Source organism: Erigeron canadensis, chromosome 3, assembly GCF_010389155.1.
Source record: "Erigeron canadensis isolate Cc75 chromosome 3, C_canadensis_v1, whole genome shotgun sequence".
Lineage (NCBI taxonomy): Eukaryota > Viridiplantae > Streptophyta > Magnoliopsida > Asterales > Asteraceae > Erigeron > Erigeron canadensis.
In genome coordinates, this window is record NC_057763.1 from 2,654,803 (window position 1) to 2,726,891 (window position 72,089).

Sequence of the window (72,089 nt, forward strand, 5' to 3'; positions counted from 1 at the left end):
GACTGAATCCGAAAATCTTTTGTTATGCAGGTGTTGGATAGAAGGATGTGAAATGCACTTCCCAACCCAACAAACTGCTTGGACCAACATATCAGAAAGCTTCAACAACCTCACGACTAAAGGTCCACGGACCATATCTCAACTACTAAGTCGCTTCAAAAAAAATTCGCAATGAATGTAAAGAGTTTGAGGTAATCTATACGAGGCTGAAAGCATAGAGGAGGACCTTATCTGATGAGTTGCTCTATGCAACGGCGCATCAGGAGTACCGCGAGAATTATGGGAGGGGCTTCCGTTACGAGCAATGCTTCATGGAGCTTATCATGGTTTCCTACTTTCAAAACGTTTAATTAAGTGTGTTCTATAATGTGTCTGTTTCTTATGTGTCTGTTTGTAATGTGTTTGTGTAACGTTATTTGATTAAATAAAATATTATATTTGAATATATAAAATTCTAAAATACCATTTTATTAATAAAAACGAGTACAATACATAAAATAAAAAGCATTACAAACTTATCATGTCTTAGAGCAATTTAACAACGGAAATTATTCATTGATTTCGCCCATATGATCATATGGTTCAAGGTTATGATCGCAGAAGTAAGTTGTTCCATAGCAATTTCAATTTTATCGATCTTCCCCTGCAAATAAGTAAAGTACTGACACTCAAGTTCAGTACAATGTCCGGTTTGTATATAGGTTATTTGTTGTTGACACCATTCCTTCTCCGCTTTTAGTTTGAGACCAACTTCAAGCAGTTCCTCTTTGAACCTTTGGTGGTTGACGATATCAGCCATGATACGCTCATGCACTTGATCGACGGTCATTGGTGGTTTTCGGTTAGGGGCATTTGATGAGGAAGCCATATTAAGAGTTTGTGTGTTGATCAGAATTGTTTGATCAATGCTAGTACATATAGAAACAAAAAGACGCTCCTCTAACGTTCAAAATTCAAAATATTTACGCTTATAGTCCCTCAAACGGCCAAATAATTCAAAAACATTTATACTTTTAGTCCCTGAATGGCTAGCCTGGCTTGTCACTTTATAAATACCAACTCAGAGTACAATTCAGTTTCATTACCATTCCAACTTTCATTCTTCTACAAATACAATTTACTCTTTTTAACCTAATGGCGTCCTCATCATCATCATTTAAAAAGAATGTTCACCGACCTCGTCTGACCGAAGATGAGATGAAAAAAAGAATCATGGATGATTTCAAAGAGGACACACTACTTCAAAGTGAAATCTCTAGGGTCATGGGTTCCTTGCGGGAGAAAAGATGACGATGCGAGCAAATGATTGAGGCAATACAAGCACCAGGCCGCAAGGTCTCGAACCACGAAGAACATTATTCTTCGTTTCTGCAATAAGAGATCAAGCAGGTCAAGAGCGTGGTTGATGATATTTTTAAGTCCGGTCACACGTTGACCGACCAATGCACTTGGACCGAATCGTACCACGACAATTGCGGAGAAGACAAAACGACGTGGGAAGTCAAGTGCCCGCAACATGACCAATGGTGGGCAAATGAAACCGCTTATCGTGGTTTATGAAAAATTTCAATTAAAGATGATGACGAGTAATCGTATCGAAATGTATTTCATGTTTTAATTGTGTTTTTTTAATATGTAATGTGTTTGTTTTAATAAAGTAATGTGTTTGTATAAGGTTATTTGAATGAAAAAAAATATTATATTCAAATAATTTTTTATTTTTTTTACCAAACTAGCCGTTGATGAATAAAAAACAAATTCCTTCGGCCGCTCCGTATTCACCACCACGGAAGGCTCAATACGAGCTCGGATACGAACCCAATACGGCTCACACCTAATGGTGTTTACCGTATTGGAAAGTCAATACGGAACCAATACTAAGACATTGGGGGTGCTATTGTGAATTGAACTTATATACTCATTTATGTTTTTTAATTTGTTTTGTTTTTTTTTTTTTGTGAAGGGCATATTACATGAATTATGAATATATCAAAACCACATATAGTGTAACATCAATGACATGAACACCTTTCACATTTCACTTTCCACAATAAAGTCCAAGTCTTTTGCATTGCATTCTCGAGGTTTTTCTTTAGATTGGAAAGTTGACAAACTAACGAGATTTTTTTTATCCATTTCTTTTCTTTTGTATTTCATATTTCTGACTCTCTAGAATATTGGAGTAGAATGCAATTAAATTAACTTTTGTTTAATTCTTTTTCTTCTATCTCCTCCAAAACAAAAGAAAATCTTGTAAATTGGTATTGTAAAGGTACAAACAAAATCCAGAAACGTGGCCACTTATTAATGGCAAGAAGTTCAAATGTTATTGTATCATCCAAAAACAAAAAAACAAAGATTGGACAGGACAAAATGTCAATTTTGGTGAGCCCACTCTAATTGTAAGTCAATGTAGTTGACTCTATGCCCAACATTCATTTTCACTGATATATCTCACGAGAATGCCGGTGGCCAGTCAATAACGCTTTAATTCCGGTCTAATTAAGACAGGCCCGCTGCATCCGGTGAACCAATCATATTCTCATACCATATCACTCTCTCACTTAATTTTTTCACTAATACATTATTACATGGATAAATAAAAGATAATATTTTATATATTAATAGCCGTCCCTAAATTTTCATAAGACAAAATACAAATTTTAATGTATCAAATTAATTAATACTGGCAGCCTTAAAGACTGTCACTAACAAAAAAAAATTTCTTTAAAGAAAAGATTGAATTGTAATAATAGTCTAATATATAAATGAAACTGTAATATATTCGTCATGATAAAAATTGGTTTTTCTTGTAGTAAAGCAAGATAAAGTTCTCCGTCTCCCATGTAAACGGCATTTTAGATAACCGAACCATCCCATAAACGACTTCCAAAAAGGTTGCTGACGAGATGTGCTCATTTAACACATCTATGTGTACTAACTAACATATTTATAGAACAATTATATGCACATATATATGTATTTAAAAAAAGTATGAATCTGATAGAAATATAATTAATAATTCTTGTGGAGTTTGTTGGAGGTTCGGGTCTGTTTGGGTACTACATATAAAAATTGAGTTTGGGTGAAAACTAGTGCCACAACCCCTTGTCTAAGGGATTTTTTTGAGTCTCTTTCATGTTTTTTCCCATCTATTTTAGTAGTCTCGCAATTAAGATCCAGACAATGGGTACTTTAAGTTATTGATTTCGTTTGTAATGTAAACTTCTATCTTTGTGCGACTTCCTAGTATTTGTGAATATAATTTCCTTTTGCTATTCAAAAAAAAAAAAAAAATCATTACTGATTGATTTATCGTAATTATGTCAAAAATTACATTTATATGAGAGTTACATTAATTGTAAATTAGTTAGTTTCACGAGTCAGAACAAAACACTTCAAGCATATGGAATTTGATGGAAATGATAAATCAACCTAATAATCAATCTAAAGCCTTCATCATATGACAAGTGTATTCCACTCATTCTTCTATTAATCTCTTTCTTTGATGGTAACATTTAGCATAATCATGTTGTTAGATTGATTATTAGGTTGATTTATCATTATGAGAATATACCTTAAGTCCTAAATATAACTACAAAGATTATATACGCAACTCATATCAGGCTACTTAAGAGCTAAATGTGTATATAACTACAAAGATAGACAAAAAAAAGCTCCGCACCAATGTGATTTTAATAAGATTAAGAATGGATATACTTAGAGCTGGCATATCGTGTCCGACACGACATGATAAGACACGAACACGATAGGGATAAACATGAACACGACACGACACGATAGCTAATCGTGTCAGTTTTTCCAAACACGAACACGACACGATTTTTAACAGGTTACTCGATTAGGAACTTGTTAAGAGACATGTTAAGGGACATGTTGAAAGTTACACGATAAGGGACCTGATAACGTATCTTATCATGTTTTAACGTGTCTTAATGTGTCTTAAACGGGTCTCTAACATGTCTTTAACGTGTCCATATATATACTACTTATCTTATCGTGTCTTATCGTGTCTTAACAGGTCCGGACCTGTTAAGACACGAAACACGTCAAGGCCAAACACGAAACACGAAAAAACCAGGTCGTGTTGTGTCGTGCTAACAGATCTGTGTCGAAAATTGCCGGCTCTAAATATACTTAAGTAATACTCGTAGTAGTCAGAAGAAATTAATCCCTCTTATTAATTTTGGTTTATGATGTAGGGTCCATAATATATATATATATATACTAGTGCTCAGACTCGTCTATTGGACAGGTATGCTCAAGATATATACTCCCTCCGTCTCACTAAATGTGTCCTATTTTGAATATTCAACGTCTTCCTTTATAAACTTTGACCTTATATAATTAATTTGATTTGTATTATATAATATTTGATGAAAGTTATATGAATTGATTGAGTTTTAAATGTATATTTTATTGGTATAATTTTTGTCAAATATTATATAACATAATTCAAAATATTTAAGGTCAAAGTTTATAAAGAAAGACTTTGAATATTTAAACTAAGACACATTTAGTGGGACAGAGAAAATAAATCTTATAATAATTGTGAAACAAATAGTGTATGATCAATATCACAACTTAATGAATACGAAAGTTAAAGATCGAATAAATATATGAAAATTAACTTATATAAATATTAATTCCAGTTTACTTTTTTTTTCAACTTTAATTAAATAAAAAGAGATACAAAACGTGTATGATCAATATCACAACTTAATCAATATGAAAGGTAAAGAAGAAACATATGAAAGTTAACTATATATGAATATTGATTACAGTTTACCTTTTTTTAAACTTTAGTTAAATAAAAAAAGAAACAAAAAATGTAGAGTATATAATTTGAAAAATACATACAAATTCATCAACAAATATCATCTCAAACGTTTTAATTTTCTTCGGATTGTTTCACTCTGAAACAATCCATACATGCACAACACGGAGTCGTAAATGATGGTTAACATGTTTTGACTTATAAATTTTTTTTTGTTAAAGGTCGATCATTTTTTATTAAATAAATATTAAGAAAATAAAGGATTAATAAAGAGGAAATATTAGGCTAAAGGAGGAAAATTAAGGGTGTCAAATGTATCTCAACCTTCTCTTTTAGTTATATTATGGATATCGTCATTCACACTAGAACAAACTAAATAAATATAATGCACACATTTTATATAAAGAACATGATCGATCACATGTTTAAAAGTAGGTGTAGATTGAACTATTAGGTACACACTTCATCGGCAGCATCCTTTTCAATATTATCACATACTTAGTTCCACATTTTAGACGTGGGTTTATGTGAAGAGTTTTAAAATGTAAAAGATGATAATAAGTATCAAATTCCTTATGATTTTTATTTGGTACAAATGATAGCTTAACTCAGATACATGATAATAGATTAATATATTTGTACACCAATTATGCATTTATTTAATTACATGCTAATGTTAAGCAAAATCAGACTTTACAACTCAATCAGCATTTTCTTTATACTCTTAGTAATTAAAGTAAGATAATATATAAATATTATACATGTCGATCGATCGATTAGCTTCTTTATATGTACTTATGTTTATATATATTCAATATAGAAAAAGTCATGGAGATCATACACATTTAATTTAGTCTAAACTAGGTTTTTAAGGTATAGTAATTAAGTTCCTTGGAGAAGAAGACACATGTACCTTGACGCACTGTCTGACCTCATTCTACTCATTTTGTTGAGTTTTTTTTTTTTTTTTTAATGATTCTATTCCATAATTCCAATTAAGCTTTCACTTGGTTTCCCATTTGGTCACAAGTCTTCTTCTTCCATCTCTCTTCTTAATGTCCACTCTTTTGCTCTTCAAACCCATAGACTTTTACCATATATAGTGGTTTGTTTCTCTTTTATTCATTTCTCTTTTGATAACATTTTTATATATTAGAAATTAACTTCATATCATAATATATGTCGATAATGGAAGCTAGATATGATAACATGGTTCTTAATTCATTTGATGGTCACAAGTTCCCGGTTACTACAAATGAAAATAGGTCTTCTATGATCGACGAAATGGATTTCTTTTCACGAAGTAGTACGGGTTCTTCCAAGGATTTATCGAACATCAATGTTAAAGAAGAGAAAGTACTACATAATGAGGAAGTTCATCAAGAACTTCAACTTAACTTAAATGTAAGCTAATTATTTACACATCCATATATATACTTATTATTTTGATATATATGATTTTGTGTGAATTCGTTTAGTTTTGTACGAAAATTCGTTAAATGGAAAATTTTATATATTTATGTAGGTTGGTTCGAGTCTCATGACAACAAATAGAACTAGCTTCAATGGCAATAATGGTGTATCTTCACATACAAATAACCAAACTGCTCACAAGGTATTTATATATATAGATTTAGATATATTTATACATTGTATGCATATGTAAGCTAATTAGGGTTTGTTTGGAAAATATAATAATGTTGTTTTAAACTCAAAATAGGATAATTATTAGCACCATTAAACTATAAATAGTTCCTTTTCATCTTATTTGTTGTAAAATCTTCGAAATCAACCGGTGATATGTTAGAATGTCTATGTTAACAGACATTATATGATACCTATTTGCATCTTATAAATATATCGAGATTACATTACCATCAAAGCTCATCCTCTATGCTTAATTACCTTGTTGAAGCTGGCTAGTTTACACTCCGAATTGGAGAAGATGAAGAGAGAAAACGAAGGTTTACGATCCATGGTTAGTCAAGTTAAAGAAAAATACCTTTTCCTACAAAGGCATGTCCAAGAAACCATCGTAACCGGCGAATTCAAAGAGAATATTAAGGTAATTCGATTTATATTCTTAATTTTAGACAGTTTTTCATTTATACTTTATATCGAAATGGAAGACAAGCTATAGTACTATACATAAACAACTAAACTTAGTCATCCATAACTAAACCTAGCTTCCATAATTTATATTTATGTATTATGTCTACATTTTTATTGTATACAAATACCTTTATATATCTCTATATAAATGGAATGTAATAGAGTCATGAGTTATGATAGATTTATATTTATTTTATTTTATTTTTCTGATTATTAGATGACTAATGTGGTGAAAGAGGACACACAACAAAGCTTGTTGGTTCCTATGGAATTCAAGAATCCTAATCACGTAACAAAGCTTGTAGTTGATAGTAAAAATATGATGATGTTGCCTTCAAGTGTCGATAGCCCGGTTAACAAATTCGATTCACCAAAGGATAGCGACCGAGGAGTAGCTGAAGCAACGATGAGAAGGGCTCGTGTGTCAGTCCGAGCTCGGTCAGAAGCATCCATGGTTAGTTCTTCAGTTCATTACTTATCATTATATTGATATACATGATTATGTGGACCTAAAGAACAATATAATTTGTTTGGTATATAAGATCAAGATAAAATAGTTAATTTTTGATACGCAAGATAGATGGCAAGAAGTCTACCAATTCAGTTTGACTAGTACTATCAAAATTGCCAAACTAAGATTCGTGGACTAAACTGAACCTTTTTTATATATATATAATTTTCAATTAATTAATTTTCTTTCAAATTATCTTTTTGACAACTAATTTGATCATTAATACTAATTATATAAGCCAGTATAATGTAATACACACTTAATTCATTTGTTTAAACTCATGTTAAAACCTTGAATATTTAATTTATTTATTTTCTTCTACTTCCTCCGTACATGCACAAGCTGTTTTTGAAAAAGAAAAAAAAAAGCCTCCATCAGAAAGATATATGTTCTAATTAATACATAATTTTTAATGTGGATAAATAGATATCAGATGGTTGTCAATGGAGGAAATACGGGCAAAAGATGGCAAAAGGGAATCCATGTCCTCGAGCTTATTATCGTTGCACCATGGCCGCGGGTTGCCCAGTCCGCAAACAAGTATGTTCAATTCGATCACTACGTACTGTCTTCTTCCTAATTTCCATCTTATTTCTAGCATAGAATTACAATTTGATACACGTAAAGAAAACCATCTCTTTTTATCTACTATATACTACTAGTATCAATTAATCTATTTTTGTACATCACTATATCTACAATAATATCATTAAATATAATTTGGTAGTGTGTAAATAAAACCGGCGTGTATATATAAACTTTTCTTAAAATGAAAGATAAGTATTTATTTTCTTGTAGTATACATTAATATCGTTGCATGCACGTAAGGAAACGTTCAAAAGCCTCAATTGATCACCAAATAATCAATGCATGCCTACATTGTGGACTGTTGATCAAACTTGTAGACTTTCTATAGTCCAACAAAATTTAACTATTTTTCAACTATTCAACATGCATGGTGGCTATAATTCCTAAACTCAAGTCTATTACAAATTAATATCCTTTTTTTTTAAGTACAAATATCTATTTTTTCTAGTATATAGCTAGTACGTCTTTGATAAACCGTCACAACCGTTGAAAAAACTCATCATTAGAAAATTTTTCAATTTAGGTACAAAGATGTGCAGAAGATAGGACGATTTTAACCACGACATACGAAGGCACACACAACCATCCGTTGCCACAAGCCGCGATGGCAATGGCTTCCACCACCTCGGCCGCGGCCTCTATGTTACTCTCTGGGTCCATCTCAAGTGCCAATCACCTCAACTACCAATTCGCCGCCGGATCCACACTTTCCTCTTGCCATCCGAATCTCACCACCACCCTCTCATCCACAGCTCCATTTCCTACAATCACATTAGACCTCACAAACCCTAATCCGGCCGAAAACCACTTCCCAAGGCCGCAACCACCCTACTTTCCTTTTTCAACAAACATGCCACATCCTAATAATAATAATATCAGTTTTCCCAATAGACCATTAGTTTTGGGGCAGTTTCCTAGTCAAGAGTACAATAATGCAACTAAGTTCTCGGACCTCCATAGCTCGTCGGCGGACCAAGAGCTCATCATGAATGCAGCTACGGCAGCTGTCACGTCGGATCCGCAATTCATGGTTGCTTTAGCAACAGCCATTGGCTCCATTCTTGGGAATGACAACCATAAGAGTAGTAGTACCAGCGGCGGTAACAATGTTAGCGATAATGATAATAATTTCGAGAGAAATTAGAGTTGCCAAAGACTGTACATTTTGTGAAAAAGAAAAAGGAAGATATTGTATCTTGTTTTGAGATCGAAATCATGCAACTATAAGTAATTAAAAATATATCCCTATATTGATCATATATATCACCATATATCTTAAATGTATGTACATTGTCCAAGTTTGTGTATACTTTAAATTTAAAATGGTTGCGCACCTTCAAATTAATATATTCTTGGCTTATCTTGAAGGGTAGAATTAATAATATATCGAAGCGTACGTTGCTTGTTCTTTTTGTTGAAAAATGGCATTGGATATCTGTTTTTTGAGTGATCGAATCTTTGAAAAATGACATTTATGCAGCAGCATAATTAAAGTTCAATGACAGGGGTATATATATATATATATATGCTTGTGTGCATTCCCAAAGCTCAAAGTCATGTTTGGCATGCATGTATAATATCAATGAAGCACAAAGCCAAATGAAATACTTTAGTTGTGACTGAATGACTGATCCAGTGATCCAAACTTGGTTAAATTAGACACTGCTTCAGGCCCAATAAATATGCTGTTTAGTTGTGTTTTGGGCCACCTCTAATAGTAAATTTCGGCCCAGAATATTCATTTTGGACTAATATAAATCTAAGCCCAATAAGTAGATAAACACCTGTTAACTTTTAATGGGGATAAAAAAGATAAATAATTAAAAAAAACCCCAATATTGTTTTCACGGGTTTTAAGTTTTGATACAGTTCGATCTTCTTACCCCTACATATGGTAGATATACTTCTTCCGGAAAGGACCTCCAGGCTCCAGCCCTGTTAGGCATGAAAATCGAATCTTTGACTTCAATAACTAAATGCACAGGCTTCAACCACTTGATTCAACTTAATTTGTACTTAATATAGAAACTTCTAAGAAATTATTATTATGCAATGTGTTATTGATATAAAGATATTGGTTTAATCTCAAAGCCTCGCCATAAGACGTTCCACAAAAGCATTATTCATTTTGTTCCTTTGAGCAATTGAAGAAGCGAAGCGTGTGATTTTAATAATTTAGTTTTCTTTTTAAAGTCATGTATTAAAATATTTACATTTGAATGTCATCAAACCAATAACTCCTAAGGCAAATTTCTTTTAAATATTATAATTGAGAATACTAACTGATGGATAATAATATCCAATATACAAATTAGTGGTTTATGTTTCTATAACAACTTGTAACGTCCAGAAATTTTTAAAACATTTTTTCAAAGAAAAATTTGTATAAAAATGAAACACATTAAAATAATCTCTAATAAATATATGCCTTCATGATCTTATAATGAGATTTAGGAATTTTTATACTTGCATATTCGCCACCTATTTACTTTATTAATGAGTATTTTGTCAATATTATACAATATCAATTCTCGCTTGTTTCATTTTATATTCAATTTAGTACAATTACTCGTTCTACCATTGCACACATGTAAAACTTCTTTCGTTAGAAATCATCATTTACTTATCATATACTTCTTTATATTTTGCCAAAGATTTAATTAAATTGTTGCCTTCGCTAACAATTTAAGATTATTATAAACCAAACTAAAACAGAGTTGAAAGTTTTTTCTAATGATATGAATCATATTTTCATCAATATATATAAGACAATTTCTTGATGGTAATAAAACTAATATTTATCTCTTAATCAATATTTTTATGATAGATAACATATAGATTGAATATATGAAGCAAAATGTGTTGTTAATTGTCCTCTATATAATGAATCCGTATAGGTATTAAAGTTAAGATATTTGCAGTTCACATAAAAATAAAAAAATAAAAAAAAGAAAGATATATTGTTTTTAATTTTTAACTATTGAATTTCTTTTATTTTATGTACTTAGGGTTAAACTCCAGTGGCCAGGGGTGTTTCACTAAACCTGCTATGTGGGGCTCCGGGGGAGTTTACTCCAAGGTCTCGAGTTAGAGCCTTGGTAGAATCTCCTCGACGGTATTTTCCAATAAAGGAGGTGGTATGGTAAGAAAGGCTATTTAATATGCATCTGAGGTAAAATTCACTTGTAAAAAAAAAAAAGTTATAGATTGATCGCTCAGTTTACTCTCGGCCTCTCGCTTCAACTAATAGAGTAATCAACTAATCGGCATATGCTAGGTGCCCAACCCGGTTGTGTGAATGGGCTAATATGGCCCATTAGTATTTTAATATGCATCCAACCCGGTTTACAACTTTACATATAAATCAATATATAAAAACATAGTCCACGACTCTACGGTGAAAATTTTATATTTCCAACATTTACTGTTGGTTTTTGGTTCTTCAAATGAAGTTTGAAAAACCGACCTATTAAGTAGCAATTCGGGGCAAAGCCGAAATATGTGACGAGTGAGTTCATTATATAAATTATTAACTTGTGGTATAAGGGTTCATATCCAAATCTATATGAAAATTACACGAATCTAGAGTAAAGTTATGAAAGAAAAATAACTGTTCAGCGAGTTCAGTTCACCTTCTTTGGGTACTAAAACTCCAAAAGGTTAAGTATATAACAAGAATGGTTGTTGACTTGTTGAAAAACTTTTAGGATGTTGAATTGGTTGATGACTTGATGTTCACATAGAGTGTCCAATAAGTAGATTGGTTGACTTCCAAAAAGTCACGTATTTTTTTAATATAATCTATATAAGCATCAACTCAAGTCAAATATTTCTTTAAAACTAATACCTTCTTCCCGTAACACTAACGCAAAGAAATATATATTTTTACTCTTACATTCATGGATGTAAATCACATATAACATTCAACCAAACAAAAAGAATATACATAGGTACACAAAAGTTGTATATATTATACATAAAAAGCACACAAAAGAATAAAAGATAGCACTGAAATTAATTAAGGTTCTCATATGTTCTATTCTTTCGGTCAGCAACCACTAAATCAACGATTTCACGCATACGTACAAAGAATAATATACATTTATTAGCTAGGTACACGAAAGTTGTATCATGTTTATCCAATATTCCAAGTATCGATTATTGTTGTGAATATCTTTTTTTTGCTTTAAAACTTTTTATTTGGGAGCTGAGTATCAAATGTGTGAAATCTAAGCACTAATATAATTTAAAGTTTAGATAAGCATGATAAATGATGCTGTCACGATGTCACTTATATATTGCGTGAGTGAATTATAAATTAGTATTTTATTTTAGTTAATAGGTGTCATATTTTGCATTATAAGAATATCATTGTTTTTGGGTACTAGTTTTCTATTCATCTTAAAAAAGGATAACGATGTATATTTATAGGGAAAAGTAAATATAAGGTTGTCTGTAGGGATGGAGCCAGAATTTTTTTTATGAAGGGGTAAATTTAAAAATCTCTTATTATATTTATTAGAGTCATTTTTGAGGGGAAAAAATATTTTAAACAAAAATTAACTCTCAACGGAGAATTTAGAAAAAATGGACCCTTAAAAAAATTTCGTCTGGGTGCTAGTTATGAGAATATCTATTTTTAACTTGAACATTGTTCTTTGCAATTTTAGAGCATGTGATAAATTTTGATACAATCACCCAAACAAATAAAACACTTTCTTCAACTTCTCTTTTTCAACTTTGTTAAAAATTAAAATAACTGAAAATTTTTACTTTACCAATAGAAGATTTTATTTCAAAATAATGCTCCCAACATAAGTAACATACTTTCAAAGAAGTGGCTGATGACAACGATGGTGACATTTGTATGTATAATGTATTTTCTGTTTATTGTTACGAGTATTATATAGGAATAAAACTATATATATACCTCTAAAAAATTACATTGTACCAAAATTGGAATGGGGGCAGTTGCCCACACTGCCCCCATTGTGGAGCCGTCTCTGGTTGTCCGGCACCTAAGTTTAGGTGTGTAACCCCTCACATACTAATTTTTTAATATTTGTTGAATTTTAATTAAATCACATGGCCCTTCTGATTTTTATGGATTAAAAAAACAATATGTGAGTGTTCCACACCTAATCTTAGCTACCTAACAGCCTTATATTCTCATCCTTCATATGTATATATATCATATAAAAAATATATTTTAAATGACAAATTGAATTGTCAAATGCTAGATAAAATTGAAAAGTTATTCATATCACTGCCTTTTATAGTTACACAATATTTTCACATACAAACGATGGTGTTTTCATATATTCATTTTGAAAATTTGTGATTCGGATGTATGTGGTTTAGTTGAGGTATTTCTGTAATTATTTGCTAACTTTTTTCATAACTTGAATATGAGATCGATCTGTTATAAAGTACTCGTATCAAATATCTTGATTATTTAATCAGTTTGATGGTTAGTGGTTACAAAATTATTTAGTAATTTATTACTCACTCCGTTCCAATTTAAATGTTACCTTGACTAACTTTGACCGTAAATAACTTTGTTTGTGTCATGTAACACTTGATATAAAATATATGAATGGATTGAGTTTTTAATGTACTTTTCGTTCATATAAGTTTCATCAACTACTATATAGTACAAACAAAGTTATTTACGGTCAAAGTTAGTCAACGTGACATTTAAATTGGGACGGATGGAGTATTTGCTTTTTAGTTGGTTCTATTTCAATCGTTACGGATGAGGCTTTTGTTATTCAATTTAAAAGATTTTTGGTACATAAATATATGTAATCTAGTCAGGGTATTCCATAATTATTTTTGAAACTTTTTTTAATAACTACTTCTAAAGTTGTAATTATGAAGATGTAAAATTGAAATTTCTCTTAAAAAAAGTTTAGAATCTTTATATTAAATAAAAAAAAATTGTTGTGACAACATCATTCTATAAATATTGCTTATTTGTCACATTCAAATTATTTCTTAATATTAAGTTTGTTTTTTTTAATTTACTTATGATGTCATAAACACTCTTATTCTTAAAATTTATTGCATTTTTGTTTTTTGTTATTTTATAAAAAAAAAAATTTAGAGATATATATTTTTTAATTTTTTTAGAAAAAAACTCTAATAAATTATACATTATCTTATAAGTTTCATCGTCTAAATAATCTTATCATAACATATTTTTAATTATTTGCATGTTATGCGAGTTAATAAACTAATTATAACTTATAAGATATACTATTTTGAGAAGACGGGTGCTCTTAGACTATCACAACTTCGGTGGCGAAAATGCAATTTTATAAAACTTTGATTGATATGTACGGGTTAAACCCGGGTTAATTAGCTAGTGTAATCATTAAATCAGTTTGGTAATGTTCTAGTTTCTTAATCGTTCAAAATAATTTATATGTTTGTGATACAAATTTAAATTGTAAATTTAGAAGACGATGGATTAAAAATTTAGAAGGTGTGTAATGTGGCATCTATAAAAAGTGCAAAAGTGTCAGCTGTGAACGAACCACGTGGCAAAAGGAGATGAATTTGAGTGGGTGTGGGCGGTGTTTAATTGCTTTGCTTGCTTGGCCTAAAATGCAAGCCAATCATGTTAAAATTATGGCGTGAGTTTGATTCCAAATTTTCCACTGTCGCACATTTGTGGCAAAGTCATATGAAACGGTAAATTTACGTTGACATGACGTCATTTTTACCGTAAACATAGGTCATATGAAATGGTTGTATTATTGAATGCTTTAGAAATTAGTCGGCAAGTAAATATCTATAACTAATCAAACCATAACCATCACTATCAAATCAATACGAAGATTTAAGAGTTGTTGTGTGAGATATTTACAATCCATATGGGATATTTATAATCCATTTTAGTAAAATAAAATGCTAATTGCTTGAATATTGTATCTAAAGGGTTTCCTAAAAAATCCCGGCTATGTTGCCGGACAAAACATGAGTATTTGGTACCTTTTGTCCTATATTTAAAATGCATATTATCAAAATCTATCACAAGCATGGTTACTAAGGGGCAAGCGTGTAGTGCCAAATCCTTGGCAAATTGGCAAGTTTTGACAAGTTTTCGACGAATGAAAAGTCGACACATGGTTTTGCCAAAAACTAGCTAAAACTAGCCAAAACACATGGTGTAACAAACAAAATTAGCCAAAACTTGCCAATTTGATAATATAGCAAAGGTAACCGGAATTATAATCAAAGTTGCCGGAAAAATAAAAAAGTGACCGTTTTTTGTATAAAATAAACTTGGGCTCAGAATTTGGGGGTCGGGAATTTAGATGTCGGAAACGCCATGGCTGCTAACCCGGAGGTTTACCCCGCTAAGATATGCCTTAGATCATCCGAGTCCCATTTTTACAAACATTTGTATCATCATCGCCTATTTAACGTAACACCGACAACCTAACTATTCAACGATACCATCATCGGCTAAACCTACTTTTTCTGGCTACCTATTGCTTTAATGGAACAAAATCCGGCAACGCTACCAAGAAACAATCCGGCAACGCTACCGCTAAGTTAACACTACCAAGCTAATCACAAACATGCAATTAACGGCAATGTAAAAAGATATATATATATATATACATATACACACACACGTATAAGCAGCAGCAGTTTAACCGGAAAACCCAAGAAAGTTTTCGCCAGAAAACAAACCGTCGTAAGTAGCAACAGCAGTAACCATAAACCCAAGAAAGGGCTCGTCGGAAACCACAACCGCCGTAAGCAGCCGCTGTAGGCAACAGCAATTAACCGAAAAACCCAAGAAATGGCTCGTCTGAAAACCGATCCAACAAAGCAATAGGAAACACTATCGATTAAACCGGAAACCCAAAAAAAGGGGTTGCCAGAAAACCGAACAACAAGTAGTCAAATAGCCAAGTACACCCTTGCACAAGCCAAACAAAGTTTTGGCCGTTAAAAGTGAACGTTTCTGGCCGGAAACCACCGGAAACCCCAAAAAGGGGTTTCCGATCTTACCGAAAAGGGTGATATATAACGTTAGGAGCATCGGCAAGTTTTATCGGCACGTATTCCGGCAATAGAAGCCAAGAAAAACATCTAGCCTCAAAATCGAAAAACCCGTAAATTTTCCGGTTAGGTTTCCGGTGATTTCGAAAGATTGCCACTAGAACAAAAAAAAACGGTCACAAGTACACGCTCCCAACGTTCACAAGGATTGGCAAAAACATGTCGATATATATAGCTAAAACTAGCCGATGCATGTGCTATAGGGTTGTCAATGTGTCGATGTTAGCCGATGGTTTTTGCCGATAAAACAAGTCGACTACACCCTTGCCCCTAACGTATACTCAAACATGGTTAGGTAGAAAGAAAGAAAAAAAAAAGCTTTTTTAGAGAAATTTATCTATCTTCTATGTATGTACATAACAGGCTTCCCACCAAACACTAAATTCCAAGTTGAGAAGGATAGAGCATATTCTATTGTTAGGTAGATATGATCTTAAATTGCAACAATTATTTGAAGTTTGTATGTAAACCCAAGTTGGCAATTATTTTTATATTATCATATATGATTTTCAAGACTTTGTGCAATGAAAGTCAAGTTGTCTTTGGAATTCAAAACTCAAAAGTGAGCTACATGCCAAGATGAACTCTAACCCATTGACCTCGTATCTTTTATCCTTTTTACCTAATTCCAGTTTTCTGTTTTTGATTCATTAGAAAAAGCAACCATTCTTTATGCCCAACTTCTCATTCTTCTTTGTGGGTTTATTGCCAACAATATTGAAATAATTGTTTGAAATAATACTAATTGTATCAAAATGATTGGATTTGTTTAGAGAAAGTCAACTTGCAACAAGCATGATATTTGGTGTACTTTTGGAAGTTGAAGTCTTTGGTGTTCACACAATGAGGTTCATGTATGCAAATTGCAAAGTGGGTTCATATTGATAAGGTCAACCACTATTTTAATCAATCCAATCATGAAAGTCAACTATTTACTTTTCATCTTCAACCTCTTCTTTGGCATTTTTACAGCAAAAAATATCTACTACCACTAGTTTTCATTCCAGTTAATTGTCATTTAACAAATAAAATAATGTAAAAAAGATTAAAATGATGAGCATGGAATAATTGTTTTACACATCTATCTTTTGTTTATCAGCCGTCTAATTAAGGTTTGTTAATGTGGAAGATGCTGTCCACAACACTTTTTCTATTAGAAAACAGAAACAATATGTATTAGATTAGTATTTAATAATTGGGTGATATAAAATAATCTCACTTAGGATGTAAAATATTTACTAATTCATAGTACTAGTGGCCTACATGAGTTGATCAGAAAATAAGAAAATGTGAAGGAGAAAATACGGCAAAAACATCTTATAATTGAATCAATTGGCAAACAATTATCATTATTCATGTTCTTAACATTACAATCAATAAATCTTGAAACAGTAACACTTGCACTACTACTAGTTTCAACTAAATCAGATCCTAACATCATTTGAAAAGAATTTGACATCTCTTCTAAAACATCAAATTCTGAAACCAAAAACAAGTCTGAATAAGTTGGCTCACTATCAACATCTTCCAAATCTACATTTGTGTCTAGAACTTGTTCCGAAATCTTTGAAATTTCATCGATATGGTTCATTCTGACTGTGATCCAATCTTCTTCATCACTCCATTTTGACAAAGATGAAGTACTTCCTTCTACCAATTGCCTTATCCTCTCCAAATGAGACCCGCCAGAGAAATTCAGTAACCGGGTCATCACCGGTGAAGAATCCGTCTCTTCCAAAGAATCCCAAAATCCTTGATCCAAGTTACTAACTGGAGAATTATTTTTCGAAAAATTTTCAATCTTTTCAAAACAAGATTTAGAGCTAACAAAAGGGTGTTCCAAAAGCTCTTTCACAGTCCATCTTTCTTCAACTTTTCTTTGCAAACATTTCTTCAAGAAATCTTGACATTCAAACGATAACCACATTGGGAAAAAAGGTATATCATCCGAATACCCGATTCTATACAGAGCAGAAACCGGGTTATTTAACTCGGGCCACGGGTTACAACCCGTTGCCATTTCAACAACCGCACACCCAACTGCCCAAACATCAGCCCCAAACATTTGCTCTTCTCCTCGTGCCACTTCAGGAGCCATAAAAACCGGAGTACCCGAAAATACAGAGGATGTGTGTTCTCCAACATATTTGGCACAACCAAAATCACCAATTTTGACAACATTCTTGTCACAAACCAAAATATTGGAACATTTAATGTCACAATGTACTAAATTATTGGAATGAATATAATCCAAACCAAGTAGTATTTGATAAGTATAAGATTTTATCAAACACTCATCAACACATCCTCCTCCACTTTTGATCACATCTAAAAGGCTCCCACCATTTGCATACTCCATTACCAAGTTATACATCGGGTTGTTATCGATTGTATAATCGATATTAGACCCGATGTATTTTATTACATGTGGTGAACTTAATTTTGATAGAAGTTGTTGCTCTTTTTGTAAGAAGTGTGAGTTAGAAAACTCGGTCGACTTGACCGCGACAAGGTCCCCGGTGACCGTGGTGGCTAGCGAGACGGTCGCGGTCGAGCCACGGCCGATGATCGGACCTTTTTTGTAGTTCATCTTGAGAGATATTCTGATGATATAAGTGAAGGAATTTTGAAAAATGTGTGGTATGATTAGTGATGGCCTAATGGGGTGACTTATTTATATATGTACAAAACATATGATATAGAGTATAAAGTAATATAATATAAAGTTGTTTTATAATGTAAAAAGTTATTACTGATTAAATGTGAAAGGAAAGAATGGGGTAGTTGTAATTGGACCACGTGGCGAAAGGAGAGTGTTTAGCCGACGATGGGCGGCGTTAGCTTAGCTTCAAATAAAGCCAATCACATGAGAACACGTGAGCATGTGGCGTGATTGCGATATCAACGCGCTCCTTATTTTTTCACTGTTCCTATGTTTTGTGGCAATTAAGTCGATATTTTACTTTGCGGCGCCGGCTGGTTTCCCATTTTCACCGCCCATATATATATATATATGGGGAAAGTGAGGGTGGTGCTGTTCAGCACCTAGCTTAGGTGAAATACTATCTAAAACGACGTCGTTTCATATTAAAAAAAAAAAATAAAAATTTCCACCCACTTTATTGTTTTGCCTCTTCTTCCATCTTCTCAGTTCTCATTGAATCCACCTGTACTCTTCAAACTCATTCTCTTAATCCATAATTTTTCTCCATCTTCTTCTAATCTTCTCCCATCATCGACCTCTCTTAATCATCTTTTTCAATCTGTAGGTTGATTATATTGAAAAGATATCAGGTAACTTTTTTATATATATAATGACATTGAAATTATTTTTAATTAAAGCTTGATTCATCGTTGAAATGTTAATTGAACATATAGTTGTGATTGTTTGATGAGATTTTTATATTATGGGATGGAGAAATCTTTACATGAGTGTTTTCTAATTTATTTTTAACATGCACATCAAGTGCTCGATTAAATGTCTGAGTGAATTTTTTTTTTAATTAATTGCTATGTACTTGCCAGACCCCATTGTTGGATGAGATCAATGAAGTTAATGACGATGACAAAGAAGATGGACATGAATGAGAAATAGAAGGAGGCATTAGTTCGGCTGAATTTCAAGACATTATTAGTTAACTAGCTCAACTTAGCAATGTAATAAACACTTATGTACTTCAATTTTTTCAATAATAGAGATTATTCATTACTTTTTGCCTATAAAACACTTTGTCAAGACACACTTGTACAACTTGGATATATAAGCAAATCAGCTCATCGAAAATTTGGACTACAATTAATCATCATAACAACTTAATCATTAACAAAAAAAAGAAACTAGGTTGTTTCATTTGAACAAAAGACTAGTACATAAATAACATGGTAGCTTTAGCAAATATAGTTACACAACTGGTTACATAACAAAAGCTAACTTAAATATCAAAAGCTAACATCTTGAAGTCTATGTAGACCAATAGACTTGTAAACAAACTACACCACTCTAACTTGAAAATCATGACTCGAACGTTGTTCCATTCCTCACTGACCGTCTTAATTTCTTGTTTGCTAAAGTATATGCGAAGTATCATCCACCTGGTAAAAAAATCTAAGCGCATTGGATTAACTACATGAATAATAAATGGGTGAAAAAAAATTAGTTATAACATTACCTTCTTTTGTGGACACCCAGTGCGGTAGTGACCAAATTTCTTACAATTAGAACACTGTTTTTTTCTTTTTGGGTGCCTCTAGGGATGACTTGATTCTGTTAGTAGCTTTAGGACGACCTTTAGTAGTAACGACCAGAGGATCCCGAACAGACATTTGGGGCATCATATCCACTTGCGAAGTTACCACATTAGAATCTCGTGATCCTTTTTTTTGACTCAGTATGCTTAACTCGAATCATCTGCTCTTCTAAAAACTTCACCAAGATAGCCTCTAGCTTCTTAATCTCAGTAGGAGAGTCTTTTGCTTGTTCAATTGCTTTGGTAAATTTTGACTGGAGACACCACAAAATTAAGGAACTAACGACATCTTCACTTTGTATATCTTGAAGTTCCACCTGATCCACTTTGTACCTTGGGTCGAGTGTCCACCTAGGTAGAATATAATGATCTGGAAGGGATTCAACATTATTCTTCTTCATCACATATAAAATATGCTTGCATAATATCCCGTATGTTTCAAATTTAGCACATGAGCACGTAACATCTAGCTTATCTGAGAGGCAAAAATTTACATTTCTCCAATATCTTTTCTCCACATCCACTTGTCCAACCTTATATTGTATCTCTCTTGAAGTCTTGGTTATAGTCTCGTGACTTAAATTATTCGTAGCTTCTATCCATTCTTTTTGAAAAACCTCAAACATCTTTATAGTATAACGCTTACCGGCTTTAGCTTCAATTGGATTAACAGAGTAAAGAGATGGCTTTGTATCAATTGTCTTGAAGTCTGCATCTTCCTCAGCCTTCCTTCGAGCCTCAACAGCTTTATCAAACTGGACTACAAACTCATTCAACATCGTCTTTGAATTAACAAAATCATCAAAAAAAAAAGAGTGGATGCTTTCACTTCTCCCACTTGTTGTCATGCCAGCAAAGAAACAGTCTTTTAGAAACACTTTAGCCCAAAGCTGACGCTTTTGATACAACTCCATTATCCAACAGTTTCTTTCAAAGTTATATTGACCATTTATAACCTCCCATCGAGTTTCAAACTCCTCAACTGTAGTACTCTTTACCCATTCGCAGCACAATTCATGAAGGCCATTGTAACGCGATTTAAGAAAAGGAAGATGTTCCAATTCATGTTTCTTCATATGCCATGAACAGTAATGATGTCGAGTATTTGGAAATATGTTCTGTACCGCATTGCAAATAGCTTTGTCTTGATCAGTAATTATGGCAGACGGGGGTTTGACAAACATGCACTCTAAGAAACGATTAAATAATGACTCAAAGGTTTCCTGCTTCTCATTTTCCAACAATGCGCCACCAAAAATTATTGATTGATAATGATGATTTACCCCAATAAATGGTGCAAAGGGCATCTCAAATCTGTTGGTTTTATAAGTCACATCAAAGACAACAACATCGGAAAACTTTATATATGAATCCCTTGACCTACCATCAGCCCAAAAGATATTTCTAGGTGAGCCATCATCAAACAAATCCACCGAAAAGTAAAAGTTACGATCTTTAAGTAGTTTTTCTTGGAAATGCTTGATGACACCAAAAAACTCCTTACCTTTATGATGTTTCCGTTGTTCAGCTAAGATATCGGCACATTGTTTTGATGTAACATCATTCTCAGAAGGAGTTTTAAAATTATTCACGACCTTCTTTATTTGACATGGGCGCAATCCAGATTTTCCAAGGTCAGACATTATAGATTTGCATATTTCCGAGCTGTGAAACTTTGCATGAGAACGATGCTTTATAACTTTGTTTGGACTCATAGTAAACTCATGATTGTGTGCATTGTCAAACATATCTACAACCCATTTCCCATCTTTACCTTTTGAAATCTGAAACATTGCTTCACAACCTGTCCTCAAAGGTCTACGTCATTTCTTAGGATTACCTTTTAAATCTTTAAAACCCATCCCTCCAGAAGTATTGCGTTTTAAATCTTTAAAATCTTGTTTGTTGCATACATATTTCTTACGATACTCCTCATTTGTTATCTTATTTTTATAAGTCGAGTAGATACGAATACCAAATCCATGTAAAAGTGCATAACGATTATAAAACTCATATGCCTCACCAGCAGTTTCGAATACCTTACCTTTAACATCATCACCTTTGTCTCTCGTAATTTCATGATTCACATGAACACTGTGATCTTCATCATTTTCAGACCCAATATCCACTTCAATATCTTCTCCACCCTCACTTTCATTTTCTGACCCTATCAAACATCCATTTGCATCAATCTCGTCAATTAAATGTGATTCCAATGGCGGATTCTCTAAATGAACTTCTACATCCATATTGTTTTGCATCTCCTACATATACAAATTATGTTATATTTGTAACTTATTACTAAAATCTTAATACTTTAATGTAAATTAATCAGACAATCACCATGAAAGAATTAACTATAATCACATGAAACATAGAATTTTTTTTCACAGCAAAAAGGAAAATATAAAATAAATACTTGAAAAATCTAGGGTTTTATTATTTAAAATTATTAGATAGAACGAGATATATACTAACCTCTTCAATATAGATATATCACTCAAGGAGAAATGGAGGAAACAAGCTGCTCAATAGGATGAAGAGGAAGAAACATGAAGATTTGGGGGTAACGATTGGAGAGGGAGTCTGATTTTGGGGGAAGTTTATTTTTGAGAAGTGTGTTTTTGGAGGTCGAAGGTCACGCGGGTGGAAATTTTATTTTTTTTTAATATGAAACGACGTCGTTTTAGGTAGTATTTCACCTAAGCTAGGTGCTGAACAGCACCACCCTCACTTTCCCCTATATATATATATTCAAATTAAACTTTCTATTATCACACACCTTGACAAAAATATTTACAAAAATTTACACAAAACTGAACTTACACCCATAGTAACCGGATTCACGGAAGACTCTACGAATTTTGTTTTTTGTTCGGCGATCCAATTCACGATACGATTCGCGAACCAAAGACAAAAAACACAGAACTGGTAGAGGGTGGTGAATTGGGTTTGGTAAATTGTGTTTGGTTCAAAGATTTTGGTTTAACTAGTAATTGAACTTTACAATTATCAAATAAATACATTAAATGCATGTCTAAAGAGATGTAATTATTAAGACAAAAGGTTGAATAATTTTGAAGTATTTGTTTTATTTTATGTAGTTGATTTAAATTTCTAAATGTAAAAACTTGTAATTTGTATTTTGAAGTATTGAAAATGTTTGAAATTTTGAGTATTATAATATCTGAATCTATAATTGTATTTCTAAATTTGGATTCACCGAACCAAAATGAACCGAAGCGAACAGAAATGAGTCTATCCCCTTTGAACCAGATTCGTAGGACATCGCGAATTGCGATCCCGAATCACGAACTCAAACCGGAGCGAATCGCGAATCAGGTGACTATGCTTACACCAATCATCCAGTAATACTTTAGTGATTAGACCTATTCCTATACCATAAAAACTCAAGTGTTTTGATGTTTTGGAGAATCTTCATATCATTTCTTTTGCCATTTTCGAACTTGATCTCGTTCTTTGCTTTCCAAATACTCCAACAACTGATCATAATTATCCATCTTATAACTTGTTTCCCATCCTTGTTGCGATCCTCATACTTGTGGTACTCCAAAAGATCCTTACACTGAAAACAAAGAATGGAGTCGATCTGCACCACCTGTTTATAGCATAACACTGGTGATATTTATCATCAGTTAATAAATATCACCGCCCATATATTGTTAAATTACTTATAATATCTTCACTATTTGGCTTTCGAAAATGTCATATATTGTAATCGGTTAATACACATAAAAATATTTTCTTATTTTGGTTACTCAAAGATAATGAGTCATTTATTTACGATATTTACATAGTGCATGCATCAAATCCAATATTTCTTGTGAACATTGTCCAACTACATTATTTTCTTATGGTTAATGGTTTACTTGTATTATATAATCAGAAGAAAAAAAAAAAAAACTCAAAATCTTTTATACATATATTGTAAGTAAGTTTTAAATAATATTGTACCTTCCCATAACTTGAAACGATGAAAGCACACAACTCAAAATGATAATTGACCCTTTGTAAATAGTCAACCAACTTAACTTTTATTTAATGCCGTAGGTTTTGACTTTTTATACTGGATACTATCCAGTGTGTTGTGTAACTTAAGGTTTCACATTCATGCGATTTAGACACTATATGTTTTTTTTTAAGGCAGAAGATTGAATTAACATGACGATTGCTAGCAAGTCGCTAGTCAACCAAGAGAGTACATAAGTAAATACAACTACAAGAAAAATAAAACAAATACAACAAGAATCAAAAGCAAACTTGACCGGAATACACTATAATGTTGTACATTGAAACTTAACTATAATCTTTTATTGGGCAATTACATATAATATTGTCTTTCTAAATAACCAAATTAAATATATATTCAGATCATATTTTCAAAGTGTTGTACATTTTGCTCTAAAATCTTGTATTTTGTATATTTATGTGTAATTAAAAAAAGAAGAAAGTGAATTTGTGACCGTTGTCACGCGGATATGAATATTGTTCACATTATAACTTTGAAGGGGCTTGCGAATTTTTGTCATTAAAATCAAGAAGACGCTTTTTATAGTTACAAGAATTACTCGTATATATTTTTTTTCTGCAAATTATTAGCAAAATCCTGTTTTTTTTTATAGAAATAAATATCATATAAGTGGTAGCGGTCAGCTGTCATGTGTTATATTCCTCTTCTTTTTAATTTGTTCCATCATAATATTAGCTCTTTTATTTTTAGGGTACGAGCATGGTACCCGCGTAATGCGACGTCGGTGGTGGGGAAGACGGTCTAGTGGTGTCGATGATGGTACTATTGGTGGTGGTGACGGTGTCAAGTGGTGTAAGTTGGTGTAATTGTGATATTGGAAATTTTTAGAAGATAAAGGTTTAAAGTATTAATTATTAAAATAATAGTTTAAAGTGTAAATAATTCATTAAAGGATAAACATAAAAAGTCAAGGGCAATTATAGTAATTTAAATATAGAATTACCTAAAATAAAAATGAGATTTTTACTTTACTAAGGAAATATAGAAATATAGATATAGATAGATATGAGGACATTAGTTTTTATAAAAGAATATTTATTTGTTATAGGCTTTTTTAGAACTTATAGTATATCGAGATGCCAAAAACACGTTATTGACATCACACAAAATCTTCCATGTGAAATTATAATGCTGGAGCAATTAATGCCAAGTAACCAAAGCCGATATATCATGTGACTCTAAATATTTTTGTTAAGAGGATAGTAATGAAATATTAACAAAAATGCTCTAAAGATAGATTAAAGAATTACGAAGAGCATATTCAAGACAATATGTAGATTAAAATTTCATTTGTAAAGTTTGTCAGAAAGATTCCACATTTGAAGATTATAAAGATAAACTATTTAAGTTCTTGTTAATTTAATTAGGAATCTATAAAATGCAACCTAAGGCATTCATTTATACTATATTATAAAGCGGATTTCCCTATCTAAAATTTTAAATTTCAATATTTACTTTCTTAAAATGTCCTTTTTATCAATTCTATATTAACAAACATCATTTCTCTTTATTCAAATCTCAACCAATCATCTTTTTTCTCTCTTCCATAAATCATTTACTCATCCAATTCATTCAAAAAATTTTATCCCACAAATTGTACATCGATAAATTGTAAAAATTATATGGGTGTTCTTAAAATTTCATGCTCTTTCATTAGAGATGTCATTCGATATACTTTTGACGGATTTTTAAATCCGAGGGCGGAACCCGTATGGTTAAGGCTTCTGGCTATCACACTTTATGACCTATCATCCCACCATTTTACTGCCGCAACGCGCGAGTATTTACTCTCGTGAAACCAAAAGAAAATGAAGGAATGATGTCAAATGTAAAATGAAATTAAAAAAAATTATTAAAAAGTAAGACTAGCTAGGACTTAGGAGGGGGGAAAATTAGCTAGATCGACCTTTGAGCTGAATAATATCTTTAGTTTGTTGGGTTAAATGGTCCAATCATAACATTCAAATCAAATGGTCCAATCTACAACGCATGAGCAGGTTGGATCATTAAGAAAAAGATACAACTTATAATTTAGTGCCAGTAGAAAATACGGTTGGTTAGTTATATTAAAGGTATGTTCATTTTGTTTGAACATTAACAATAGTCGATGCATGAATATAATTACAAAGCTATAATGTTAAGATACTATTCCCTTTGTCTCAATTTAATTAATTGTCTATTATATCAGAACAATAGTCTATGTTAATTAAGTTAGTCTAGTTTGTTTGAATTTTAACCATAGTCGATGCATGAATTGGTCATTTGGTCGATCGATATCTCCTGCTTAATTCCCAAATAGAAGTACAACAAAATTAACAGCCTCACGTCAAAGCTAAGAAACGTAGAATTCACTAACAACCGGTGGTAACAGAATGGTAGTGAAAGACTGAAAGGAACTCTCATTACTCGGTTAAATAATCAGTTATCTCAAAGTGCTTGGTCTGGCTATACCCAGAAACTTTTGATTGGAATGAATGGGCTCTATTGAAGGTTGATGTGACTTAATATATACATGTTTCCCACATTGTTTTAGGCCATTCATGTTATATTTTATAGTCATTCGTACTTATATTTTATGGTATGTACGAGTGGTTTCAAGTCCATAACAAGTTTTATGGAAGAAAATGGCTAAATATGGTATAATTTGCGCTTGTGGATGCTTCTGGATGAATTTCGAAGATGCTAATTAAGATGAAGAAAATAGAAATGTCAAAGCCAAACTCCCATTACATATCGTTAATGGCCGTTAAAAAGATCAAGGGGATTACATGGCTATTGTAATGGCAATTACATAAGTCTTAGCAGTAGTTAGAAGCATGCAATTAACGGGCGTTAGACGGAAGGACTAAAGTTGCACAGATCTGTCAGTTAGCCCGTGTAACGGTCATTAGATGTTGAATTCATATATTTAGTTTCTTTTATTGCTTATGGTCGGGTATAGAACACTTTTTAGCACCTAAAATCCCTAGAAACACCAAAAACAAATTGGAGGCTTTTGTAGGTCGACTCCTGTCATCCATGTGTTCAAGAATATCAATTTGTTTCCAAAGATTCATTATTGCTTGTCGAATTGAGCAGGATTGTCGGTACAATATGATTTCGTTTAATCGTATTTGTGCTTTCTTGGTTATTAAGAGTGGCTAAATTTCTTTGCACCTACTTGGGTAGTGAACATGTCATAGGATTGTTTGATGTTACTTGCAATTGTTGAACATGATTTCTATGTTTAATCGAAGATCCTATTTATTCGAGTTTATAAATTGTTTTTATCTTTTATATAGATTAATTGATAATTGTTTTTAGAAGTTTGAGGGGATCTATGTGATTGTCAATTGGTTTATGAAATGATTAATCAGTCTTTAATTAATCAAAGGTCGTTGGAGTTCGAGAGAATCTAGCGATAGAGATTTAAATAATTAAATTCATTTTGAGTGTGTAAATGTCTATGATAGAGAGATCTGATTATGCGAATAAAGTTGTTCAAGAGAAAGCTTTTCAAGATTAAATCATAAACTCAACTCAAGTTCTTAATGGTTCATTGTTTAGAGTAGAAATTATTCACGAGAGTGATAACTATATTTTTTGCAATGAAAGATTTGAGTATAACGAGAATTCATCTTGATTACCTTTTATGTCGTTCAACATTGCGAGTGATATTGTGACAGTTTGATTAACATGCGAGCTATTCCAAGTGAGTGCCTTTTATATTCTTGTTTCAAACAAAAATCTCTTCGATTAATTCCTCGGAATTACTAACATAATTTCATTTCTGCAAACTAACTTTTAAAAGCAACGTGACAATACGGTCACAACCCCCCATTTACTTTGAATTACATTATTTAAACTGCTTCTATAATAGTCCTTATGTTCGACCTCAGATTTACCAAGTAAATTATTGTAACACCCCAAGATTTTAAGGTAAAAGAAATTAACCCCTTTTTATAGCTTTGGCATTAAATTAATTTTCTAGTATTTTATTTTTAGTTATGGGGTTAATTTAGTTGGAACTTTAGCGGATAGCGGGTATAATACCCACATTTTTCTTAGAGATGGGTCGTGGCACCCATAGAAAATGTCAGCCACATCTCCTTTTTCCACCTTTACACTTCATTTTGTTCTTCCAAAAATTTCTTCATGCAACCTTCTTCCATTCCTTTCAAAATCAAGGGTTAATTCTTCAATTCAAAGGAAAGGTTATCCATAATAATCATTATCATCATCAATTTCTATCAAGTAAATTTAAAAGCTAGGGTTTGGGTGGTGAAGGGTGGTGGCCGAAAATTGAGAAGAAAAAGGGAAGGATTTGTGGATTTAAAATCTCAAGTAATTGTCTTCCATTGTTGAGGTAATAAATTTCCCCAATCTAGCTTTGTCAATTCTCTTGAAAATTAGGGTTCATGAGTGAACCAATTTGGGGGTTTTACTAGAAAAATGATTTATGGTTAATTTTTCCCCAATTCCTTAGTTAACCTAGTTGTCATTGAGTTATATGATATGTTTGATTATGAAAATAATGAGTGCATGTGATAAATTTGAGTTCTTGAGAAAAGATGAGTTTTGACTAGTCATGGAATTGTTGATGAAAATGTTAGATTGAACTACCTAGTGTGTTTGTTAAAGAAAATGAAGCTCAATGACAAATGGGTTGGGTTTTGGGTTTAGAAAGGCTAGTGATTGAGTATGACTAGGTTGAACTAGTCAAGTTGTGAATGTAAGCTTATGCATTTTATGTGATGATCATAGGTTGAAGCTTGTTGTGCATAATCGTTTTAGCTTTATTTTCCAAGTTGCGGAGGAGGTGAGTATTCTTGCATACCTTTATGTATACGTTGGGCCAATTACAATGAGATGTGAATGTTCCAAGCATGGTAATTGGTTCGGCGTTAAGCCCATGTGGGGCATTGTTTATGAGGCCTAAAAACCTCCAGGGCCTAAGAATCCCGATAGTTGATGTAACATGAGGCCTAAGAACCTCCGGGGCCTAAGAATCCCGATAGATATGATTTGTTATGATTGTTTAGCTTATATGGATCCATATATGTGTTGTTAGTGTGCAAGGTGAATATGTAAATGTGACATGACGATGCCATAGGTTACATGTGAAAGTCCTTGTACTTTGCCCTCCTTTGTATCCATAGATGTATGCAAGTATATTCACTAAGCCTTTGCTTATATTTTAGTTGTTTACCCTTTTTATAGGTAGTTCCGGAAGAGGGAACTAGGATTGTTGATTTGAAAGTGTTCATTTAGAGCTTGAAGTGGTTGAAGTAAAGATTTGCAAGATTTGAAGGTATTTAGGTCATTCATGGATGAATGACAAGCTTTTGGGTTTAGAGGCTTAGTTATCCCTCTCCTTTTGGCTCTTGGTACATTTTGGGTTGATGGTCATATTTGTTATATTATGTAAAAGATCAGGTGTAAAGCTTTTTAGAAAAGATGTAAAGTTGCACTTTGGGCGAAAATTGTGTCAAAATGGGTAAGATGACCCGTTTACTTGTAGAAACTTGGTTTGTATAAATGGATGGTATGGAGACTTTTGGAAATGTAGTGTTAGTTGATTTATGTCAAAACTAAGTTGCTAATCAGTTGTCGGAAGCTCGGTTTTGAGAAAAAGGGGTCGAAAGTTGTTCAATGTGTCAAAAGTACGAAACCTGAAGAGGACGGCCTTTGTGCAGAGGACGGCTCTTGTGGACGGCCTCTGCAAGACACAAGAGCCGTGCTCCTCTGTAATTTTTACACTTTTTTTACCGAGGCTTCGTTTGATCTTTCCGGGACCTGAAACTCATACAATAGACTTATATTAACATTCTAAGAAGGTTCAATTTGTCATTTTTCAAATTTGAGAACTTTGAATTTTGGCGAAAATTGGCCGTATTTTTCTAAGTATAATTTATCTAATTTGCGTTTCTTTTCTTTTATGTTCATACCTTTGGGATTAAATTGAGTTGAGGCGTTTCAATTATACTGCATATGAACGAGTCCACTGCCCGCAAGTGTGTAGTATTCAGTAGCTAGGTAGTCTGTGTTATAAATATTAAGACTCGTAATTACACATCAAAAGTCAATGTGTTTGGTTGGAGAGCTAAAATGTCGCGACTTCCCACCAGATTTGAACTCCAAAAATGCGATGTTACATATAATGTACGAATGAACAAGACATGTATAATTGATCATTGATACCATTTGTATACTAATGAAGTGATCAGCGTAAGGATCATTGAAGAAATATTTTTTTTTTCAAGAACCGTAAAAAGTAAAAACCTTATGGATTATGTATTAAATGACGTGTATTTTGAATTAATAGGTTTATATTTATTTTTATGAAAGGTGAATTTCGCTTGTGAACTTCGTGTCGCGATTCGACAGCAGGAGGTCTAACATACGTTGTCTTAACCGGGTCCGCGTTAGAAAGCTCCCTTGAAGTAAAAATGTCTATTTCAAATACCCGATAGGGGAAAACCCCTACTAATCCGCCCGAAGGCATGACAATCAATAAGGGTAAACTCTGCCTCCTCAGACTTGAACCTAGGTATACCCAAGCCAAGCCTTCATAGAAAGACTTCCCATATACTTCCCAAGTCTTGAACCCTAGACCTCCTGCTTGTAAGGCAGGTGCTCAACTACATAAGCTAATTAGAAAGTACAATTAAGTTCACAACACTAAGTTAGTTTTGTAATCACATATTCACATATAGATAAATTTATTCAAATGTGTCATTCAAATGTTAACATACCCAATATATTATATATATATATATATATATATATATATATATATATATATATCAATTTAAAGTAAAATAAAACAAATATTACAAATAAAACAATAGGTTTCTTTTTACTGAAGATCACCATGCATCATGAAAATCATCGTGCATTAATTGCTTCGTGAATCTTCGTACATCAATTTAACCATGATCTAAGGGGCCAATATCTTGTCTTATTTGTTTTACTTTAATACTTGTTTTACAATACCTAAACCCTATATATATATATATATATATATATATATATATATGTATTTTACAAAGTTATTGGTACTCATGATCATATATATCACTTTTATTGTATTTTTTACAGTTCTAGAAAATAAAAGAAGTTTAGATAAACCTAACCCATGGAGTGAATTATTGATTGAAGAAATGTAGGCGCAAGTATGAAAGTATGAAACAGTTGATCTAGTGTTATCTTTTTAAAGAATAACAATATAAAAATTTAGGAATATGGGAGATATGTACAATCATACTCTCATCCAAAAGTACCCATGCTATTTCAAGAATAAAATGCAATCCTTTTATCGTTTTTATATATTTTTTTGAGTTTTTAGTTTTTTCAATAAAATGTGGATGTAAGATCCGTTAGTAGTTACATGATATAAATGGAATAATCAAAACTAGTGCAAGTAGATATTCATCAATGTGATTTGTGAAAGCCTTATGGGCTCATGGGTATTATCTATTATGGCCAGCAGCATATTTAAAGAAAGAGTTGAGTTTTGATTAAATAATTGGGGTTTACTTTGTAGAAGTCAACCAACTTGCATATTGACCTCTTTATGTGCTCTTAGACTTCAAGATTGTAGAGTACACCAAAACTTGTTCCGTAGTTAACCTTTTCGGTATAACCACTTAATAAGTTTTGGAACTTAACGAATAAAGTGTAACCAACTTTGGCATTTGATAATATCATATATCGGGCATTCTCCTGTTTTTGGTGACTAATGAACTCAAGATGAAAGTGTAACTAAATATAAAGGTGTGTTTATGTTAGTATATGATCACGTAAAATGAACGTATGTCCGGAAAGTATTTAAGCCTACGGGGTCACACGTCTCGACATAAATGTAATTATAATTAATTAATATAATTAATGTAATTTATTAATTAATTAGATCACGAAATGTACTAACGACCGTTAGTTGGTGTTAAAAATTAACGGTACATAACTCACGGAGTTAACGGAGTAAGGCTATCTTTGTATTATGGAATTAAAGGAAGATTCTAGAAAACCCAATAGGGGTGGACGGCCACAATGATGGGTTTTTAGAAAACCCTAAACTTGTTTTCAAGTTAACTTTTGGCTATAAATACAAAGCTAAACCTAAGGTTTTAAACACAATTAAATCTTAAGGTTTTTAATAGTTCTCTCCTCTATTTCTCCTCTTCTTGGCTTCGGCCGAAATCTCCAAAAACAAAGGGTTTTGGGTTTCGGTTGGTTCGACTTTAAGGGGTAGTAACAAAGGGTTGTTCGGTTCGTGATCAAGTGCTAGCACGCATATATTCTAGTGTCGTGTGTGCAAACGTAGAGAGGTTTTACTTTAAACCTTATCATAAAGTTTCTTACTTTATCATCTTCAATTAAAGGTATATGCTTTATCTTTTGGTTAATTAATTAACTACATAGTTTTAATCTTCCGCTGCGTGCTTTGTGATTTAATATGATAATTTGTTACATAACCCAACCGTTTATATAACAAACTGAATAGAATAAATTGGAAATGTTTATAATGCGTGTTTGTAGTGGACCCAGCCAGGTGTCGTCGGAGTCATTGCCCTAACCCCAAGGTTATTGGCTCGACCAGTACGGCTCGTCATCATGGGGTGGAAGGGAAGATGTTTTTGGGTTCATGACAAGGTGGACTTGTACGTGAGTGTAATGAAAGAAAAGACATGGTTACTTTTTATTTTTCTTTATAGTTTATATTAATGTTACAAGTTAAACCCCATACTCCTATATATATCTACAAGAGGGTCAGATAGTTTATAAGTTTTACTCTTTGTATATTATTTTATGTTTTTTAATTATAATTATTTTTAATATAAATAAGGTGCTCTTTAAATATATAAAGCAACATGGTTGGATCAATGGTAAACACTCTTGCCTCTGGAGACAGAGGTCATGGGTTCGATCCTCATTCCATGCAAAGGTTGGAGGGTTTTTCTACCATTTAGGTAGAAACTGGAAGCAACCTCTCTACTTAGGTAGAGGTAAGGTCTGCCTACATCTTAACCTCCCCCATACACCGTCGAGGTATTGGGACTCAAAACCCGCAAAAGGCGGCACTGAGCAGTTACCCTACTCTTTTTTTTTCTTTAAATATATAAACGGTGTGACTTTCTAATATAAAAATAAAAGTATGTAGAAAGGTCTAATTTTAAGTTATTTAAATGAATATAGTATGGTTATCAGGTTACTGCTAATATAAGACTAAGGCGAAACACCATTTTGATGTGTCGAGGTGTGAAAAAGTGCTCATTTGTACTTAGAAAGGAATAGAAGACGTCAAAAGATAAATGATATTAAGTTCATCCGCTTGGCATGTGGCTAAATTTTTAATTCCAATGTCAACAAGCCTTTCATTGCATTTGGTCCTAATAAAAGACTTACAAAGCAATTTATCTAAGAGTCACAAATGATAGATAAAAGTATAAGGAAAAGTTAGGTAAACCATGCAGTATCTATCTTAGATAAAACATGAGAGAATTATGTAAAATTTAAGGGGGGTTATGTATGTTTATTAAATCCAAAGGTTTAATTTAAAACTTTTTTTTTAATATGACAATATCTAAGATTAGATAAAATTTAACCGTATGGATCATTTTCCCTAAAATGCCCACTTGTGTTCCATTGTACTAACTCAATAGTCTTGTATTTTAAAAACATTTATTTGGATTTTTTCTGGCTTTGCCTCAAAAGTACAAAATCTTGGAATATGCTCTATCTTTCTGGATTTGGACATTTCTGTTTGGTGTTTTATGCTTAGTGAGTTACAGCTTGGGGAGAGAACCCTCTCAAGTCTCATCTCACATAAATTGATTTTTTAGAACTACTTAAGTGTATTTAAGTCATATAATTAATTCGCTACTTTGATAATTCGAGTGAGTTTATCAAACAACTTTTTGAAATCTGAATAGTGAATACATAGAGCCAAGACTATTGTCACTTATGTTTACGGAACAAGTAGTCATGATGCACTTCGATTTTATACATGTTGTGACGTGTGACATTAAACGAAGAACTCATGATTTTAATTCATTTATATGAAAATATTCTAGCTATCTGAAAAAAAGAAAGAAGAAAATCTTGAACCTAAGTATTATTGGATAATACCAAAGGCGAATATGGTTTAGCTTCTTTCTTTCCCTATTTAAGTTTTATGCTATTATCACTATTTTTTTATTTTTTATTTTTGGAACATCTTTTTATTAATAAAATATGCCTACATCTACTTGAAAACCATAAGTATGAGTACGAAACAATCGAATCAAAGAGAGAATCCTTTTTGAAAACTCCCGGTGAGAAGACTTCTCGATTTCTGAATTTTCAGATTATTCACCATCCGCTAAAAAATAAACTGAATGACTCTCTTCTTCAGAAAAGTAGTTTTCAAGTCTTCGACCCATTGAAGTAAATCATTAGGACATGAAGGGTTCATTGCTATTATCATTATTAATTGCCTAATGTAGGTTAGGATCGGATTTATTTGGTTGTGTTAAGATAGGTGGTTGTAATCATATGGAATGTCGTATGTGAACTAATGTGGTATTTCAACCACATTACTTGTACTGTAACATTGTGTTGGTGGTATTAAATGTATTAGGGTATCTCATTACCCAAAAGCGTACTATTACCAAGATTTTCAAGGTTGGGGGGTGGGGGTGGGGGGGTGGGGGTGGGGGCTGAAAGAACCAAACTCAACTTATAAATCTCGACAAATACATTTACCAAAACTCTTTGTAAAAGACAAAGTATAAAAATTAGAAACTTTGGCATGACCTTTTCATAAAATCGGCATCATAAACCTGTTACAGATAATGAGTTTTCAAAAAACATATAATCATAAGCATTACATTACTTATTACAAAATGACCCATTATAAATAACTAAAAATTTCTTGACTCCAACACTTTACATAGAAATAACTTTAACAATATGACATATCACGAGTCAAGATCAAGAGGGCCACTACGGGGTGTAGCCACAATACCATTTTACCGCGAATATGATATGCTTCAAGCTTTACAATTCAACTTCAATCTTTATATTGCTTGGATTTGTTTTCCATATCCGGGATAACCTATAGAAAGGGTAAACAACTAAAAAGTAAGCAAAGCTTAGTGAATAATCTTGCATACGTTTATACACACGAAGGAGAGCAATGCACAAAGGTCTATTGCACATAGACTATGGCACCGTTGTGCCATATTTATAATACTCACCTTTGTACCAACGCATTACATGGATCCATATAAGCAAATGATTACAATCTCAATAAACAATATCAATGCTCCACATGAGCTATGTCCCACATGGACTATGACCACTACTTAGGCCCGTAATCAAAGACAGCCACTACTTAGGCTCAACGCCAAATCAATTACCACACACGGAATCTACCATCATATGGTAATTGACCCAGGACATATATAAAAGTATGCAAGAAAACTCACCTCCTCCGCAACAACCAAAATCATAACTCAAGATGACTGCAAGAACACAAAATATGTATGCTTCAACCTAACAACAAATCATAAACGCATATTGGATCATCAATCACATACTAGGCCGTCAAGCCATAATCACTAGCATTTCAACACCCAACCCATCATTTACAATCTTATATTAATCTTGGGTTGGTTCACATAACATATATCTCTTAATCATTATCATAATGCCAAACTCACTTTTATCACAAAATCCCCATTTTTATATTTGACTAGGTTGCCTTCAAATGAGCATAACTCAAGTTCTATTAACTCTTTTTACTTGATTCCAGTGGCCAAATTTATATGACACATAAACCTACATTTTTATATTTAGTGACCAATATATGAATTGTCTTTCAAAGATGACTTCTGGTCGTTTTAAAAACCAACACTGCTGTTGTTTTCATTAAAAAATAGTTTTGGCCTTACTGACTTCAAATGACCGTAACTTGAGTTCTACACCATATTTTGACCTCATTTCAGTGGCCACTTCTACGTAACACATTTAGGTACATTTTATCTTCAGTCACCAACACAATATTTGATCCGTATAAGTGTGATATACTCGTTTTAAAAACTGACACATAATCGTTTTTGTTGAAAATTCAAAATGACCACACTTACTTCAAAAATTCATATCTCGAGTTCTACTCCACATTTTAAACTCATTCCAGTGGCCACTTCAACTTAACACATATACCTAGCTTTTCGTTTTAGGAATCAAAAAGTGATTTATTTTTTAAAGAGGAGTTTTACACGTTACAATGTCAAAAACAGATTCTGATTTTCACTGTAAAACTAGATTTGACCAGCTGTAAGTTTTAGCATATTTAACTTACTTAAAAGTTAAACTAGGATCTAAAACCAATTGCATATGAAACTTGACTCGCATACCTTTCAAACGACAGGTTACATGACTCCTACGAATTTACGGATTGAAAGTTATAAGCACTTTAAAATGACACATTTTTCATTAAAGTTGTTGATCAAATTTCGAGTTTGCACAAAAACACTCTTAAATCAACTCAAACAAGTTTATGACACTTCCATTTGATAATATTAACTTAATATACATATTAGGGGCTGTTTTCAACATGATCTTAACATCAATTAGTATAGTAATGTTATACCAAACTCATCTCAATTCAATCACTAACCAAATTCCTATCACATACATGTAAATGAATATTGGTTTCTTCTTGAAAATACACATACATACTTTTATATATCACTACTAACTATGTATTATAAGATTCCAAGATTATTATTCAACTTTTAAACTAGGTTCATAATACATTTCATAAATCCCCAATTCATCCATTATAACAACCCTAATTTCAAGATTGATAAATAAAGATGATATACCTTTAATTAGTGATGTTGTACAACTAATCAATCAAACATGCAAGCATAAAATCAGCCCTCCATTATTTTCTTCAAATTTTCATCCATAGATGAAACCCCAACATAAGAACACTTATAGGAAGATGGAGTTTGTTTGCAATTTGATTTATCTTCAAATTTTAGTAGATTTTTTGCACTTTAATGATAATTTTCGGTTTTGGGGATTTTAGGGATGAACACACACAAGAATTTTTTTAAAAAGATAGAAAAATGATGGATTTTTGGTTCTTGATTTTTGTTGTTATAAACGAAAATTCACAACTACCCCCTCAAGTTTGACTCATTTGTCATATTTAATTCAATTAGTTATTTAGTCATTCACCTAATACCTTTATCTTTTAAAATAACTTCAATTAGACTTAAAAAGTTAAAAGTAAATAAAACCATTAGAAGTATAATAAAAGTATATTTAGAATTTAGGGATGTTACAAGGGCAAGGAGAGAGAGAGAGAGAGAGAGAGAGAGAGAGAGAGAGAGAGAGATTTTATATTCACACACATGATTTTCAAGGCGAGATTATGAAGGGGAAACTTAGAATCATTTTTGTTTTTCTTAAAAGAAAAAAGTGTATTATTTATGATCATATCAAAACAATTTATGTTTTTTTTATCAAAGTAATTTTACTAAAACATACTATATGTAGTTTATATAATAATAATATATACCCCCTATTTAAAAAATAGATATTATGTTGAAATTTACATGAGGGAATTGTTAGAAATAATTTTCATTAAAATAATACACCCTAAATACAATAATCCCCACCTTAAATGAAATAAATACACTATCAGTCCCTCAAATTTTAAAATAACTATACAAATTATTATATTAATTACATTTAAATCAATAGCATACACTCGCCACCACTATCGGTCGCCGTCGCAACTTGTCGCCGCCGTATTGCGCAGACACCATGCTAGTAGTTATATGGATCTACAAAGTTTTAATTAGATTTAATAACTTTTATGTAGAAATCATTTTCTCAACTATGTGTCCTATGAATTAAAGTCAACATAATATTCTCACCGTGTTGATAGTGATCGTGAGTAGTGACGGCAATCAAATTATTCTTAGCCTTTTTTTTCTTAGCGGATGCCCATTCATCCAAATTGTCAATTGTGTACGCTTTCTTCGTTAAGTTCTAAGCCAAACGCGTAATTTCCTACTTATAAATGTATATTAAACCTCCTCCAAATCATGTAATTAGTTAACCCTTCCTATATCCAATTTTTTAAATATTATTATTATTGTATGTATTCAATGATACTTTGTTGATGTATCAATGTAGGTTGGCGTACAACGTAATATCCATATAGGTTGTAACGTTAACCAATTGATCATAGATCAACTGGTAGCACCACGATGTGAACATATGAGTCCACATATAAAGACAATAAGTCACATGTTGAAATCTTGTTAAAGATAAGTTAAAAAAATTATATCTTACGATTGTTGTGTGAGAATGGCGAGTTATCAGAATATTAGGCATGAGTTCTATTCGTTGTGCGTTTTGGATACCAAAACGGTACATGAGACTATAGGGTTTCCACTCATTTACCTTCTTTTGTTAAGTTGTGATGTTAGCAAAATGTCATTTATCTACACATATAAAAACATGATAGACTTTCGGTTAATTTTGAATACATGCTCACATACTTATTTGTAAATGAAAAATGGATAATAAAATGGAGGCGGTTAAGTAGAAATTAAGGTTTCCCAAAACCTTTTAAATTGGTTAAAATAAAAGCATCTATATTTTTTTTAGAAAAAATGATACAAACATGGAGAGGTTGGAATTTTGTACTATGTCTAATTTCTTTTTTAGAGGGTGTTTGAGATTGCGTTTAAAGTGATTATCGTGTTTGTATGAAAAAGTGATTACTGGCTATGAAAATGCAGTTTTAAAGAATCATGTACCTACATGTTTTTTCAAAACGTGGTTTTGCAAACGCATAATCTATTTTAAAAACGCATATTTTGTTTTGTAATCTCATTACCTAACCCCCTTAATCAAATCTACCGACTTGGATACGATGTTAGCTTGTTACTTCAGTAAACACTAAAAACAGCCTGCGCCGCAATGTTAAAAATACGACTTGTCACATAAACTCAACAGTAGGAAAAAATAAGGTATCAGAATCACGCCATGTGGTAATGTGTTTTCATGTGATTGGCTTTCTTTAAAGCCAAGAAAAAAATACACCGTCCATCCTGTCAATCTCCCATCTTTTGCCACGTGTAAATCAGAACACACCATTTCTCAGTTCTCACATATATTACACCCACACCACCCACACACTTTTACATTTCAAATTAATCCATCGCTTTTATATCATCAGAATATCTCTCAAAAATCAAAATGAACTACAAAAAAGGTCCGATCATAGGCCGTGGCTCGACCGCGACTGTCTTGAGGGCCACCACCGTGACCGGGGGCCTAGTTGCGGTCAAGTCCACCGAGCTTTCTAGCTCACACTTCTTACAAAAAGAGCAACAACTTCTATCAAAATTAAGTTCACCACATGTAATAAAATACATCGGGTCTGATATCGATTATACAATCGATAACAACCCGATGTATAACTTGGTAATGGAGTATGCAAATGGTGGGAGCCTTTTAGATGTGATCAAAAGTGGAGGAGGATGTGTTGATGAGTGTTTGATAAAATCTTATACTTATCAAATACTACTTGGTTTGGATTATATTCATTCCAATAATTTAGTACATTGTGACATTAAATGTTCCAATATTTTGGTTTGTGACAAGAATGTTGTCAAAATTGGTGATTTTGGTTGTGCCAAATATGTTGGAGAACACACATCCTCTGTATTTTCGGGTACTCCGGTTTTTATGGCTCCTGAAGTGGCACGAGGAGAAGAGCAAATGTTTGGGGCTGATGTTTGGGCAGTTGGGTGTGCGGTTGTTGAAATGGCAACGGGTCGTAACCCGTGGCCCGAGTTAAATAACCCGGTTTCTGCTCTGTATAGAATCGGGTATTCGGATGATATACCTTTTTTCCCAATGTGGTTATCGTTTGAATGTCAAGATTTCTTGAAGAAATGTTTGCAAAGAAAAGTTGAAGAAAGATGGACTGTGAAAGAGCTTTTGGAACACCCTTTTGTTAGCTCTAAATCTTGTTTTGAAAAGATTGAAAATTTTTCGAAAAATAATTCTCCAGTTAGTAACTTGGATCAAGGATTTTGGGATTCTTTGGAAGAGACGGATTCTTCACCAGAAAGTGTCTCGGGCCAGTCTCCCATGGAGAGAATAAGACAATTGGTAGAAACAAGTCCATCTTGTTTGCCAAATTGGGTTGAAGAAAATGATTGGATCGCGGTTAGAATAAGTCATATCGACGAAATCGCAAAGATTTCGGAGCATGATTTATATACGGATGTAGACGTGGAAGATAATGAGGATATCGATTTAAGTCATACATACTCGATTTCGGGTTTAGAAATTGATGTATTAGAAGAGATGTCAAACTCCTTTATGGTTATGGTAGGATCTGATGTAGATGAAACTAGTAGTGCAATTGTAGTTGCTCCAAGCTTTCTTGATTGTAAGAACATGATTAATGATAATCGTTTGCAAATTGATTCAATTCTAAGATGCTTTTACATTGTTTATTTAGGTAGTTTTTTTTTTTTTTTTTTTACATTGTTTATTTAGGTAGTTACTCCTTTAAAAAAAACCTATGTGATTTGGTCTTAATTGTTTGAATACCCGAAGGCCACGAGTTCAAATCCTACAAGCCAAAAAAACTATATGCGACGATTTCGGTCTTCGGACTACTGGCAAAGCAGGTAGTCATCCTGGAATTAGTTGGTTAGCAAACCGGGTCTAACTCAAAAAAACAAAAACTATATGTTGTTGAGTCCAAAAGGCAAAAAGTGCAAAGGTAGTGTGTTCAAATCATTCCTTTTGAGGCCAATTGAAAAGTGCATGGTGTTCAAATTTGAACCATAACTAAAGTCAACAAAACTTAAACTTGTTTAAATGTAATAAAGATATGCCCACTTGTGTATCTACGTACTGGTTTGGAATATGCTTTCATCCTTCTGGATTTCGACTTTGGTAGTTGATGTCTAGTGGATAGTCATAAAGCCTACAAGAATTTCCCCTTTTTTGTAGCCTTGTACTTACTCATTTGTTGTATTTCATGTCAACTCTAAACGGACCAAAAACAAGAACGGCTAATTGTTGCATCTGAAGTCAACTCTAAATAACAAGGACTAAAGACAAAAAAAGTGGCATGGAATACAAAGCGAATGTTTCCTGGAAGAGCGCGCAGGTATCCAACTTAGATTTTTTGTGGCCTAACCGGGTTATTCTCGTGAGTTTCGGAACCCTTGCCGTTGACACCTCAAACATTTATCTATGGAGGTTTGAACTTGCGACCTTTTGTGAGGATATAGGACACGTGACCATTAAACAACCTTACATTTCTAGAAAATTCTTTTATAGAAAACCAGAAAGGATAGAATATATGTCAATCTATAACTACCCTTTTGAAAACTCGTTTGAAATAGACTATTACACTTGTTTTCTAAACCGCATAGTGAAAACAAATAGTTTAACATGTTTTGAATGGTATTTTTTTAAGAGAAGAAACAATGAAACATGATTAATTTTCTAGAAAAGTAAAGATAAAAGTTTAAGAAAGCTCACTCCAATTTAGACATACTAAACTAAAACTTTGTAATTTGTTTGTGTTCCGTTGTAGAGAACAAGTCGCACATTGGAAATGACCGAACCACCCACTTTGTAATTTGTTCGTGTTCTGTTGTGGATAAACAAGTCGAAAATCTGCTTAAAACATAATAACGAACACTGTAGAATCAACGTAACAACAGTTTACGACCTAAATAGGCAATTACATCGTTTACCTGACCATCTGTTTAGCCATCTACCGGTTTGACTTGTTTAGATACATAGTTGCACAAGTTACGTCCAGGTTACATGGTTTAAAAGTGTCCTAGTTTTGGTGAAGTATCTTGGCACAAGTATGCCAATCCTACAAGAAGAACCCAAAATCGTCTACAATCTTATATCAGAAACAAGAAAATCACTCGTAAACCAACACAAACCCTGCAGAAGACAATAATAATTTATACATCTTGAAGTGGTAGGCAAAATTTACAAACTCATTACAAAATTTCCTTTTAATTCATGATCTTGGACATAGGTGTTGAAACGCCCAGATCACTTACAAATTTTTGAAGGGGTACAACCACACCTGCTAATCTCTTATCTATGTCACTGGGCTCTGAGTACTCTTTCAATAGAACCAACTAGTTTCTCAACAGGAGATGTAGGTTTGAGTGGCTTCCTTGAAACCATTGTTGGTGACAGAGTAGTCTTTGGACTGTCTTCTTGGGTATTTGGGTCCTTTGTTGGTGTTCCCGTAGAGCTTGTGTGATTCTGATCATTTTGCGCCTTTGTGAGCCTTATAACCTTATCTGGATTCAATGCCATCACTGTTACTGTCTCATACACCTATTATTTTAAGATTAAAACAAACATGTTAAACATCTGTCATCATTCATTAGCCTAATAAACTCATTAGCCTTAATACTTTTCATCTTGAGTTTTATTGAATTTTTTTGGGTAAAAAGAGTTGTATTTGAATTTACGACAATTAAAATGGTAAAGTTACCTATATAAGAAACGGGTCAGCTAAGTCAAGCGGGTAAAAGTCATCAAAAGTGTATTTAAATGTGGAGCACTTCAAAACACATAAAACCGTTAGAGGATTTTGGGACTCATAACCCATGGAAGACGGTATTTGGAGTTACAGTACTTTTCAATAACATGAAAATGGACAAAAAGGTTTTAGCCCAACCGAACCCTGTGGACCCATATTTAAAAAACTACTCTTGTTTTAGCATTAGTTAGTTTTATAAAATACCTGGCATATATCCTCGGCTTTGTCGACCCAATTTTTGTTTTGACAAGTTATGACAATATAGTCTTTGCTCTCCTTGAACAGATTATAAACATATTCGTTACTCGAAATTCTGGCCTCAGCAATTGCACATCCTGAACTGAGCTGCATTTTTGAATAAAATACATTAGCTAATTGTTGGTTAGGCAATGTGTTACAAAAACTTGACGTCAAATCACTATATGCGTTCTCACGTCAAGAAGCGATTTCAGACAAATTGTTCAGATATTCATTTCAACAGATATACTTACAAGAGAAAGAAACAGCTGCTCAAAGAAACCAGAAGGTGATATAGTCTCGAAGCCAAGCAGAATGCCTTCCCTACAAAGCACCATAATCATTTTTGTTAGAATAAAATGATTTGTGACAATAAAAACACCAACATAACCGCGTCCTTAGGTGAAATGATCTGGGTAAAAACAATGCAACTATCTTACTTACACAGATAAATCCTCATAGTATAGTGGAGCCTGTCTAACAGCAGGTATTGGTTTTGCATTTTCCCATAGTTGTCGCCACAAATTACCTAAATTCATGAAACCATAAGTCAGAAAATATGCATATTTTGCAGGAAGAGGGAAATAAAAATTTCACGCCCATAGAGCATCTTAAGTTGTTGAAGCATTAAACGGTAGACCTTCTTTCTGCATACGAGTACTTAGGTGTCCTCTTGGAGATGTGTTATCACCAACCACAAATGCTTTACTTTGATCGTCTGTTAATGTTTCCGTCCAATCCGGTGGTGAGTGCCATCTAACAAAGTCTTCCAATATGCACCCTGGATTTGCAGCCTAAAACATGAAAACCAAAATCAATTTTAGTTAACTAGAAGAATATTCATTTTGAAGGAACCAATTGTTTATATTGCCTTGAAAGCCTGCATATCGGATAGAAGCTGAGAGCACCCTGCACCTACGCTGAGCACATAAAAAGAGTCATTTTGTGTCAGAAAAATCGTAGTTAACACATTGCATAGTAAAACCAAAAATCCTTACTACCACAGTGCCACATTTAAAAAATATGAAAAAATCTATGTCTACACGTTCATTTACTTGATGTGCTGACCTTCCAGTACGTAACACAAATTCCTCATTTTCCTTGATAACATCTTCTGTTAGTAGAGGCCCTTCCTGTAAACCAAAAACGAAATTAAGTCAATAAAGAAAGTTAAGTGAGTAAACCAATTACATGGATGATAAATATGATTAAACCTGCAAAACTGGGGTATAAACAGGTTCTCCGGTATCCAAAAGCATAGTATTTTCAAGTTGTTTATAAATTCCCAAACGAAGCACGAGTTCTCCTGAGCTAATTTTAGCATACACAATATCTCCAGAAGGAGGCGATTTGTCCACATTATTAGTGGCTTGTCTTAAAACAGATTCTACTGATTCTGTGGCTATAGCACGACATTTTTTCCTAGAAATACAGCAATTGATAACTTGCAACTGCTGATATAACAAACACGAATTTAAATTTGGAATTTCATCTGGAGGGATGCCAGGAATGTGTTGCCCTTCACACCATAGCCTTCTCAACTGCAAATAAAATATTCAGGTAGTGCCGAAAGGGGGTAAATATATGCGTGAAGATACCAATAACAGAAGATAATACTTCATCCGTCCCAAAATAGTTATCCATGAAATTAGAACACACAGTTTTAATTAGAAGATGTGTAACTATTGCAACTTAATTTTTACTAAAAACATTTTCATTTCTTTTTTTTATTCAAATTTTTATTTTTTGAATATCAGGATAATGATATTCATGTTTGGGAAATATAAGAAAAACGATCAATTATATCTAACACTTTCATAAGTGAACGATCATCTTGAGACACTTTTTTTGGACACTTTTAATATGAGGTAAGAAAAACGAAACAAGAAACATACTTCCACAACAACTCTAGACCAAAATATTGCCATTTTTCTCAGAGTTTTCAAACTTCCAATGGCTTCAGCAAGATCTGTAACAAAGCTATCAGGAGGAGCACCGTGAAGTTCTTTGGTAAAATTAGTAATGTTTGTACTCTTATCGAATGGAGACCGCGTCTTCCTTTCTGAAAGATGTCCTTCTGCGAATATCTTGCAAGGATTACAATGGAAGTAAAATATTATCAACGGAGACTTCAAGAATTAAGCCACATACTCCATTCCAATAAGCATAAAAATTTGTTACTATGACCAAAACCTGTCATATTTTATTCCAACGCTTATTACCAAAGACAACGACCAAGTTAAAGAAGAAAGAATTACCTGGATCCTGTAACGAATGGATGAATGACATTACTTTTTCATCACGACCAAACTCAGAAGCAAACTTGTCTTCCTTCTCGCCGACTACAAATGACTTCATTGCAGATAAACTTAAACTAGTTCTTTCTTTCACCGGTGAAACATCTCCTGATGATCTCATAAGATCCTTCATAGAATTTATAATTCTTGTAGTCCTATAATTGATTGTAACAAAGAAGTATTATTCTATATTTTGTTTCTAAACAACTTTATTTACCTCACAACTTTGTCACATTTTATCTATATTGTAAGGGACTTAAACATGACCAAAAAAATGGAGGCAAATGTTGTAGTCATTTTTGAACACATATAAAACAATCACAAAATGATGTAAAAAAGGGTTTTAAACAGAAGTACTTACTGAACACCTATGGCTAATTGTTTTAGCAAGGTTGCTGTGGGTATGATTTCGCTATGTACATCATCCGGAGTTGTTGGTGATGAATTGCTTTCCTTTTCCTAAAACATACGAAGATGTTCATGACGTTACTACTAACTGAATAATCATTTTAACTTGCTTGATATGAAAACCAAAAAAATTAAATATAAACTAGTGGCATTATGCATTCATGCACATTGATCATCTTCTCATTTATTTGCATGTATGTATGTTGATCTAGGATGTTATATTGCTAATACACGCTCGACGATTTGTTAGTTATAAACACATCGGCTAAAAAGGAGTATGATATATGCATATATGCATACAATATTCAACATGTCATAAAGAATTCGAAAGCCTTAAAGCCATTTTACCTCAGAATTAGGAGTCCTGATTGATAGGTATATATTTCCATGATATATTGGAAACGACATTTTTATATTGGCGGGTTTTTTGTTACCTTCTTGGACTCCCTTTTCTTCTAATATTACGTTTTAGATCCTTTCCTGCCAAGAAATTTATTTAGTTTGGTTACAATTAGAATCATCATACATTTAACATTGATATGAAGAAGGAATAAAAGTTTACCTCCGTTAGGATCAGTTCCGTAAGAGAATCGCTCTTTTTTTATTCAGGCGATTCTGTACGGAATAATCGTGAACTTTAGGTAATGAAGATATTGAGTTGGGATGTATATAAATATGAAAACAAATTCAAATTTAGTAAGAGAAATTATACATTTCTAAATTTAGATGGTAACCTAGATTGATGGGGGTTACTTGATTTTCTGGTTGGTGATCGATCAAGCAATTTGTACGGAATAGTCCTTGATTGTGGATCATGAAACTTATGTAAACAGAAATGAGGGAGACTTTGGAGGGAAATGATAATCAAGTAGGTAGAGCCGTTGGATACCCCACTTTGTGGTTTCTTTCAAGAAGGTCAAGGGTTCGAATCTTGCCGCATGTAAATGTGGTGAGGGAGTTTAGCAACGTTATATCCATCTACACATAAGTTTTGAATCTGCGGTGGGCACACAAACTAAGGCTGGAGGTGTTAGACTATTAGTCATTTATCCGCTCCGCCTCTCAAAAAAAATAGCTAGAGAATTTAAACAAAGTTAGCAAATAGCAACATACTTTAGGCGACGAGTTAATTAATAGTAACGACATCCGTTCTCCACAGATGTAATCACCAAAGTTTTATAGTGTCGACGAATGAGTCCTTCGGTGGTGATACTTGGGGTCGCTAAAAGGTTTTCTTCTTGTAGTTATATACTAACACTAGTATCACTACTTGTGCACGTTGCACGGTTAAATCATAATTATTTATTAATATATATATATATTCTAATTTTTAGAAACATCTCTTTATTAAACATTAATCTTAAAAACATCTTAAAAGGATAAATTAGTACTCGTACTACCTTTTAGAAAATGGGATTACAAAGAAAGAAAGAAGAAGGGTAAAATTTTCTTCGAGTTGACTAATAAGGCATGATAGGAGGGAAAGATTTTGTATATATAGATAATATAGATACAACTATATTGAGGGAGATGAAGATGAAGACCGAGTTAGTTATCCCTCATAGGCTCACATAAAAATGTCATTATTATCTTTCACATGTCTGACACATGGCTATATTAATGGAGAAAACTAAACGGCAAGTTAATTTTAGACCAAGGATGAAACTCATGTGATACCACAAGAACGACAAACACCACTTTACGCACGTTTGTATGAAACTTGGAACCAGTGTGATAACACTAAGAACCAAAAATGCAACTCGTTCTTAATGTACATTAGTGAAAAACAATGTACATTAGTACACTTTTATTGCATATAATTAAACCTGTAACATGATAACATATCTTGCAATTTGAATGCTTGCCATATTTTGACAATCACATATAATCTTCTTTTGTATATTACGAGTATATATAAATATATCTAAGTTGTTCAAATATCAGCAAGTTGTTTCAAATTGATGGGAAACATGTAGGGTTGTGTTCCATTGTACATGATGTCTATAAACATGCTTGCAGCTACTTCCGTAGGATGGTAAAGATCCCAAAAAAAGTGGTTTCTTCTGTTTAGGCAAAACGTTGATGTCGGAATGCATGGCACGTCAGCGTTCAAGTAACCAAGCCCGCAACAAGCTTCTTTTATATTCGTAAACCCTATAAAAATTAAAATCAATATCATTACTTCATAGTTTCATATGTACTACTAGAAGTGACCCTAGGAAACCATTTTATCAGCGGCACAAATTTAAAAAAATTGTTTTATTATTTTATAAAAACTTTTGTTTATTCACTATGGACTAATATGGTATGGGCTAAAAGCTAATGAATGGCCCATGTAAAATTTTTAAAAGAAAAGTGTTGTTAGAATTAGACTTAGATCAACTGGCAAAGCCGTTCGCTCCTAGAAGCTAGTAAAGGCTCATGTGCGAATCGATCTGTCGAAGATTAAAAATAAAATAAATTCCAAATATTCGCGAGTTTCATTTATTTTTCTTTCTTTCTTTTTTTTTTTTAAAAAAAAAAAGTTATATATTGTGACCCATCAAGAAAATCGTTAGAGTTCATGATTTTAAACGTATATTATTCCTTTAACAATCTAATTATATAAAAGAAAGCCTACCATACTATAGACACTACATCAAAAATTTTGCTCCTTGTTGAAAAATTTTCTTGTCCCGTTACGGGTCATATTGAATAAATTTTACATAGGGATTAGTTCCCTAACTTTGAACAAATGTTTATAGTACGAAATAACTAAAGCTGTGTGTATTGTATGTAAACAACTTTGAAATAATGTTTATTGTATGTAAGAATTTTGTTTCAACCAATTACAATCTGACAAGTGGCACCTGTATATGGTTGCCACATATGTTTTCTTACATACAATAAACATTTTTTCAAGTTGCTTACATACAATACACATAACTTTAGTTTTTTCCTACTATAGACATTCGGTCAAAGATAGTTACATTTCAGGAAACTAATCCCTTTTACATATTAATACTTGACTATACTAGAACTTTGATGCAGTTATCTGCTAGTGATCTAGAAGATAGTTTCTTTCATTGTGAATTTTTTTCTAAAAAAAATAATGGATAGATAGAACACTTGTATAACACATACCATATGTCTCGGGTGAAAGGAAGAGGTTGATCATGGCACTATATATATCAAAATAAGCATAGTTCAAGCCTAGAGATTCCGACTTCAATTCTTGTAACATGACCTTCAAGCCATCATTGTACTTCTTCGACCAGAAGTTTGCTTCAGCATTGCATTCACCCGTTCTACTAGACTTTCGTAGTGATGGGCAACAACCTATAGTCGGAGCTCCTGTCACCACCATTTTTTGTGCACCCAATGCATACAATGTCTGCGATACAATAACGACTTCAATTGTTTAAAAGTGTCATTTAATTTCAACTTATATTTATCATACATATATTTAGTAAGTACCTTTAGTAAGCCTTTGTAATTGGACAATAAAAGATCAATATATCGTTGTGGTGTGTATTTTCGAGAGACTAATGAACCCACGGTGAAATATGTAATCAGATCGTTGCTTGCGATAACGATTGGGAATATCGACTTGGAGAGGTGAACCTGTGCTACAGATGGTCCGAGTTGTTGGACCAATTTGTCACGGACCAAGCTGAAGTAGTCTACTTGTTGTGCCAATGAAATATATTGTATCTGATATATATATATAATAGTATTACATTACAAACCAACAGCGGGGATAGCTCAGTTGGGAGAGCGTCAGACTGAAGATCTGAAGGTCACGTGTTCGATCCACGTTCACCGCATTTTCCAAAATTTTTTGTTCTTTTTTAGTTATATTCAATTTTGCCCAATACTAAGCCAAAAATTTACATATCGGTTCTTTTGACTTTTAAGGGTTACCAAAAACTTACATATGGTTGACCGGTTTCGTTAAGTATGCCCGAGCTTCCTGATGCAAAGCTCACTCCGGTGATTGGTGGTGTCGTGCCATCGGTTAATGATAGATATGGTGGCGATGTTCGTAAACCCAACTTTTTCGCTGCCCAGAAAAATAAACTAAATCGTTACGTTTTATGGTTCAACTAACAGGACGATCTCACAATTACTAAGTCATAATCAAATTTCTAGAGATACATAGTAAAATAAGTTCAGAAGAAAACTATGAAGATTATATACTTATATATGTGATTCTGCATTTAAGAAAGCAGAGAAAACAAAAGGTTTATACATACAAAACTTGTATTATACAAAAATGATGTTTATCTTGCTACCAAATGAAAAGTAAAGAAAAGTTTGAAAGAAGGTAAAATAAGTTAATGTGACTGATTGCCTCTTTTTAGTAACATTTCGTTTGCAAATTGTTTGTAAAAATGTAAATCTTTTTGTAAGTGTATCATTTCATTAAGGAAGAAAAAAAAAAGAAAAGAAAAGGGATCGAGCGAGGTTAATGTGAAGTGGTTTAACCAATTATAACCAAACCCATTAAAAATTTCGGGTAAGAATATCCAACCTTTAGGCTTTAGCGACCTACTATAGCAAGGATCTAATACATGGGTCGAATATGCTAGTGGGTTGTAATTATTTTCGGATTGGATGGGTTGGTTTCGAGTAAAAAATCTAACATGTCAACGTATTTGTATAATTTTTTATAATAAAACTAGGTATTTTATCCCGCACACGATGCGCGGTTATCTAATGTTTTTGCTTTCAATACGCAATTATACAATCAAAGTAGAAGATTACGAAAAGGCTAAACAAAAAATTGGTGGAAAAATGTTTGTGATTCATATTTCATGATGTCTTTTCATTATATATTGAGTCTAACGAAACTAAAAAAAAACTAAAATATATTTGTATGACTTTTATCTTAATCTTATATTACACTGTACTTCATGCAATACTAACTAACATAAAATTAAGTTAAAATATAAATATAATGTAAAATCATAACGATATGTTATTTTTTGCAAAGTGATAGATGATTTATTAGAATTTCATCACACTCATTCAAATGAAATAGTTTCATGAAACTTACGTCATCAAATATTAAAATTCATAAAAACCGAAAAGCTTTAAATATAGTTAGAAACCAAATTAAAATTAAAATAGATTACAAAGAACAAACTAATGCTTCAAAAACGTAAATCACTACCAAGAAAATGATATAAAAAAAAAACTAAATCACAATATGATATATTCTATTGGTTATTGGTTATAGTGGATAAAAGAATAAGATATAAATATTTTGAAAACTAAATATTTTCTAATTTTGTACATAGATTTTCAGTTCATACGGTTTCTATCATAATGTAGGATTTGATCTTTGACTTTTGCTTTTTTAAAAATTTGTGTATATATAGATTTTATTTTTATTTAAATAAATATATTTAGATAGTATAACTTTGTGGATTTATATATTGTAAAAAAATATAAAGATGCTACATAGGATAAAGATCTATGTGACAATTTTTAAAAATAACTTTAAATTGAATAATGCTTTAAAATGCTAGAATTTTTAATGTTTTAATATTTATATAGATATAGATATAGATAGATAACAAAGAATAGACTTGCTTGTCGAATGCATCAAATTTCGAATACATATAAACAAAATATAACTTCAAATCGTAGCAAAATATTATCACGAAAGTTCCCAAACGTGTTATTTCAGATCTAGGATATTATGGATTATTAAATAGTATATTGTGAATGTATTATTATTATTATGTATATATATACGAGTATGGTACTCGCGCAATGCGGCGGAGATGACGGCAGTGTGATGGCGACGACAGATGGTGATGGTGGTGACAACGTCAAATGGTGTAAATAATTGATGTAAAGATGTTTGATTTAAAAGGGGTAATAAAGATATTTTATAATATGAGGGACTAATGATGTAATTTAATATTAAGGGTTTGTGGCGATTTAATTCATTAAGGATAGAATAGTAATTTTGCATATCCCAATAATGTAAACTTTTCAACAAAGGAGTATAATTTTTATATAGAAGTATAAAAATATAGAAGTATAGATATATTTTAAAAACCATTTAAAAAGTAATTGGGTTTACGGATCAATTAGAGGACCAAAAATCCAAATGACCAAATCTAAACCGAAGTTGAGAAATCGGGTTAGCGGAGAGTTGGGGGAAGGGGGCGGAGGAGTCACGTAGGAGACCTAAAAATAATAACTACTCCCTCCATTAATTCATTTTAAATGTGTTATTTTGAATTTTTTAAGTTTTTTTTTTTTAAAAAGTAAAAACTTTGACCGTAAATATATAAACGACATAAATCGTCCCTGTGGTTTACTAAAATAGTCACGTTTCATCCTTGTGCTTCAAAAACGTCATGGATCATCCTTTATAGGAAGAAAAGCTTCATGTTTCGTCCATTGACTATTTGACCGTCAATCCACTTCCGTTAACCCCCCACGTGCATCCCACGTGAGGGACATTCCAGTCTTTTTTTTCCCACAACTAAAGGATCATCAGTCATATCACTTTCATCTTCCTCAACAAAAACACCTTTTTATCACACTTTTGTTCTTGGAAAACCACATATTCAACAACTACAATATTACATTCATCACTAGTTTCACTTTTATTATCAAAATTAAGACAGACATATATATGATCTGGATAAAAAGAAAATACAAGTTGTATTAATGATTATTGAGAAATTTTATTACCAATACAAATATTGTTTAAATCCCTGTATATACACATTCAAGAACTAGACAACTTTCAGACAACCACCAACCATCTAAATTTATTCCTATAGACTCCTATAAAGAACAAAAGAAGTCATATTCAACTCACTTGAATATTGAAAAACCAAACTACCACCAGCAAGGGCCCCAACCTCCCCACTAGATCCAGTCCCCATTTTTTCTAAAATTGGATATATGATTTCAAAATCTGAAAATCTTATTTAGAGATATGTTATTCCTTTCCTATTTTTTATTTTTTTAGTATGATACAAAAGATATGTGTTATTGATTTAACACCAAACAACTTGTGAATTAAAAAAATGAATGGTAATTACTAAAAGTCAACAAAGGTGGAAACTTTACAAATCAAGAAAAGACAAACCTTGAATTGGAAAGAATATAAGAATGAGAATTGGGTTGTGTTAGAATCTTCTCATCAAAGATCTGACTTCAATAAAGATGATGAATTGATCGATGGATATATCATATATGTATATATGTAAGAGTAGTCAAGGAAGAAGTCATGACAAAAAATTAAACGATTAATGGTGATAGCTTAATAGTGATAGCGATGGATACAGATATAGATAGATATATGATCTCCATTGGGTATTAAGCCACTTTCTTTATTACTCACTTGTATCTTTCTTTTTTTTCTATATATCTCAAAAAGTTTGATGTTAGTTGGCGGTGAGGTTGATGGTGGTGAAGAAGAAGAAAAGCAAAAAGAGAGAGGAAAGAGAAAGTGGTAAAAAAAAATATATCACCAATGGTCCTTTACAGAATTACGGGTGGGAAAAAAAGATTGGAATGTCCCTCACGTGGGATGCACGTGGGGGTTTAACGGAAGTGGATTGACGGTCAAATAGTCAAAGGACGAAACATGAAGCTTTTCTTCCTATAAAGGACGATTCATGACGTTTTTGAAGTACAGGGATGAAACGTGACTATTTGAGTAAACCACAGGGACGATTTATGTCGTTTACTCTTGTTTATATTATATATTAGTTGATAAAATTTATATCAATGAAAATTATACTCAAAATTCAATCCATTCGTATATTTTATATCAAGTGTTATAAAACACAAACAAAAATATTGGTCGATGCAAAAGGCTTAACAAGTCAAAATTTAAGCAATTAAAATGAGACGAATATATGGTATATATATAAAAAATGAATGGTCGAAAGTCAGGAGACTGAATAATAACACTAAAAGAAATTAACTTTGTAGACGAATTACGGATAAAACCGCATCACTTATATGTTGAGTATGTCAATTTTACCAATTCGGTTCTAGAAACACATTACTTAAACTTGACATGCACATACCGATAAAGTCTGCAGCATTTTCGCCATTGCTAAATCTTCCCGTAAATTTTCTGTTAGGAAAATCAACACCATTGTGAGGGAAGTTAGCCTTGGCTACTGAAAGTGGCAGGTAGTTGTTGTTTCCGACGTCAACCAACGAATCCCCAAGCATGTATAGGGCCGGCACGGCTTGCGCGTTACATACACTTGTTCTTAGCATTGTGAACACAAATACATTCACAAACATTGTAATTGCAGCACCAACATTGTTAATAGGAGTAGCAAAAACCATTGTTTGTGACTTTGTGTATGTGTGATTATATATTTTAAATAATGGGCAGTGATAGGTTTATATATAAAGGGGAAAATAGCTGCCTGCCGATGCATGTCAACGATATGATGAAGATATAGGTTTGTTACGTGATTGCATGTTTGAGTGTACGTGAAGGGTCTACGTTTGTGGTATGGGTTGGTACTTCCTTGTCTAGGATAATGATATTTTTTATTGTATATGGAAAAAGTTCAAAAATATTGTATTGAATTAATTAAATGGTGCATATTGTTAGATTTAGATACAACATTTTGGTTACAAAACTTGGAAATCTAAAATTAAGATGGGACTTTTTCAATTACTATACTTCTATAGCTTTGAATATATATAAAATATATATATATATATATATATATATCATTATAATATGTTGAGACTTAGAGTATATATAGAAGTCATCTTTCAAAATTAACTTAGTTTAAGTTCGGACTTTGAGTGTCTATAGAAATCATCCTATGGTATATGTATGTCTAAGTTGTTCGAGATATATGAAAGATATTTCAAAAAATTTCATAAATAAAGTCTTTAAATGAAACACAGAGTCGTTCCGTTAATTTTATGGGCCCTGCTCATGAAATGACACGACTCGATTTAAGTAAAAATAAGATTTTTTTTTTCCAGGTGCATCGCACTAAACAAAACAGCGAGACATGGGTGCGCCGCACCATACCCTGATCAGACATGGGTGCACCGCACCATGCACTTGGTGCACCACACCTAGCCTGCAGTTCTGCACTAAAATTTCATTTTGACACTCCAAATGACTTGTAAACCTTTACCATTCATTTCCAAACCTTAAACCAATTTTTCAAACTTCAAAATGAGTTAAAAACACATGGTTCAACATTCCGAAAGGTTTCATTTGATCAAGTGTAACATTTACAACGAAACGGGTCATTACCCATTTTGACGTCAACTAGGGTTTTTCAATACTTCAAGGTACAAAAGACCATGACTCAAAATCAACACTCTTGCAGAAATATACATGACAAAGTTTTACTAAAAACACTTCAAATGTACCAAACGGGTCAATTATCCACATTTACCCAAAAGTGACACAATGGTCGATTTGACTCTAAACAATTAAATAATTTAAATGTTTTCAAGACATCAAAAGTCATTTACTTAACATAACCATATTCATATCAAAATGACCCAAACCATATCAAGAGCTAAAAGTTCAAAGGGGTCACTACGGGTCCTATCAACATTATCATTTTCCGCATTTAGCTAAAACATTAGCTTTGAACTTCAAGTACTTGTCTTTCATTTCACTTCCGGGATAACCTATAAAAAGGGTAAACAACTAAAAAGTAAGCAAAGCTTAGTGAATACTATTGCATACGCTTATACACACGAAGGAAGACAAAATCACAAAAGACTAACGCATGTAGCCAATGGTACCATCATACCATCACTTGCATACTTACTTTTGCGCTAACAAACACACACATGGATCAATATACGCTAAACAATAATCTCAAAGGATTCTTAGGCCCCAAAGGTTCTTAGGCCTTATCTCAATACAACTTTGGGATTCTTAGGCCCCGTCTCATTACAACTGTGGGATTCTTAGGCCCCGACCTCAAATTAGGCCCTAACGCCAAATCGATTACCACACACGAATCCACCATCATATGGTAATCAACCCAACGTACAAATAATCGTATGCAAGAGTACTCACCTCCTTCGCGACAACCAAATCCATGATGACCATCTAACAATCATATTGCTTTCCACCTAGTAATAATTCACAGTTTACACACATAAGGTCATCAAGCTCAATTACCTCATACACAAGGCTAACAAGGCATACATTATAATATTTTCTAACATCTCAATGCCCAACCCTACTTTTACATAATTTACATTCTCATCATTCTCTAAAGTTGACTTCTTTCAAAATCTCATTTTACTTTCACAACATTATGGCCATAACTCATTTTAATACAAAAATCACCATTTCATTATCTCATTAATATGACCATACACATATTACTCAAAAACATTATTTCCATCTCCTCATAATCACTAAAACACTTTCACTAAAATATTCATGAAAAAGTTAACCAAACATACCAAAACCCTAATTCATCATAATCATAATAATATGGTCATACAATATCCTTACCCAAAAGCCCCTCAATTTATCAACTTACAAGAACCTTAAATTGAAATTACTCCAAATGACCCATTTCAAGACCTACATTGTTATTGAGTTGGCTCATTCACAAAATCCCATTTTTGTCCATCTTTTCATAATCCATAATATGGCTATAACACTAAACTATTAAAAATCATAATTTCATTTCTTGACTTTGAAAGTCATCAACAAAACATTCTCAAAAATCAATACTTAAACTCAATAACAATGTAACCAACATATATATGTAATGGGGAATATAATAACAACAATGCATGGCTCCAAATTTATCAATAATATAGTGTTATATGGCATAATGCCCTTTTTCCCCCAAAAACCCCAAATTGGGTTTATTAAGAACTCTAATTTTAATAGTGAAAATTATAAATTTAAATCATACATTGAATGAATAATAACTAGGTCAGTGACGGAACCAGAAACGAAAGTGACTAGTAGCACAATTTTTTTCTCACTAGTCTTCTATCGGCATAAAGTAATGACAACAATGATAACAACTAAATTGTTATGAGTTTTAGCATTTTTTTTAATGATTTTTGGCTACATATAATGGATTTTAAGAATTTTTGGCACTTTTAGTAGTTTTTATTTTTCATTTAGTTGTACAGATACACTTTTATAAGTTTTATTGATAGGACAATGTTTTAAAAGCTTAAAGTTGGTTACACTGACCGGTATCTTATATTTATTTGACCCGTAGCACCAATAAAAAATACATAATTTTTTGAAAAATTTTAACTACATGAATTTAACAGACCCGTAGCCCGGGCTACCCCTGTGTTCAATGTGGTTCCGACCCTGAACTAGGTTGGAAAATGAAAGTCACAATTTATCTTTTTCTTCCTTTCATAAATATGAATTACACACACCACCTCCATTCAAATCCCTAAATCTTCTTAACTAGAATCCTTGAAAGCTATGAGTATTATTGTTATTAAATTTACTTGTAATTTGAGATATTAATTATCATAGGAATGCTAGAATTCTTGTGTTAAAGATTGATAGAAAATGAGAAGAAATTGGGAAGGAAGAAACTAGGTGCAAAGGTGTTATGGTGAATCATCAGTAGGTGGCTCCTTCAGTAGGAAGAAACATTGTCCTTCATAGGTTCCAATTAATTTATCCTCGTATCTTAAAACTAAATACTAGGAAATTATTTTAATGTCAAAACTATAATAAAGGTTAATTTCTATTGGCTTAAAAAATTTAGGATGTTACAACTCAATATTTAAAAAACAAGCCTTTTATATTAGAAAGTTTTGCTTCTACATAAGAGTTTTTCTCTGCCCAATGTCCTATTTAGGAGGTTTAAGTTTTGAAAATATGAAAACAATGTAAAATAAAAAGTTTTTGTATAGTAATTATTATTATTGTATATATAAAGTAACAAACAAATTCAAAAACACTAAACAAAATCATATAGTTAAACCTTCAACTATAATTAAATATTTGGTGCATTAATAGTTAATTATCACTTTGTCAACTTGTATTAAATACATTGAATTAAAAAAGAAACTTACGAACACATCAAACCATCCCTTTACGGATGAACATCATCTAAAGTTATTTATAATATTATTAGTAATGTTGGTGATCCTAACTCTTGAATTAAATCAAGGGTCAAGATTTAAAGATAACCTTTGAATCTTGACCTTTGATTTTCAATCCAAAGGTCAATATGCTTCCAATTTTACAAGTAAATTTGAAAACAACTTTAGAGGATCCTTAACTTTTTTTACAGTGTTAATATAAATTAGCCAAAACAAAGATTTAGTATCAGAATTATCTCACTTGTTTATGATCCTTATCTGATAATTATATATAAATTTACAGTTACTAAGAAATGGGCCTTCTGTTTAGATGTTTCTATTTAGGTGTATATATATAGGTTGAAATCAATTTATAGGCCCCATATAAATGTTGGGCCCATGAACAGGTTGAACATGTCAATATCTAGGCCTGTATTGAAACAGGTTTGGGTACTATAGAAGGGACAAAGTTTTATCCCAATTTAATGTCGAGCCTTTAGACGATTTAGTTGGAGGTTTTTTCTCCTACTAAGTATTGAGGGTAAGGGACTCTCTGGCACAGACCCGATTAAGACAATGTAAGCTAGATCTCTATTGCGAGCAAATGATTCACACCTTTTAAAAAAAACATTTAACCTTAATTGTTGATAATAATAGATTGATATCAAGTTTAACCTAATAATATTGATAAAAAAAAAGTTTATTATGAGAAACATATTAAAACTAACTTATTTTTGGAGAATTAATAAAGACATGGCAACGGCTTTTTTAAACTAAAAATGTAGTAAAAGGAAAAAAAACTTTTATTATTATTATTATTATTATTATTATTAATTTTTTATTGAAACTTCAAAAAATTTATAATAAATTAGTGGGGAGCAGCGATACTATCTGGCCCCACACTCCTCTAGCTATAGCAAAACCAATCCTACTAAATATATGAGCAGCCGAACGTGTTCCAACGTCTTGAGTCAAGGAGAACTTTCGGATCCGCTTCGGGATAGTCACGACGTCCTTTTCAATTTCCCCTAAAAAAGAGAGTGAGAAGGGAAGAAATCCATAACCAATATCCACGCACTTAGACTTATATTTGGCGCGTTTACGTTGTGTGTTAGGTCCCGTTGACCCAAGAACATCGAGATCTATACGAATCCAGGTGTGCGGTATCCACCTGAATCCGTTCTTGAGGCTTTTAATATAATCACATGATTACAATAACAAATCTGTTTACAATACATCTTAATGATTATGGATTACAACAAAAAAGACGACTCTTGATAATGAATTACATGGTGGACATGGGGCATAGATCTCTACCCCGATCCGTGAATAGCTTTTTGACTATTCTAAAACCATTAACTGAAACCCTAGACCTATATCACGTATATATAACTGACACAACATATATGGGATGGACTTGGGCTTCCTAAGATGTAACAACCCTCAAAATTCCGACTAGGATAATTTACTTGGACTTATGTAGACATTTATCCCTAAAGGTTTATTGAGAGGATTTGCCTTCTAGACATTAAGGCATAGTGATACTTCCTCTCTAGTTCAATGGAATGCCCAAAGATAGCTAGTTATCTTAGAATTGCCAAAACATGAGACAATCTCAAAATAAAGAAATAATGACAATCTTATAAGAATGTAACCATAATCAATCAAATCAACTTCAAGAATATGTAAAGTAACAACAAGTTTATAAGTATTTAATCCAACAAACAAGTCTCTATGCATCCAAAATATAATCAACAACTCAAATATAGAAGGTAGATCAAGAAAATTTTATAAAGATTAGTGCCAATACATATATATATATATATATATATATATATATATATACACGACATACATATGTATGCTTGTATAACCACATACAACTAATAAAAGTATAACAATAAGTTATAACTAGCTAGCTTACATCTATAAAACTCTTACAACTAATTCATTTATTTTTACAATCTCATATTTTACATGAATTAACCAAGAATGTGTCAACTAATTCAAAACACACCCACATTTTGAACTTAGACACTATTTTGGACCAAATACACCTACACCACAACTCCACCACTTAACCCAACCAATGGGACTTAACCTACCACTCCCACTAGCCAATAAGCTTGCTCCCCCTCTCTTTTTCCTCCCTTCCCCACGTAAATATGGCTGGAAAATCCCACTCCACACTCATTTCTCTCACAACACAACACACACACTTCTCAAAATGCTCTCTTTCTCTCCCTCTCTCTTTTTTCGGCTCTAGCAGAAAAATGGGTGAAAAACCCTCAAATCTCATTAACAAAACATAAAAATAACATGTATGGGTCATAAACTAGATAAGGGTTAAAGGTAGATCAAGGATGGAGCTCTTGGGAGGCCTTGGAGTCTCGAAATCAGCCCTCCAAGGTGGCTGATCGGCAGCAGCAAAAACGGGCAGCAAACAGCCCCTATCTCCTCACTTTCTTTTGATTTTTGATCATCAAAGGGTACTCAACTTGTTCCTTTGTTTGTTCATCATCCTTTCTTACATCTTGTAGCTTATATGCCCTTCTTTTCAAGCTTGTTACAACCAATAAACAACTCCTGGGCAGCCATCAAGAACAAGACTCAACAATACTCTTGATCTTCTTGTTTGGATCTTCAAAGGTTGTTAGCTTGAACCCTCTTAAATCTCACTTCACTAATCTTTGATTTCTTGAGCTAAACAAGTCTAGATTTACACATGCATGCATATTTGAATGATGGGTTAACAAAAATAATAATTAAAAAGTCATACACATAAAAGATGATAAGTAATCTTGTATAAAAGTGTTAGATCTTAACATGCATGCTAAGATTTATACTAGTTTATGTTGATTTTGAGTTGGGATTTAAGATGGATCTTTGGATTGATGATTTTATATATATATATGAATATTAAAATATGTATAATAATCTGGACTTTATAAATATGTTTCAAGAAATATGGATTATATATGATTTAAGGCAAAACTATGCACGAAAATCACTAACCGAAATCACAAGAACACAAATATAAATTCATCACTTTCAGTACATGATTTGTCCATAAAATATGAAATAAAATCTGGAGAAAACACTAATGGAAGATTAAGAGATGAATTAGGATGAATAAAATGTATTGGGTTTCCCAAAATAAGTGTTGAGTGAAGCCATAAAGTAAAGGCATGCATTGGGCAAACAAAGTAAGCTGACAGAATCCATCTTCTGTCTTTGAACGGGCAAACTGGGCATGTGAGGGCCGATTAAAGAAAAACATTCAAAATAAAAGTTGTAGATAAACGAGTTAAGATTAACCTCCAACTGGAATTACTCAAAAAAATTGAACCAAACAAAAGATATGATTTTTCTACTGAAACTGGTCAAAACTGTAATTTTGTATGAATATTTTATAAACTTTAACAATTTTTATCTCCTAAACCAAAAGACTCCAGGAGGTCATACTTGGTGGGAAGTAATTTCAATGTGATCTGAACTTCAAATAAAATCATGGGATTTTTCCAACAATCAAAACCTCGAGAACTTTTATAAAACAGTAGCCTTTTTGACCACATTAGTTTACGTAATTTTTATGCATAGTAAACCTTATCTAAAAATTCACCATAAATTCAAGAAAATACTAGATACATAGAAGTCACTGTGTAAAAATCATGAAGGTCCAAATAATTCAGCTTGACCCCCAAAATAGTAGCCAACATTTCATAAAAAATGTGAAGTATAAACAGAAAATTTTGAAGTGAACTAATAATTTGAGTAATGGGCTAAGGAATGGACTAAAGACCATAATGGGATAGCCCAGCCCAAATAATGAACCCATCGAGCCATAAATAAATAGGCCCACCTGGCCCAATAACATAAATAGTCCAATAACCAATATAACCCATTAAGCACATAACCGGAATAATGTTAAGCCCAATGACTAAATTAAGCCCAAGTTACTTAAAAGCCCATAACACTTAGGCCCAATTGGTAATGGGTCATAACACTTAAATGAATTTCATAAACCCAAGTAATCATACGGCATATCGAGAAAAATGTGAGTTAAAGGATAAGCGTAAACAAAGTAACGCGAAATATAACTAAGCGGAATGAACATAAGTAATTACGTTAACCAATCTATAAATTGATATCACAAATGCTAATTCGTCCTAAAATCGGTTACACATCAAATGATGAATAAGGTTAATATAACTTAATATGACATTAGCATATGATAACCTAAGATACCAAACGAAACCACAAATGAAGACAAGTTACCGAAATTCTAACAACTTATAACTACATGTATATTGGAAGTGACCTTTTACTCCATCAATCTCTATGATTAAAAAGATGTGAATATTATCAATACACTTGGATTCCATAATTGATGACAACTTAATGAAGGTGACATTTCTAAGTAATGGCTTAAGATAGGTACTTACGTATAATAGTCCTCTCGTAGGGATAGGCTTGGCTTTGATATACGAATGAGGAGCATAAGAAATATATGATCAAGGAAGCTATAGATGAGAAGTACCCATTTTGGATATATGAATATAATGCGTGGCATATCAAGGTGAGTCATAGCCCCCTTTCAAACTATTTTATGTGTTTAACTTTCGGGGTGAAAAGCATGATAAATAAATAAAATTGCTTTCTATATAAAAAATGATTCTTGATAGTATGATTATGAAATGGAATTATGATTTATGTTCAATGTGATAAATGTTATATGATGAGCTTGAGTTCTGTCAAACTGTTATATTTCGGTACACTACTATTTACTCCGAAAGGGGAGGCCTGTAGTTAGAGGGTTGCGCAACTAGGAGTCGTCCACTCACCCAGAGCGTAACGATGGAATGTTGGTTGCCTTCGTGACGACCTTCACTTCCAGTCCAACCAAAGCGGTGCTCTAGCTACTTTAAATTTAAACGGTCGTCTCCTTGGCACGACCCCAATTGTAATTAAAGCACTTGATTGACTGCTTATGCTATAAAATGAAATAATATAATGTTGGGACATGAAAAGGTAGTAGTAGTGGCTCAAGCATTTACTCATCAAAATTATGTAAATTATGCCCTTATTGGCTAAATGAAATTGATATTAATATTGTTGATAATTGGGCATTGGACCCTATATGGAAATCTTGAAAGTTGTTGAAATCAGCAATATCAAAAAATTGATAACCGAATGATTTTGGTATGATAAATGATTAATCGATTTATATACTTTTCTCTCATGATGATTTTGACAAATGAGAACTTTATAAGTTACCATGGATTTTTCCAAGTCTTGAAATGACTTTATGGTATTTGGAAAACTTGATATTTGGAGATGAGAATTTTGTCCGTCATATGGTTTAGGTATTTCGAAATGTAACAATAATATGTTTTCTAAGTGTTAAAAATGGATATGTACAAAGATTTATATAAAAACCTATGCACTCACCAACTACGTTTTCGTAGTTGACACTTTTTCTTCATGCTTTTCAGGGAATTAGCATAAGCTTTGAGGAATTATTTGCATCATGATTGTTTGCATTGCACTTTGGAGTCTAAGATCAAACCTTGTGATGGGCAATGTAATCCGCCTTGATCATTTTAGTATACTATTTCATGTGCTTGTTATTTGTTTCGTGAACTTAGTATCCAAGTATATATGGTGGACGCATTTGTTCTTAGAAATTGGTTCACATGCTTTTACATTTGTAAATTCTTTTTATCAAATAAAGCTATGGTGAATGTTATTTATAATCCTTTGTTTTGAATACTCGACTTTCTGTACATCTCATTGTTTCGCCTTAGTTGGGGTGTTACACAAGACGTATACTACACTATTAATTATCTCATAGAGATTAGTGTAGTATAGATATCATCTCATAGAAATTAATGTTTTATAGGTATCATCTCATGGAGATTAATGTAGTATAGACATTATCTCATACACAATATAGTATAGATAATGTCTCACACACAACATCTCATACATAATGTCTCATACACAAATAGACAATATAGTACATATGAAACTCCTATAGCCCTGCACCAACATTGTGCAGCCTCAACTACCGCGGTGCCAGGCACAAAGTCAACCATACTACTCTGCGTCAAGGGTGATGAACCTGTCAAATCCACACATACATCAAGCCCTCCATCCTACGAGTAAAGCAACATGTCAGCAGGACGTGAGGGGATGTCTCTATCTCTAGTAGATCGATATCAACTTCTTCACAAGTCGAAACCCCGGATCGAGAACAAATGTCAAGGAGGGTGTCACGCACCAAGTTATGCCGGTGTTTAATACCAATACACCAGCACATGATACGGCATGGTCCCAATAAATGTCCCCCGGAAATACCCTCGAACAGGCTGAGCACGGCATCTGAATAAAAAATAAAGGAACACCTAATCGATAACACAAAACACACCGGTAAGTCCTAGCGTTCATAGTTTGTCCCAACCCAGTAATCGGAACCATCCTAAGGAAGTGTAGTCCTTCATTTGAGATTTCCACAGTGCCATCTTTCGAGAAGATACCATTTGTGTAACACGTGTGAAATATATATCTGCAAAGGGCAAGGTGGCAAGCCGCCATTGCCAATCACCAAAACCAGGTCCAGAAGCCGTGACAATACGCTTTTGAGAAGAGCGTAGTGCCACATTGTATGAACACTAAGCACGCTGAAAGATCCATGGTGGACACGTGCACATAGCGAAATATAACTTGGAAATACCAGCACAAGCACGAAGGAGCAGCAACTCACACTGAGGCTCATTAAGCTTACCAACAACACCCATAAGCTCAATAGTTTTAGAAACCCTTTTCATAGCAAGCTCACTACCAAAATCAAAGTCAACACTAGCAGACCCACCTAGTAATTTAACACCTTTCAAAGGTAGAATATTAGGCGGGAAAACACCCTTAAGCCTACTTCTAGGGTCTTCCTTGGGCCAAAATACGTCAGTTTTATCAACATTAAGATGCAAACCACAACGAGGTCCATCAAGCATAATAAGATTTAAAACCTTCCCCAAGACCAAAGTATCTCCAATCATGGTGCTGATATGTCCATTTATATGCATATTTCCATATCGTTTCTAAGTCGTTTTAAGCTTAATTATGTGCAAATTATATGTAAATTCGATGCTTTGATGGTATTGTTGGTGATTTCAGGCTTAGAACAGGTACATTGGCTAGAAATAGCTTTTGGAAGGTTAAAAGATGCATTAGGATGATTCTTGGACGAGTACGAGTAAAGACGAGTTGAAAAATACAAATTTCGTAAAAACTGGAAGCTTGTGCGGCGCACAAAATGGGTATGCGGTGCACAGAAAAGTGAGATTTTGGACAGGGAATTTGGAAATTGTGCCTGTGCAGTGCACACATCGGGCATGCGGCGCATATCGGGTTAAGGAAAGTCTAAAATATGGAAATTGGATGGTTTGTGCGGCGCATGGTGGCTTTGTGCGGGGCATAAAATAGGTCGGCTGAAGGGTTTTTGATTTTTCACTATAAATACAAGACCATAACCCTCCCATTCGATATACAATCACCTCTAGTCGATTTTAAGGCTCTTTGGGGCTATTCTCAGCAGCTTTTTCGTCCATCAAGGTCTAAGGGTTGTTCGTGAGCTTCAAGGCATTCGGTTGTCGATTTTCTTAGCGTTTACTTGTTTTCTACACATTGGTACAATATGTTCTTCTATATTTTTACTCTTTGTGCTTTGTTTATGATTATGAGTAGCTAAATAATTCGTCATCCACTGAGATAAAGTGATACATTGAATAATGGTTGCATAATCTTTTGAATTCAAGTTGATTTGATTTAACGTTGTGTCGTAATCTTAGCTTATTAATTCTTTGTTATTTAACTCTTGATTGCGGATAGTTTTTGCATGATCTCAGTGGTAACTTAGGTTGTGTAGAAGTTATTTTGATGACGGGTACGGTAGAAAGTAATTAATAGTTAATAAGGGTTAACGGGTTAATGGTTTGGTACAATCAATAGACACAATTGTTATCTAAATAACCAAAATAATTAGTTGATTAGGAAAGTTATGAAAGGCGTCTTGGGGTACCGGTCTTAGTAATGGAACTAGTTAATTAAGGGAATTGAATAAAGTAACGAACTTGACGGGTACGGGGTGAGTCTTTGTTTAGTTCTCGGTTATAAATCAACATATTTGAATTGGTTTTTCAATTATATGCAACCTAAATAATGTGTATCATGGAGTCGAAGTAGATGATCTTCTCATCCTATTTGATTTAAAACAATTTTCTTTTCGATAAATTCTTAGGAATTTCTAACTCTTTCAATCTACTAACTTTTAATATAAAAACCAAGATGACGTGGTGTCTTTAAAAAACCAAACTCTTTTTAACTACTTAAAACTCGCTAGCTCTTTGTAGTCTCCGTGGAACGAACCTTTACTTACTTTAATCTATATTGCATACGAACGGGTCCACTGCCCGATTGTGTGTGGTATTCGATTCGGAGTATTTTTAAGGATTTTAATTTAACTAGATTTTCACACATCAGGTGCCATCGTCCAGATACCAAGCTTGAAAGGAAAGGCTAAAAGAGTCCCTAATCTTACACACCAGAGGATGTAACACTGGGGCAAAAAGAAGGGGACCAAAGGGATCACCTTCTTGCACACCTTGGTGCGACCATAAGGTGTGCTCCCCATAATATAATCTAGTTGGGCTATAGTAACAAAAGTCCACCCACCGTGAAATAGTAGGACAACGAAGGCGTACCTCTTGTAGCATAACATCACGATCCACCAAATTGAAGGCATTTTTGAAATCTACCAACAACATCGAAAGTCCGATGTCATTTCCTCGTTCCTCCAACAACCTATTCATGACATGAAGAATAGCCTCCCCTCCTCCAGATACCCCGACACCATACCGTAGTTCATTTAAATGGCCATCCAAAGAATGCCCGATCATAGAAGCACAAACCTTGGAAACTAAACGTCTCCAAACACTTCCCTCAGCAATAGGACGGATGCCACCTCTTGGATTGACCAAAGGTGTAAGAGGAGCACTAGCAATATACTCTCCCAACCCCCTTGGGTATTTACCAGCGAGAAAGATATTCACCACATGGGTGAAGACTAAGTCATCCGAAATAGCCACAGCGGCACCACTTATACAATCCAAAAGGTGTTAGGCACGCAAACCATCTCGACCACAAGACGTACCACGAGGGAAGCTTACTCATATCAAGAACCATAGCAGGAGATGCAATGAGGTGATGATTATCAATAGGTATATTTGGCAATGATGGAGCAGGTTTGAATGGGTGCTTAGCCTGTAAGTCCTCAAGAGTAACATCATTATAAGGAGCAATACCAGAAGAAGAGAGAATTCTCAAAGCATCTGTATAATGGCCATCACAAATCTTCCTCTTACACTGCTTCACATTACGCTCACCAAAGTCCATGTTTTCCGTAACAATATTAGACCATGAAGGGGAGGGTTCGGCTAAAGCCTCTTTTACCAGCTTAAAACTACCGCCCGTGTGTCCCATGTTCGAATGGCACTATTGTTGTTATTATTATTATTATTATTATTATTATTATTATTATTATTATTATTATTATTATTATTATTATTATTATTATTATTATTATTATTATCATTATTATTATTACACCCCCTTCTTATTTAACTATCTTTTTGTTAAATGTGTGATAGGTGTTTAGTTTACGCTTTTTTAAAGTAAATCTATCTTATTTTTAACTAAACTTATTCTCGTTTTGAACAAGTTTGGAACATACATATTAACTTGACTCGAATTATCAATCTATAATTTTAATAGTTAAAACTGTCACTACAACAAAAATATCAATTGCTCACATTATTTACTCGCATTTTAAAAAAGTGTAAAAATTTTGTTTGTTTGTTCACATTTAAAATTGTATAAAAAACATTCACACCTAAAATTATGAAAAAATTAAAAAAAGTCATACTCTTTTCACAACTATAAATGTATAAACAATATTTTCACACTTAAAAGTGTAAAAAATGTCAAATATTTTCACATTTAAAAGTATAATAGCTAACTTTTCATACTCAAATTCCTCACACTTCCTCTTGTGTGAGGACATTTGGTGTCACAAATTACTTTCACACTTTTAAGTGTAAACATTTATATTTTAACATACTTGAAAATGTGAACTTTTTGTTTTCACATATATAATTGTGAAAAAAATTTGATTCTTTAACTTTATTCACACTTTTAAATGTAAGTTTTTTTTCCACACATTTATAAGTGTGAACAAATTAATATATTTTTTAACATTTTTAAAAATTATGAAGAAATGAGTGTTAATAAATAACATATTTGTTGTAATGTGTTAATCAGCCAAAAATTTCATATCTACTTTATTTATTGGGGTCGTCTCAAGACTAAAAATCTGTTTGGTAGGGGCTTTTGAGGGCTTTTAAAAAGAAGCTCTATTTATCTTAGGTCCAGATTTACTGGACTCGCTCCAGACGTATCTACTGGAGCCCTCTGAAGATTTGTCCAGAAATTATGTGAAGACCAGTGAACAACTTACTTGTATAGAAATCTGGATTCCACCAGATTTGTTCACTAGACTTCACTCCAGTCAAGATCTTTCCACTGAAGAACATTCTCACTGAAGTCGAAGACTGAAGTCTGAAGAAAGAAGTCTGACAAATAGCGGAACTCACTGGAAGACTTACCAGATCTCTTGACTGGAGTCCTTGTCAGTATTCTAGACCTTACAAGTCTGAACACTGATTACGAGGAATTGACTTTATGCCTTTACATGCCTTTAACCGGACAATCCATTTGTCTTTTGTTAAAAGCCTTACACGCATGTAAAGGTGGTTGGTTAATTAGAAGACAAGTCACTGTCATGTGACTTTATTCTTGTACTTTAATCAATGCTTTTAAGGAATTAATGTAATTTCCTTAAATGCATGTAACCATATTTGTACGGCAAAAAGAATATTATATTTATTCTTTTTGCCTATAAATACCAAGTCACTTCCTCGTCCAAATTACATACTTTTGCAATTTGGTGCCTTTGCTCAAATACTCTCGATCTAAACAGTCATACTTCACAACTTTAAGTATTTCGATCAAAGAGTTTATTTAGCAAAGATTAGATCACTTGTAATTCGTAGGTTGTTTAGATACTTACTTTGTAATATCTTGTTCCGCAACAACCTTGTATTTTATTTAACATCAATAAATAAAATACATTTGAAAATTACATTGTGTCTCACCATTTACTTATTTACTTATCTTTATATTGCTTAAGTACGTATTACGTTATATATATTCTTGCATTTATATTAATCGTAATACAAGTCCAATCTAGTGCTTACTTGATATTTAATACTAGTCATCTCTAGTGATTACTTGACTTGTTATTCTACACTTGTGGGTTAAACCATTGAGTAAGGGACTTCACAATTTATTACGCAGCTTTGTTTGGATATACATTTTTAATTAAAAGCCCTAGCCCCTAAAAGCCCCGAAAGATCTTTAAAATAAAAGCTAGTGGAAGAAGGGTTGAAATAGAAGCTCCAATTCTAAGCTCCAGCTCAAAGCTCCTGACCACAGCCTCAACTCTAAGCTTTTGTGTCAAACATACCCTTAATAGTCTTTGCAAGTGTCCTACATCTTCATCTCGCAGCGTATTTCTTGCAAAAGACAAAAAAAACATCTATACAAATAACTTTAAACAATCTTTCTTAGAAAAATCTTTTCATATATACGATATTTCCTAGAAGTTGTACGAAGAAGCATATAAACTCCGTGTCTAGAGCGAAATATAGAATTGAAGAAATATCAAGGGCGTGTTTAGTTCAAGAAAATGTTTTTTAGTTTTTCATTTTCAATTTTCTAGAAAATGAAAAGGGTTTTCCATTTCTAAAAAACCCTTGAAAATTTTGAAAACACGTTCAAAATAAAAGATGGAGTTTTCATTTTTTATTTTAGAAAACTAGAAAACATGTTCAAATTCACTTGTTTCTAATTTTAGGTTTATAAAAGGTTTGGAAAATAGAAAAATAAAATAAAAAAAAAAATAGTTTTCTAATTTTAGTGCAAAAGTTGGAAAACAGATAATTCATTTTCTAGGAAAACTTTTTTAACAAAAATACAATTTGAACTCGTTTCTTGTTTTCCACGTTTTCTTGAAAAATAAAAATGAAAAACAAGAGAGTTTTCTTAAACTAAACACACCCTAAGGTTTTTAATTTGATACTTTTTTAAATTTTTTTACTTTGATCGAATTTGAAGATGGATATTTGAAATAGCCTGTTGACAATATATAGTAGAACTTGAACACTTTTTTGTGGAGCCGATAATGTAAATTATGAAAGAAAATTTTTGGTAAAGCACAATAAATTGTACGGGCAAATTATCCGCACAGCAAACTGTGTAGATGGTTAGGAACTGCCAAACACAAATGGGTGGGTGAAATATGTATAGATACACAACTAAAAGGGTTTAAACGAAAATGTATTTCTGACTTTTGTACCTGGTAAGTGGCATCTTAAAGTATTGGCAGACCAGGAACCTTGAATCCTTTAATAATTGGGAAATTGGGAAGTGATGCAAATTTTTGAAAATCCCAATTACATAAGAGAGGCGCACAGACCAATCAATCGTATAAGTCGTATTCTTGAATTTGGAATGAAAAGAAGCATTGTCCCTCAGTACTTTACTTGGATTTGTTTTTATGCTATTCAAAAAGTCGACGACTGGAATCGTAATTTTATCTATAACTATTTTTTTTTTATCTACAACAATATAAGTATTCATCTATAACTATTTTTTTTATCTACAACAATATAAGTATTGAACCGTTATACACTTTATTGTAAAATATATAAAATTATTGTAGATAACTAAAAAGTAACACTCCCCTTAATAATTTGGCCTATGGCAGTAATTATGTGAATATGCATCACCATTGATGTTCCAATTCTCGAAGCTTTGATTTTTCATATTGATAACAATATAATAGGTATATGAGTATATCACCGGCGATGCTTTAAGTTTTAGAATCTTATATAGCTTTTTTTATTATATCCCTACATTATATAAATCTCACTTAAAAATTTGTTAGTTATTGCCTATGTAGCATGCTTAAAAATGCAAGAAAGCCCAAAAATCATTACAATATTGCTCCTTGGAAGGTCTACGGATTAGTTACTTTTATAAGAAGTTCAAATTTTCGAAAACGGATTAGTTATGCTTTCAAGAAGTTCAAATTTTCAAAAATTTGAATATGTAACCGTTCGTGTATTGCTTGTGGCGGTTACTTCCTTGCATGTCTATGTCTATCTAAGGCCACTTCCATTCAGTTTTAAGGTATTTCAAAACGTAAACACATAACAGATCAATTTTAGCATGGCTTCACTAAAACATGTTTCAATTAGAAATTTGCGTCCAAATAATAAGCCATGTACGATAACGGTTAGAATTTGCGGCTATAGAAGCAACCTCTATATGGAGATGTTAATAACATTGGTAGTATTGAGATGATCCTGATGGACGAACATGTAAGTATTCATTGTTTGTGAATTTTTTTTTTTTGATTAAATTACTTTTTAACATAACTTTCTTTCGAATTTATAACTAGTTTTTTAACATTCTAATGTATAAACATGTTCATTTTGACAGTTTGATAAAGTGGTTGTTGTTGCAACAATCGGTTTTATTCCAACCGACCAGTTCTCGTATTCAATGGAATGTGTGAACTGTTCTCAAGAAGTTAAATTGGAATACGAGAACAGTCGGACGTATTCAATGGAATGCAAAGTATTCAATGGAATGCAACAATCGGAAGTTAAGTTGACCGTTCTCAAATTTGTGCTAATGTCAACGTATTCAATGGAATGCAACAATCGATTTTATTCCAACCGACCAGTTCTCGTATTCCAACTTAAAATGAATGATCAACAAATTTCAAATCTTATACAAAGAACAGCCTATCAAATTTGTGATGAAAATTATGAGGTGTATTTGGTTTATTTTAGTGCTAAATAAGACTTTTCTATGCATTTTAAGTCATTGATTTTTTTTAAAATGGTCATTAGTTGTAATAGGAGTACATTT

At 32.7% G+C, this 72,089-nt stretch overlaps 7 protein-coding genes, 3 long non-coding RNA genes and 1 other non-coding gene across 12 annotated transcripts; 5 read left to right on the forward strand and 6 right to left on the reverse strand.

Moving 5' to 3' along the window:
- Window positions 1–5,962: 5,962 nt before the first annotated feature.
- On the forward strand, window positions 5,963–9,268 carry LOC122593793 (probable WRKY transcription factor 31). Of its 2 annotated transcripts, XM_043766241.1 has the most exons (6): window positions 5,963–6,202; window positions 6,324–6,413; window positions 6,714–6,863; window positions 7,128–7,364; window positions 7,848–7,961; window positions 8,533–9,268. In XM_043766241.1, the coding sequence occupies exons 1-6, from the start codon at window positions 5,978–5,980 to the stop codon at window positions 9,151–9,153; spliced, it is 1,437 nt and encodes a 478-aa protein (XP_043622176.1). In that variant the 5' UTR covers window positions 5,963–5,977; the 3' UTR covers window positions 9,154–9,268. The 2 variants fall into 2 exon arrangements, with proteins under 2 accessions (XP_043622176.1, XP_043622178.1); XM_043766243.1 differs by lacking the exon at window positions 6,324–6,413.
- An 8,063-nt stretch (window positions 9,269–17,331) lies between these two features.
- LOC122590844 (mitogen-activated protein kinase kinase kinase 18-like) lies at window positions 17,332–18,711 on the reverse strand. The gene has a single exon (XM_043763020.1). It carries the CDS (start codon window positions 18,676–18,678, stop codon window positions 17,332–17,334), a length of 1,347 nt encoding a protein of 448 aa, XP_043618955.1. The 5' UTR covers window positions 18,679–18,711.
- A 324-nt stretch (window positions 18,712–19,035) lies between these two features.
- On the forward strand, window positions 19,036–19,797 carry LOC122590545. Its single transcript, XR_006322529.1, has 2 exons — window positions 19,036–19,382; window positions 19,614–19,797. It is a non-coding gene; the product is annotated as an uncharacterized LOC122590545 (long non-coding RNA).
- Window positions 19,798–20,445: 648 nt separating this feature from the next.
- LOC122590846 (protein FAR1-RELATED SEQUENCE 5-like) lies at window positions 20,446–22,128 on the reverse strand. The gene has a single exon (XM_043763021.1). The coding sequence runs from the start codon at window positions 22,126–22,128 to the stop codon at window positions 20,446–20,448; it is 1,683 nt and encodes a 560-aa protein (XP_043618956.1).
- A 30-nt stretch (window positions 22,129–22,158) lies between these two features.
- LOC122590848 (protein FAR1-RELATED SEQUENCE 12-like) lies at window positions 22,159–22,584 on the reverse strand. The gene has a single exon (XM_043763023.1). The coding sequence runs from the start codon at window positions 22,582–22,584 to the stop codon at window positions 22,159–22,161; it is 426 nt and encodes a 141-aa protein (XP_043618958.1).
- Window positions 22,585–39,606: 17,022 nt separating this feature from the next.
- LOC122590849 (mitogen-activated protein kinase kinase kinase 18-like) lies at window positions 39,607–42,101 on the forward strand. Its single transcript, XM_043763025.1, has 2 exons — window positions 39,607–40,911; window positions 42,004–42,101. Exons 1-2 carry the CDS (start codon window positions 39,636–39,638, stop codon window positions 42,099–42,101), a joined length of 1,374 nt encoding a protein of 457 aa, XP_043618960.1. The 5' UTR covers window positions 39,607–39,635.
- Window positions 42,102–43,445: 1,344 nt separating this feature from the next.
- LOC122590851 (rab3 GTPase-activating protein catalytic subunit-like) lies at window positions 43,446–46,120 on the reverse strand. Its single transcript, XM_043763027.1, has 10 exons — window positions 46,094–46,120; window positions 45,880–45,977; window positions 45,480–45,673; window positions 45,117–45,298; window positions 44,436–44,762; window positions 44,290–44,354; window positions 44,093–44,141; window positions 43,862–44,015; window positions 43,666–43,750; window positions 43,446–43,545 (listed from the first exon to the last, which is right to left on the reverse strand). Exons 1-10 carry the CDS (start codon window positions 46,118–46,120, stop codon window positions 43,446–43,448), a joined length of 1,281 nt encoding a protein of 426 aa, XP_043618962.1.
- A 153-nt stretch (window positions 46,121–46,273) lies between these two features.
- On the reverse strand, window positions 46,274–46,557 carry LOC122590889. The gene is made up of 2 exons (XR_006322621.1): window positions 46,489–46,557; window positions 46,274–46,406 (listed from the first exon to the last, which is right to left on the reverse strand). It is a non-coding gene; the product is annotated as an uncharacterized LOC122590889 (long non-coding RNA).
- A 1,302-nt stretch (window positions 46,558–47,859) lies between these two features.
- On the reverse strand, window positions 47,860–54,245 carry LOC122594645 (GDSL esterase/lipase At5g55050-like). Its single transcript, XM_043767075.1, has 5 exons — window positions 53,975–54,245; window positions 49,841–49,968; window positions 49,383–49,619; window positions 49,050–49,299; window positions 47,860–48,080 (listed from the first exon to the last, which is right to left on the reverse strand). Exons 1-5 carry the CDS (start codon window positions 54,243–54,245, stop codon window positions 47,860–47,862), a joined length of 1,107 nt encoding a protein of 368 aa, XP_043623010.1.
- On the forward strand, window positions 49,660–49,732 carry TRNAF-GAA. Its single transcript has one exon. It is a non-coding gene; the product is annotated as a tRNA-Phe (tRNA).
- A 5,926-nt stretch (window positions 54,246–60,171) lies between the features above and the next one.
- LOC122590662 lies at window positions 60,172–62,545 on the forward strand. Its single transcript, XR_006322577.1, has 3 exons — window positions 60,172–60,463; window positions 60,537–60,623; window positions 62,440–62,545. It is a non-coding gene; the product is annotated as an uncharacterized LOC122590662 (long non-coding RNA).
- Window positions 62,546–72,089: the final 9,544 nt, after the last annotated feature.

Bases quoted from the DNA above. Each gene is read 5' to 3' on its own strand.
- LOC122593793 (XM_043766241.1), top strand. From the start codon at position 5,978: ATGTCGATAATGGAAGCTAGATATGATAACATGGTTCTTAATTCATTT. The intron at 6,203-6,323 runs GTAAGCTAATTA...ATATTTATGTAG, and splicing joins AACTTCAACTTAACTTAAAT to GTTGGTTCGAGTCTCATGAC. The intron at 7,365-7,847 runs GTTAGTTCTTCA...GTGGATAAATAG, and splicing joins CTCGGTCAGAAGCATCCATG to ATATCAGATGGTTGTCAATG.
- LOC122590844 (XM_043763020.1), bottom strand. From the start codon at position 18,678: ATGAACTACAAAAAAGGTCCGATCATCGGCCGTGGCTCGACCGCGACC.
- LOC122590846 (XM_043763021.1), bottom strand. From the start codon at position 22,128: ATGTTTCAGATTTCAAAAGGTAAAGATGGGAAATGGGTTGTAGATATG.
- LOC122590848 (XM_043763023.1), bottom strand. From the start codon at position 22,584: ATGGATGTAGAAGTTCATTTAGAGAATCCGCCATTGGAATCACATTTA.
- LOC122590849 (XM_043763025.1), top strand. From the start codon at position 39,636: ATGAACTACAAAAAAGGTCCGATCATAGGCCGTGGCTCGACCGCGACT. The intron at 40,912-42,003 runs GTAGTTTTTTTT...GTTCCGTTGTAG, and splicing joins CTTTTACATTGTTTATTTAG to AGAACAAGTCGCACATTGGA.
- LOC122590851 (XM_043763027.1), bottom strand. From the start codon at position 46,120: ATGCAAATAAATGAGAAGATGATCAAT. The intron at 44,142-44,289 runs GTCAGCACATCA...TTATGTGCTCAG, and splicing joins TTTGTGTTACGTACTGGAAG to CGTAGGTGCAGGGTGCTCTC. The intron at 44,016-44,092 runs GCAATATAAACA...TTCATGTTTTAG, and splicing joins CCGATATGCAGGCTTTCAAG to GCTGCAAATCCAGGGTGCAT.
- LOC122594645 (XM_043767075.1), bottom strand. From the start codon at position 54,245: ATGGTTTTTGCTACTCCTATTAACAATGTTGGTGCTGCAATTACAATG. The intron at 49,300-49,382 runs GTACTTACTAAA...ATTGTATCGCAG, and splicing joins ATTACAAAGGCTTACTAAAG to ACATTGTATGCATTGGGTGC. The intron at 48,081-49,049 runs GTATGTGTTATA...TAATTTTTATAG, and splicing joins CCTTTCACCCGAGACATATG to GGTTTACGAATATAAAAGAA.